Genomic DNA, 72089 nt, shown 5'->3' with positions numbered 1-72089 from the left:
AAGGTAATGGAATGATAAAGGAATAAGAGATATATCAAGCAAATGTTTGGAATGAGAGACTTTCCCTTTAGATATATTTATTCTACTAGATTGTTATATATATATGTATATATAAATTGAAGTCATTGCCATTTACCATTTACTAGCTTGGTGCCAAATTAGGAAGTCATTGCTCATTGTTGGTATTCGTCTAAATTCTATTCTTATATTTGCCATTCATTGATGGAAGAATCAATTTTTGTGCTAAAAATGCAGGGTAGATTATCAGCTTCCAAATCTTTTTGTAACTGCAATCACAAAGAAACCTTGTATTATGCTTTCAAAGAAAACATGCAAGTATCGATACCTAGTTGTTTGTAACATCATGTTATCTTTTGGTACATTTTAAGAAATTATTTCATCTTTTAACATAAGCTAAGACTTTACAGTAATAGCTAATGAAATCATAAACTCCGGTCCTTTACTTGTGTTTTTCTTTAAAAGAGTTCTTTACAGTAATAGCTAATGAAATCATAAACTCCGGTCCTTTACTTGTGTTTTTCTTTAAAAGAGCTTGAACTTGGTTGCTAATTTTATTTTATTTGTTATTAACCAAATTCTCTTGCCTTTTCTGAATGTTTTGTCACAAGAAGCAACTATGCCATTGCGAGTGCATGGGACTCTCTTACATGCGGCCTTGGTTGCTTTGAAAAGGCAGCAGGTATGTTTTATTTGAAGGGTATTGAAACAGGGAAAGGGTATGTTTTATTTGTTTTGTTTTCTTCTTTTGATAAATAGTTTTCTTTTGTTTCCTTTTTTTATTTGGGTGGTTTTTGTTTTTTTGTTTTCTTGGTATGTATATTTGCGTGTGTGTGGATGGGTGTGAGGTGGGAGTTGTTGATAATAAGCAGAGTTTTTCAAGTTACAATTAATGGTGAAATCTTGCTTCTGCTTTTTTTTTGTTGATCAACGTGAAATCTTGCTTTCTTTCAAAGCCCTTAATGGGATGCTCTAAGCTGCCGGAATGTGGATGAGTTAGTTGGTTATGTGGGACTAACTTTATGACTTATATGTAATATGTGGATATTGCTGCTCATATACCAGTCCATGTGTGTTCCACCAAATATATTTTTACATTTTCTATGTTCTCTTAGGTGTAGAACTGAAGTATACAATCCCACCCTTATTTTTGTTCTTATATAAAGCTAGCCATAATTTTTCTGTTACCTACAGAGGCCAATAATAAAAAAAGAAATTTGTTTGTTTGTTTGTTCTATTAGAATATGTAACGCCCTCAAAATAATAACATTAAACACATTAGATAAGACAAGCATTTACATATAAACTAACCACATTCCTTTATTTCATTGAGTTTCATTACATAAGTATTACATATTAACATCAAAACAAAATGCCCTACGGGCTTACAGCTTTCCAAGTTAACACTTGGTTTCAATAAAAGAGTACTAACTCGTTCACACATTAAGCCCTTGGCTTGAAGTTACATGTAACACATCAAAAGTAAAACAACTACACTATGTCCGCCTCTAGCCTCCCAAGCTATGTCCTTGGAGGTGGCATGCTTCCTGTACCTGAAAATGATATTCCCATATAGGGTGAGCCACAGCCCAGTAGAAATACACTAAACCAACCATGGACAATGACTAAAACATTAGCAATTGATAGTTGGTCAACACTGATACAATCACATAAATTACATATTTATGTCAACGACTTACAAGTCCCAATTACTTTTCATTTTCCCTTTTTCAACAGATAAGCATGCTAGCTCTATCATCATTTCCACAGATATGTATAAAAACTATATCTCACATTCAGATAAGCATAAAAGCTATATCCACATTCTCAACAGATATGTATATCAACAATATCCACAGATAAGCATACAAGCTGTATCCACACTCTACAACAGATATGTATATCAACAATATCCACAGATAAGCATACAAGCTGTATCCACACTCTACAACAGATATGTATATCAACAATATCCACAGATAAGCATACATGTTGTATCCACACTTCACAAAGATAAGCATATGAGCTCTATCTTCACTTCTCTAGACAAGCATATGAGCTCTGTCTACGGAGTTCATCCCCTATCTCCTCCCAATACCTATCCGGTTTAGAGGTACATCCCCTATCTTCCCCTAAACCGCGGAGTACATCCCCTATCTCCTCCTCTACACATAACGTATATAAACACATTGGTTCTATATACAATCACACAATACACACAATTAATGTATTCTATCAACTGTCAAGTTCCATGACACATTCCATTGATTAGTTTCTGTTTACCTAATCATCATGCATTGTCTACAACAATCTCGACTATCTTCCACCGATAGCCCAAAGCAGTTATTTCTAAAACAGAAAATAAATGCACAAATGGATATTCAATCAACATTTCATTTCCTCATTTCTCACCAATTAATTATCCCAATTAATTAAACAATGTAATTAGGCCATTTTCCATAATTACCATTTCAACCCTTAGGTCCCATTTTCATCAATGATTCAACAATCATTCCATTTTTCTATGCCAAACATACATCTAGGTTTATTATGAATAAAACCCCAACTTTTGTAAAATTACACAAAAGCCCCAAACTTTCACAAAATTACCAAACCAAGCCCAACATCTCAAAATACCAAAATTTAAAGACAAAACCCATAGAGAGGAGTAGGTTATCCCTACCTCAAATTCGGAGTCCCAAAGGAGAAGACGACAAAACCCAACGTGCTCCAAAACCCGAGATTTTCAGATTAAAATGAAGCCCTCGACGATCAACAACTTTTTTGTAAAGGCCAAAGGTGAGTAAATCACTCCTACTAGATCAAAACCTAGAGAGAAGGTAGAGTCTAGAGTGAGAGGCTCAACAATGGTGATTTTGGAAAAGTAAGAGAGAGAAGAGAAAGTGAAAAAGTGATTTAAAGAGTCACAAATTCGGGACTTTAACCCAGGTCTCCGCTCGAGCGTAAAACACCCCGCTCGAGCGGCCACTCACAGACTTCCGCTCGAGCGGCCAACCTCCCGCTCGAGCGCAGAATGCACTCGCCCAGCACTTTTGCAGAACCAGGCCTCCGCTCGAGCTCCCAACCCTACGCTCGAGCGGCACTCAGACAACCCCGCTCGAGCGGCCAATACCACGCTCGAGCGTACAACGCTGCACAGGAAAATACTGAATGGGTGTAATCTACGCTCGAGCGCCAACACCTCCGCTCGAGCGTACAGGACAAAAATCTGGGCAACTAGTTTTGGTTTCTAAACTCAACCAACCTGTAACAAACCCGCTCAACACATCCTATAACTCAAATACAAAGTAAGAAAGGATGCAAACAAGATAATAAACAACTACCAACATCCACGGACACATGTCCGGATCACTATACAACAAGGGTAAACCCGGGATCGCTATAACCTCCCCCCCTTAAAGAATTTCGTCCCCGAAATTAAACACAAGTTTTCAAAAACAAGTTTTCCTCCATTTTAAACAATGTTACATTTTAACATTCAACAATTCGACCCATTACCGGTCATCCCATCCCTTTAACAAGAGACATATCACAATATGTAAACAACATATGTATTATTAACATGCACCAACATTATGCACTAACTCTCCAATGTCAACAATATATTCAACATATATAGTGTTACATCCAACTACCATATGAGGCAAGTTCCAAAACATGCTTCCAATAATGAAAACATTCTCAATGTTTTACAACTTAAGACATATATAAAAGCTCTTAAGTTCAACATAATGTAAAATTTAAATACAAGATCACACATCAACAAACAAGTCCGGATATTTCTCACGGACTTCCAACTCACGTTCCCAAGTGGCTTCCTCCACTCCGTGATGTTTCCACAAGACTTTCACCAAAGGAATGGTCTTACCACGCAGGACCTGATCCCGCCTATCCAAGACCCGAACCGGTCTCTCCTCATACGAGGCATCCTCATCTACCTCTAAATCGCTCCAATCCAGCACATGTGATGGATCTGGCTCATACTTCCGAAGCATACTCACATGAAACAAGTCATGCACTCCGGACAACTGCGGCGGTAAGGCTAACCGATAAGCAACCTCGCCTATCTTCTCAAGGATCTCAAAAGGACCAATAAACCGAGGGGATAACTTCCCACTCTTCCCAAACCTCATCAGGCCTCGCCTAGGTGATATTTTCAGAAAGACATGATCACCTACCTCAAACGCCAAAGGCCTCCTCCTACGGTCGGCATAACTCTTTTGTCGACTCTGGGCTGTAACAAGCCTCCTACGGATAAGCTCAACTTTCTCCGTCGTCTCCCTAACCAACTCCGGACCCAACAAAGGTGCATCACCCACCTCGGCCCAACAAACTGGAGACCTACACGGTCGGCCATACAAGGCCTCAAACGGTGCCATACCGATGCTAGACTGAAAACTATTGTTGTAGGCAAACTCTACCAATGGCAAGTGCCTCTCCCACGTCCCACTGAAGTCCAGGATACAACCCCGAAGCATATCCTCGAGGATCTGAATAGTACGCTCGGACTGCCCGTCAGTCTGAGGATGATAAGCTGTACTAAAGGTCAACTTAGTGCCCAGTGCACTCTGCAAACTCTGCCACAACCTAGCAGTAAAACGAGGATCTCTATCTGAGACGATCGTCACTGGGACCCCGTGCAATCTCACTACATCCCAAATATACAAATCGGCAAGATGATCTACCGAATCTCTCACGCGCATAGGAATAAAGTGCGCCGACTTAGTCAACCGGTCTACAACCACCCAAATAGCATCACTACCCCGCTGAGTCCTCGGAAGACCTACAACGAAGTCCATAGTGACATGCTCCCACTTCCACTCGGCAATAGGCAAGGGTTGCAACAAACCCGCTGGCCTCTGATGCTCGGCCTTCACTTGCTGGCAAGTAAGGCACTTCGATACGAAAACAGCCACATCTCTTTTCATACCCCGCCACCAAAACTGGCGACCCAAATCCTGATACATCCTAGTACCTCCCGGATGCACCGCAAGGCGCGAATGGTGAAACTCTCGGAGTACTTCCTCTCGGCAAGACTCCGGTACAAACAAACGGTCTCGGTATCTCACACTCAGGTCGGGATACACCGTCAAACCCTTCTCAACTTTCCCACTGGAGATCTTCTCTCGGAGGGATTCTACCTCAAGGTCACCTCTCTGGCTATACAAGCTACATCACTAATGGTTTTCCTACTAAGGGCATCGGCCACAACATTGGCCTTTCCCGGATGATAATGCAACTCAAAATCATAATCCTCGATGAACTCCATCCATCTCCTCTGCCTCAGATTCAAGTCTCTCTGTGTAAACAGATACTTCAAACTCTTGTGATCCAAGAATACCTCGAACCTCTCACCATAAAGGTAGTGCCTCCAGATTTTCAAGGCAAAGATCACAGCTGCTAACTCTAGGTCGTGTGTGGGGTAATTCTTCTCGTGTATTTTCAACTGACGTGAGCCATAAGCTACCACTTTTCCCTCTTGCATCAACACACAACCCAAACCCTCTCGTGAAGTATCACAATAAACCGCATAACCCAACCCTCTCTCCGGAATAATCAACACCGGGGCGGTGGTCAATCTAATTTTCAACTCTTGGAACGACTTTTCACAAGTCTCACTCCACACAAACTTGACTCCCTTCCGAGTCAGTCTAGTCAACGGTGACGCTAACCTGGAGAAATCTTTCACAAACCGACGGTAATACCCAGCCAATCCCAGAAAACTGCGGATCTCAAACACACTCTTAGGCTGTGCCCAATCTTGCACTGCCTCAACCTTGGATGTATCAACAGACACCCCTTCCCCGGATACCACGTGGCCTAAGAATTTGACTTCCCCCAGCCAGAACTCACACTTCCCAAACTTGGCATACAGCCTATGGGCTCTAAGTAACTCAAGCACCACTTTCAAGTGTGCCTCGTGCTCCTCCTCAGAAGACGAATAGATAAGGATATCGTCCACGAAAACAACCACAAATCGGTCTAAGAACTCCCGGAAAATCCGGTTCATCAAGTCCATAAAGACTGCCGGTGCATTGGTAAGTCCGAATGGCATCACCAAAAACTCGTAATGGCCATACCGCGTACGGAATGCCGTCTTAGGAATATCTTCCTCCCTGACCCTCAACTGATGGTAACCCGATCTCAAGTCTATCTTAGAGAAACAACGGGAACCCTTCAACTGGTCAAACAAATCATCTATACGGGGCATAGGATACTTATTCTTAACCGTAGCCCGATTCAACTTCCGGTAGTCTATACACAATCTCAAGGCACCATCTTTCTTTTTAACAAAGAGGGCCGGTGCTCCCCACGGTGAAACACTAAGGCGAACAAAGCCCTTATCTAGCAATTCCTGGAGCTGAACTTTCAACTCAACCAACTCTGCTGGAGCAAAACGGTAAGGTGCCATAGAAATCGACGCCGTACCAGGCACTAAATCAATAGAGAACTCTATCTCTCGGTGAGGTGGCAAACTAACAAGATCTTCGGGAAAGACATCCGAATACTCACAAACCACCCTCGGTAATACATGCTGGGTCTCACCACTCTCACCACTCTCAAAGCTAGCAAGTAGACTACTAAGCTCACTTCGCCCTCGCGAATCATACCCCGGTGGCAAAACACTACCAACCCGGTCTCCCAAGAAATGGAACCACTCCCCGCTCAAGGTACACAATGTAACCCTCTGGCGGTAGCAATCAATAACAGCCCGGTATGACGATAACCAGTCCATACCCAAAATAACATCAAAACCCTTCATGGGCATGACAACAAACGGAAAAGGAAGCCTATAGTCGGCGACCTCTATATCACACCCTCTAACACCCTGTTTCAGAATCAATTCACCACCCAAAGGCGATACCACACAAATAGGAGATGTTAACTGTGCTAACTCCAATTCCAAAACAGATGCAAATGCAGCAGATACAAAAGAATGAGATGCACCCGTGTCTATCAACACATTAGCAACTGAGTTGCAAAACAGAAAAGTACCTCTCACTACTGATGGAGCCGGTACTAAATCCTGCGCGGTAACAGCATACACACGCCCTGTAGGCCCCTGGTCTACCTGCTCACCTCTCGGAGCAAAAGACTGCTGCACAGACTGGGATGATGAAGCTCCCGGATTGGCCCTCGAGGCCTGCACAGACTGAGCTGGCTGAAAACCCTGCGTCTGCCTAGAACTAGACGCTCCCGAAGTGGCACTCAACTGTGGGCAAAACCTCTTCATGTGCCCAGGTTGTCCACACTGATAACAAGTCAAGAGCTGCCCCCTGCCCAAACTCTGACTCTGCGGTCTAGCTGAAGAAGAAGCAGCTTTCTGACCCCCACCCTTCTGCGGGCAAACAGATACCTTGTGACCCAGCTGGCCACACTTGTAACAGGTGAAATCCCCCTGACCACCTCTCCCGGAGCCTGCACTCGGCACTGGGAAGGTCGATCTAGCAACACCACCCTGCGACTGCTGAGGGTTAAAACCCTTCTGTCTCCTGCCATCACTCTGACTATCCTGGCTCCTCTTGGAGCCTCTCTGACCCTCATCCTCCTCCTGCATCATAAGCTCCATATGAGCTGCAGCGTCCACTAGGTGTCTATACTCTCGAATATAAGACCCACCAATTCTCAACTTGAGGCCCCGCCTCAACTTCCGCTCAAACTCATAGCAACGACGTTCCTCAGACGCCACCAGTTCAGGTGCAAACCTAGACAGACTGGTAAAAGTAGCCTCAAACTCGGCCACTGACAAGCCCTGCTGATTAAGCCGGCTAAACTGATCCCTCAGCTTTTCCCTAGCTGCTGCTGATAAAAACCTCTCCTGAAAAGCATTCACAAACGCCTCCCAAGTACCACCAACACGAGCTTTCTCGTACTTCCACCATTGACCCGCATCTCCCTTCAGTTGGAAGGATGCCAAGGTCACTTTCAGTGCTCCGTCCTCGATGCCAAGCATCTCAAACGTCTTCGTTGTCTGTTCGAGCCATTCATCTGCCTTTAGCGGCTCTTTAGGATCCCCGATAAACTCGTCCGGATTACACCGGAAGAACTCCCTCTTCAAGAAGGAAGGCCCTGTCTCAGCTGCCTGATTCCCAGCTCTAAGAATACCCAAAGCTCCTGCTATCTCTCTGGCCAAGGCACCCATAGCCTGCTGACCTACTGGCTCGGCCACATTGGCCTGCCCAACTCCCTCCTGCACTGCCGGAATCTCACCCTGTAACGGTACTTCCTGCCTCGCAGGTCTACCACGCCTAGCACCTCTTCCTCGTCCTGACATCCTAATAAAGGCAACACAGAACGTTAGCACATTCATAAGTGTGCCGAAACTAAACACTCACGTCCTAATGCATGGACAACTGTAATTCACTCCACATAAGCACATAAACACATAAGCACTTACGAACTTCATTTCCGGATAATGATAGTCCCGAGGCGTTACTAGAGTTCCGGTTAGAAACAGCGTTGATCAAGTGCTTTTCCAACAAGACTCCCAGAAACTCAAGGATCCAATCAACATCCTAGAAATTAAATCCCATACCCACATAGTCACATAAGCATGTTATCAAATAAACACATAGCATATGGTACTACATCTACGTCTCTATCAAGCGAGACAAACCCATTGTGATCCTAATCACTTCCCACGTACCCAAAGTATTCGAACCCGGTACGCTCTGATACCAAGTTGTAACGCCCTCAAAATAATAACATTAAACCCATTAGATAAGACAAGCATTTACATATAAACTAACCACATCCCTTTATTTCATTGAGTTTCATTACATAAGTATTACATGTTAACATCAAAACAAAATGCCCTACGGGCTTACAGCTTTCCAAGTTAACACTTGGTTTCAATAAAAGAGTACTAACTCGTTCACACATTAAGCCCTTGGCTTGAAGTTACATGTAATACAACAAAAGTAAAACAACTACACTATGTCCGCCTCTAGCCTCCCAAGCTATGTCCTTGGAGGTGGCATGCTTCCTGTACCTGAAAATGATATTCCCATATAAGGTGAGCCACAGCCCAGTAGAAATACACTAAACCAACCATGGACAATGACTAAAACATTAGCAATTGATAGTTGGTCAACACTGATACAATCACATAAATTACGTATTTATGTCAACGACTTACAAGTCCCAATTACTTTTCATTTTCCCTTTTTCAACAGATAAGCATGCTAGCTCTATCATCATTTCCACAGATATGTATAAAAACTATATCTCACATTCAGATAAGCATAAAAGCTATATCCACATTCTCAACAGATATGTATATCAACAATATCCACAGATAAGCATACAAGCTGTATCCACACTCCACAACAGATATGTATATCAACAATATCCACAGATAAGCATACAAGTTGTATCCACACTCTACAACAGATATGTATATCAACAATATCCACAGATAAGCATACATGCTGTATCCACACTTCACAAAGATAAGCATATGAGCTCTATCTTCACTTCTCTAGACAAACATATGAGCTCTGTCTACGGAGTTCATCCCCTATCTCCTCCCAATACCTATCCGGTTTAGAGGTACATCCCCTATCTTCCCCTAAACCGCGGAGTACATCCCCTATCTCCTCCTCTACACATAACGTATATAAACACATTGGTTCTATATACAATCACACAATACACACAATTAATGTATTCTATCAACCGTCAAGTTCCATGACACATTCCATTGATTAGTTTCCGTTTACCTAATCATCATGCATTGTCTACAACAATCTCGACTATCTTTCACCGATAGCCCAAAGCAGTTATTTCTAAAACAGAAAATAAATGCACAAATGGATATTCAATCAACATTTCATTTCCTCATTTCTCACCAATTAATTATCCCAATTAATTAAACAATGTAATTAGGCCATTTTCCATAATTACCATTTCAACCCTTAGGTCCCATTTTCATCAATGATTCAACAATCATTCCATTTTTCTATGCCAAACATACATCTAGGTTTATTATGAATAAAACCCCAACTTTTGTAAAATTACACAAAAGCCCCAAACTTTCACAAAATTACCAAACCAAGCCCAACATCTCAAAATACCAAAATTTAAAGACAAAACCCATAGAGAGGAGTAGGTTATCCCTACCTCAAATTCGGAGTCCCAAAGGAGAAGACGACAAAACCCAACGTGCTCCAAAACCCGAGATTTTCAGATTAAAATGAAGCCCTCGACGATCAACAACTTTTTTGTAAAGGCCAAAGGTGAGTAAATCACTCCTACTAGATCAAAACCTAGAGAGAAGGTAGAGTCTAGAGTGAGAGGCTCAACAATGGTGATTTTGGAAAAGTAAGAGAGAGAAGAGAAAGTGAAAAAGTGATTTAAAGAGTCACAAATTCGAGACTTTAACCCAGGTCTCCGCTCGAGCGTAAAACACCCCGCTCAAGCGGCCACTCACAGACTTCCGCTCGAGCGGCCAACCTCCCGCTCGAGCACAGAATGCACTCGCCCAGCACTTTTGCAGAACCAGGCCTCCGCTCGAGCTCCCAACCCTACGCTCGAGCGGCACTCAGACAACCCCGCTCGAGCGGCCAATACCACGCTCGAGCGTACAACGCTGCACAGGAAAATACTGAATGGGTGTAATCTACGCTCGAGCGCCAACACCTCCGCTCGAGCGTACAGGACAAAAATCTGGGCAACTAGTTTTGGTTTCTAAACTCAACCAACCTGTAACAAACCCGCTCAACACATCCTATAACTCAAATACAAAGTAAGAAAGGATGCAAACAAGATAATAAACAACTACCAACATCCACGGACACATGTCCGGATCACTATACAACAAGGGTAAACCCGGGATCGCTATAGAATATAACTTGCTTCTTTGAAATTTGAACCATTGTATTTGCAAATAATTTATTTTTTTCAATAGAAAGCACATCCTTGTGTTGCAGAAAGAATGCCCTCTGTACCAGAAAATGTTTCTAATCATTTGCAAACCAAAATATTGCTGATTCTATTTAGGTTCAATATTTAGTACATGTCAGCTCCCAATGAAAAGTGAATTAGTTATGCTTTTGTGACTCATCAAGTTCTTGAAGACATATCCTATTTTTCAAATGATTAAAATTTACAAAGTGATTTATATCTGAATTTGTTTGACAATGATCTGAAATTCAATTTTCTTTGACATATTAGGTTGTGGATAAGGTTGGGATGACACCATCTCATGTTTATGATGCATAGGAAGTTTTTTGCAGATGCTTGCGATTTTGCATGAGAAAAGATGGTAGTGAAGGCAGAGACACTCATGAAGGGATTTGAATACTTGAAAAAACGATTTTTCCATTAGAGGACACAAAATACCAGAAATGAATGAGGAAACAAGAAAAAAAAGAAGAGAAGAAAAGGAGGAAGTAGAGATGTGAGAAAATGTACAAAGTTGTTTTTTGGCTGTTCAAAATGCTGCCTTTTACTTTTGTTTTTTTTTATGTACTTTTATTCACATACTTGTGAACTTCACCACTGGTCTTCTACTTCAAATTGTGAAGTACCATTGGCACCCATGATCTCAGGACAGCATAAATTACTGTGAACCTTGGTTTGTCATGCTTCTCTACTTGTTTTGAGGTGATCAAATACATAAAAGAGTGTTCCATTTCAATTCTTTTTCCAATAAAATATGGGTGCATCCGTCTAATTGTTGTCCACTTGAATCTTCATACAATCCAAAATGACACAATGATATTAAATTTCCTGAATTTTACCCTACCCATATTTTCTATCATTTTGTGTCTTGTTGGAGTATTGAAGTATTTGTGTCATTTTGGACCAAATTGATACAAATTTAAAAATTAAAGCGCAAAATTGGCATAAGAGGCACTGCTAATGTAAAACACCCCCCCCCCCCAAAAAAAAAAAAAAAAGAACTAGTGACATATATAGCATTCTTTTCCATTCAACAACTGCATAGTAGGTTTTTTAATATTTTTTTCACCTCTTATTTTGAACAAGTAAATTGTAAGTTAGAAAAAACTTTACAAGTTCGCACAATGCTATAAATGGGTTAGCACATATTCTGGTTATGTGCAAAGAACAACACATTTGTCAGCCTCACAAGTAAATTGTAAATCAGAAAAAACTTGTATAGGTTCTCTCCTCTGTCTTTAGTTTCCTCCTCACAAGTTATATTTGATATTTCCTTTTTTTTTGTTTGTTTCTTTTCTCCAGTGGATTCATGTCGTGCTTCTTTGCCTCACTTTCCTTCAGAAGGGGTTGGTATGTTAAGATTAATTGTTTGGGCAGTTGAAAGGCAGTAAGGATATTCATTTTGATTTAGCTCCATGGATGTATGACATCTACTTCCTAGCTAAGTTATTTTAGCTTTGCAGCTTTACTATGGCAAACAAGAGCTTCTTCTCACAAGCTAAGCTCCATCTGGTTTTGCAGCTTCATCTAGAATTCAATCAGCTAGCTCCTCTATTTCTGAGATGTTCAGTCTTTTTGCTATTCTACTAGTTGTAGCCTTCGTAGCTCTTGTGTTTTTCAAGTTTTTGTTCTAAGCTCTATTTTCCTGTTTTGTTTGTAATGTTTAATCTAGTATGGTCAGATTAAACTCTTGTATTTTGTCTCTTGTATTAATGAAGTTCTTGAAATGGAATGGACTAATTGTGACATTCTTATGGTTCATTTACCATGTTAGTTATCACAACAATATTGTCAAAAAGGGTTCTCACAAGGAAATTAGAAAATTTGGAAAATTTTATTTATAACACCATTCATGCATCTCATACCTACATGGAATACTGTAATTCTTTTTACCACATGTAATTCTGATTTATTCCAATAATTTGGCATCCCATTGATATGGAGATGAGAGATCAGCAATTGAAAGCACAAAAACATTGCCTTGGAACCAGGGGTGCAGTGAAATCATCGCACTGCCCTTCTCCATTGAACTGGTTTTTGCAGTCATCCCTGCAACGGTCTTCACCCTTGCAGTTCCAAGTTTTGTGACATTCTCTTGCTTTCACCATGATCACCATCTTTTCATCTGTATAGATTTACAAATTTGAGAGATTAATGGAAAGTCACATATAAAAGTGAGAACACAAATAAAGTGTGTTGAGTGAATTGTCTAGTAGTGGTGTAGGTCTGTGTATTCAACATAGACTCTAAGATACTAGTGTGGTGTGAATGTTGGTAAAGTTGGTGTTTGCTTGTGTATGACATGAGTGCTTAGTAGTGTGGGAACACAAATTGTGTATCAGGATTTATGTGTGCTATTGTGTGCAAGTCTCTTGTGTATTGGTGGATTTGTTAATTAAAAAAAGTTATTTGTTGATTCAAATTCAACAACAAACCACCAGTAAAGAATAAGCTAAACTCGTTCTCAAAAATGAATTAAAGATGAACAAGGTTTTTAAATTGAAATAAGAAGGCTTACTAGCAAGGGCTTGAATTTATTACAGTTGCAGCTAGCTTCTAATTAAAATGCATGCATGTGTGTGGAAACCATCATGTTCATTATTATTGCCTACTTAATAAGCAAATGAGGATTTCTTTCTCTCTCTCTCTCTCTGTTATTTTTATTTATTTATTTATTTATTTATTTTTCAATAGGTAGGAGATTAACAAATATGAGAAATATTATATCACGCTGGACAATTAAAGTCCAACAATGCCCAAAATTCACCCTAAGCAATAGCCCAACAACCACTCGAAGAAATATTCAACAACTACAATTCCCTTTAATGGAGGAGAAATAGACACTCTCAAATGATATCAAACTCATTTCCTTAAGAGTTGAATCCATAATTTCATACCACAAAGTGGTACTAGACAACTGTTGGGACAAAAGGCATGTGCAACTGAAAGATTAGAAATTGAACAACATAAGTGGTGCGAATATGAAAATGAAATTGTTGATTACCCCAACCAGCCGTTTAAAAAATTACTTGCACACCCATGGGTGTGCCCAAAAACTAGTGTTGTTTAAGAATCTATTGCTCTAACATTCATTTTGCCCTTAATATTGAGAAAATAAAAAGTAGATTTTAATAGCAACATTCATGTAATAACTATTTTTTGGAGAAAATTTCAATGAATAAAAAGCTTTTGTGGTCTTGATTTGAGTTTTAACTCCACAGCCAGCGGCTGCCACAAGAAATGTTGATGACCAGGTAATGACTTAACACCATTACATGTTCAAAAATAAATAGTATGGATAGAACCAAAAATGTTTGTGACGACCCAACATTTTCAGCTTTGATGCTTTTTTTGAGAGCTGTTATTTTATTTTATTTTTGAAAATTCACATGAGTTGAGATTTAATGTTTATTATTGATTATTATATTTTGGATGTTTTTAAAAATCAAATGAGTTATATTTTTTTTGACATTGATATTTATTAGAGTGTAATTACTGATATTTTATTCTTCACAAATAAATATAATTCATCTGCAATATATTTAGTGTCTTTAAGATATCAATTCTAAATATACCCACATTGATGTGGCAAGTAGTTGTACCTTCTTATTTTTTAATAATCAAGTGTCCGAACATGAGAGCATAAACTTAACTACCAAGCAATTTCATAGGGTGACTCAAACTAATTTGTTGATTTATCAACAAATCAATAAATGATGTGTAATGATACACATCATTGCACGTAAATTTAATAGTGACATTTAGGTCTTGTTTGGGGATTATATATTTTAGTTGAAAAGTCAAAATATTATTATAAGTTATCACGTCACTCTCAATTTTTCTGTATATATTTTCTTAAAAAGCTAAAAAGTTATTAAAATAACCTGTTTAGTTTTTATTTTTTGTTGGCCTAAATGAGTAAAATATTGATGCTTTATTATTATTATTATTATTATTATTATTATTTTTAATTTTTCTTAAAACAATGTAGTTTTGGTCTTTGAACTTGAACAATATTTTTCTACGTAGTTTTGGAGAGTCTATAAAAAATAAAAATAAAAAATTAGTGAAACATTCTTCTCTAATTTTTGATAGTAGGAGAGGTCCAATATATTTTTTCTTGTTAGTTAAGATTACTCAATAATATTATTAGAGAAATTTCAAGTCGTCATAAAAAAATTTCAATTTGTCACAAAGAAATTTAACTGAAATTTCTCTGTAAAATTTTTTTGTGAAGAACTGAAATTTCTCTATTTCAAAATTTTTTTGTAAAAATGTTAAGGGACCCGTCTAGTATGAAAATGTTCCATGTCCTTTATTTTATAAAATCTTAATATGAAAAATCTTAAACTAAAATTCCAAAAAACAATTCCAAAGTATATAGCAAATGACTTAGGAATTTTATGTATTTATTTATGGATAATAAAATATAGATAGCTATACTCTAACAAATATCAATGTCAAAAACAATATAATTAGTTTCATTTGATTTTTTAAAAACACCAAAAATATAGCTGCACATTAAATCTCGATTCATGTGAATTTATAAAATAAAATAAAAGAGAAGATAAAAAAAAAGTGCATCAAAGTTGTATCGTTTTACCCGCATACCACAACTTGCTATGCAACAGGTACCCCTTATACGAAGGGGACATAAAAAGGGGAAATGAAAGTGATAAACCAGATATAAATACCAGAGATGAAGACTAGGAGAGAGAGCAGAAAGCACCAGGCAAAGAGTTTTTCCATGTTCTTGGATAATCAAACAATTGGTTTTCTTGCTCTTTTTTAGTCTCAAGGAGTCATTTTTAATCCATTTAAAAAAAAAAACTAGTAATTAAGGTAAATTACACTTTATACCCCTATACTTTGCACCAAATCACATTTTGGCCCCTATGTATGAAATTATGATGGTCAACCCCCTATATTTCTGGTCAAATCTCACTTTGGTCCCTATACATGAAATCGTGACAGTCAACCTCCTGCACTTTTACTCAAATCTCACTTTGATCTCTACACAAGTGTCAATGACTCTTTTCTATACTTCATTTTTAAATTTTTAACAAAATTAGTCATGTGACAAAAAAGTGGCTACAAAATAAGGGTAAGAGAGGAGAATCATCTGTGTTTTTCACCAGTACACTGTCTTACATGATAAACACATAAGAGTTATATAATACTATATATATATAATTATATGGTAAAAATTAGGACGAAAATGCAAGAAAGTAGAGTTTTTGAAATAAATAAATAAAAAATACGACAAAGAAATCAAAGAGAAAAAAAAAATGAATAGACAGAAGACTGTGTCACCATAAAAAATAGAGTTTTGTGATTCTAATTTATGCTAGTTCATTTTTTTAATTGTTCACAATTTGTGTTTTGTTTTAACTTAATACAGTCATATTTTGATGTAAATTTTGAAATAAAGTGTGTATTGGTAGAAAATGTAGATGATTTTCCTTTTTTATCCTCATGTCGTAGTCACATTCTTATCATATGACTGGATTCTATTAAAAATTTAAACAATTGAGTAACAAAAAGTGGACATTAGCATGTATGTAGAGACCAAAGCTAGATTTGACCAAAAGTACATGGGTTGATTATTATAATTTCATGTGTAGGAACCAAAGTATAATTTGACCAGAAGTGTAAGAGGTTGACTGTTATGATTTCATGTGTAGGGGCTAAAGTGAAATTTGGTACAAAGTGTAATTTACCCTAAGTAATTATAATTGCTCTTAATTGCACTTTGGGTGCAAAGGTGGTCAACATATGTAAACCATTTTAAAGCAAGTATTAATCGGTAGCAAATTTATCTTCAAAAAAATCTCAGTCATTCATTAATATGGGATTTACATAGGGGTGAGCATGGTCCGGATTGGACCGGATTGGGATAAAACCAGGACCAATCCGTTATTTACGGTTCCTAAAAAATTGGAACCAATCCAATCCGTTTAAATCATGGAACCAATCCGAACCAATCCATTTAAATACGGATTGGATCGGTTTAGGACCACGGATTCACATAATTAAATAACAAAAATATATATATAACACTTGAATTTCATAAAAATATAAACATAGCGCTATATTAGTTCTATAATAGCAACATGTTTTTCTATAATAACGACATACTGTTCTAGAATTTAAACAACCATAAGAAAACTGGTTTCACCATAAGTATTTAGACCATTGCAAATTAAAACTTAAAACTAACAAACAAAAGTAATAAAAGAAGATATTATACGATTTTAGGTTTGAGTTTAGATTTTACATAGAATAAGAAAAGATACTATGGGGGAGGATGTATAATAAAAATATAGACTATTTGTATACGGTCCGGATCGGTTCCAATCCGGAACCGTGGGATTCAATCCGGAACCAATCCGTGAACTACGGATTTTTAATTATTCAATCCGGAACCGAACCACGGATTCAAAAAACCAATCCAAACCTATCGGATTGGACTGGACTGGATCGGATTACGGATTTCACGGATTCCTTGCTCAGCCCTAGATTTACATGGGCTTCACACTAATGAACTATTGAGATTAATTTGTGATAGGGCCACGTCAATGTTGGTGAGGTACAAAATAATTGCTCTCAAGGAAAAATTATTTCATACCTTATGTGACAATGTCACAAATCAATCTCAACCATTTATTGGTGTAGGATTCACGTGGACCCCACATCAATGCCTTTAGTGCATTGAATAATTGCCCTCAAAGAAAAATTATGAGTGATGCTAGACACCCCAAATAATCTATCAAACGTTTTACCAAACCTCTTACATGGGTGTGGGACCTACACACATGTGGGTTTGTGGGTCCCACATTTAGGGGTTGTTTGGGATGACCTAAATAAGTGTGTTTTTTGTCTTTTTACGAAAAGATGTGCAAAAAAATAGAGAGGTGATGTGATGGAAAAAAGATAAAAAGATAAAAAGATAAATTATATTGGAGTTGCCAAACTTGGCCTTATGTGAGAGGTTTGGTAAAACGTTTGATAAATTATTTGGGATACCTAGCATTTTCAAAAAATTATTCCATACCCCATAAAAAACAAAAATGCTAGAGACTCCCAAATATCTCACATGAGTGTGGAACTCACATGAGACCCACATCGTATGTGAGACATTTGATACAAATTTTGATAGAATTTTTAGAATCCATAACATTACTCCATAAACAATTTCATAAATCAATCCCAACCATTTATTAATGTGGGGTCTACATGAATTCTAGAACAAATCAAGGCAGTCAAGATTTCAAAAATCTTAGGCACATAATCCAACATAGTCAAAACTTCAAAAATCTTTGGGGGTTTGGGTAAGTAAACTTTATTATTTGATTGAGATATAAAAAAAAACTTTATTATTTGATTAAGTTGTTATTATATTTTTATGAATTTTGTAATTTAACCTACTAATCACTATCCTATCGTATAACCCAAAAAAACCAAGTTACATTTTTATAAATTTTGTCAACCATTGCTTTTGGCACTTGTTATCAAATTTAAATTAGTTATACATTTTGCATAGAAATGTGTGTTTTTAAAATTTTACAATTATTTTAAATTATAGGGATAAATTCATTTTATTCTTTCATGGTTTGGAGTTGGAGCACTTTATCCTCTCATGGTTCAAATATACTTAGAAAATTTTCATATGATTTTGAACTGAAATGCCATCGTCAGTTTTTTATCCAAACCAACAGAAGATATATCATATACACAATTTGTTAGAGTGAGTTTGATTTTTTTTTAAATAAAGTAAAATTAATACAATAAAAGAATAATTTTATTCTCATTTTATACAAACCTTAAATTAGATTAATACGATAAATTAAAATAAAATAAATTAAAATTGATATAAAATATAAAATATAATTAAATAAAAACAAATAACAATTAAGAATTAAGAATTGATCTAAAATGTAATTAAATTAAAATTAGATTAAAAAGTTAAAAATTACAATAAATGATTAAATATTTAGGATTAATTGTGATATAAAATATAATTTAATTAAAATTAAAAGTTAAGAATTACAATAAATAATTAAGAATTTATAATTAATTTTTATTTAATTGAATTAATATTAGATATTAAAAATTATGTGTATAAGAGAAAAAAAGAAAGGAAATAACAAAAAAAGTATACAATTTGAGAGGGTAATTCTATTTACACACCACTAATTCTCTCATTACACACTATTACTTAGTACAGACGTATAATAATTTTAGGATTTGAAAATATCTTAGTTCACATCTCAACTTTTCATTAATAATGCTAAGGTAACACACCACCTGTCTGTTTGAATACACACCACAACCCATACCTAAATATCTATATATTCAAAACACCAAAGACTTTCATCTTCAAAACACCATTGATCTCCCTCGTTAGAGTTGAAGATCTCCATCATTGGCAGAGGGTTTCGTCTCGTCGTTTCAGATATCCATCGTCACCATTGTTTTGTTGTTGGCTTGCCAATGCATTGTTGTCGTTTTAGATCTCCATCTTCGCCGGTGCTTCGCAGGTGCATTGTCGATATTGAACATTTATCGTTCTCACCCTTGATTCACACATTTAATTCTCACATTGGTATTTTTTTCTGTCTTCGTTTAACTGATTCAACTTTCATAGCAATTTCTATTTCGAGTTTGGCTCAACTTTGGTTGTCTGAACATAATATCATCGTAGAAAAAAAAATAAAATTGAACATATTGAATATGTTCAAAATATTTATGTTGAATAAAATAAATATGGTCATACTTTATACGCTGCACAATTTCAATTTGTTTAGACTTATTATGTTGAACATATATTAAATTTTATATGTTATTAATATTATTATTTTTTTTTTGTAAATATTGAATACATCTACTTTTTGTAAAAAAGAAAAGAAAATATACCAAAAATAAATTAAATTTAAGAAATGAAATTCTTAAGGAATTAAAATTTCAATTTTTTATGTATGAACATTTTTAATTTGGTCAACTTTAATAATTTGAACAAAATTGTTTGGTTGGAATAAAAATAATCAAACATTATGTAAAAGTTTAACTCTAATTATCCGAACACATGACAAACAAAGTCATATTCCCGACGATTATATGAATGAGATAAACAAAAAATCGAAAACCCAAGTATTAAGTTGACATTTTCATTGTTGTATTGTTCGAAATCAACAATCTCAGTGTCATCCATGGTGTGCAAATTGTCAAAACTAATTGATTTCAATATTTTTAAACCCTAAATCTTCAAAACCAATTGATTTCAATGTTCTTAAACCCTAAAACCAATTGATTTCAATATTCTTAAATTTTAATGTTCTCAAACCTTAAACCAATTGATTTCAATATGGATAAGGATAATGTTCTTAGGGAATCTATCCTTATCTCTTGAGGAGTTCAAAGTAAGCACTGAATAGGAGTCCATAGAAGTCAGGCTTCTATCGGGACAAGGATTGAGTTAACTATAAAAGAGAGCCCCCCCTGTGGGTCTAAGGTAGGCAATTTATATTCTGAACAGTGAAATTTGCACTATTAATTATCTTTGAGAGATATACTGACTTGATCGTCGGAGTGCCCCCGGGTGGACGAACCACTGCCAGAATCTTCTCTTTCTATTGCAGGTCAGCCAAGTGTCGTCTATTCTGCCAGTGTTCTCCAGCTGAATACTAAGGTGGGCAGTGTGATCGAAAAATCACTCACACAAATTTCAAGATTTTTAAACCCTAATCCTTCAAAACCAATTGATTTCAATGTTCTTAAACCCTAAAACCAATTGATTTCAATATTCTTAAACACTAAATCTTCAAAACCAATTTATTTTGGATGTTTATATGTCTATATGTGATGATGTTGTGTGGAGAGTATTTTGTGTTTTTATATATGAAATCTTTAAATGGGTAGAATACACCCCTATGTTGTTTTCAATAGTGTGTAAATAGAAATTTTCCAATTTGAGAATATTACAATCATTTCAAATAACACACAAAAAGAAAGAAAGAAAAAGTACTCTTCTAGCCTTCATTACCTTCACTAAAAGGAATTAGTGTTCAAGAATAAAGAGAATAACACTTAAATCCAATCTCAATTCAAAACCAGCATTTTTAAATCTTCTGGTCTATGTTGCAAGTCCATCTAACAACCTCTACACAGGAAAATTGTGAAAAATATGTTTCATGGTGCCATTGACACTTTTAATAAACACATCTCCATTGCATTTGTAATCAGTATCACCGCCTAAAGATCCAAGTCGAAAGTCCTTTTTTCAAGAATATGTTAGTAAAAATTATGCTCACTCCCAATCGATAGAAATTGAACAACAATTTAAACAAACAATTAAACAAAGAAACCAGATGACTGTGCTTTTGATTTAAATGCCTCAAAAGAACGAGGACTTATTTGGAACAAAATTACAGTCGACAAAGTAAACAAAATAAACAATAGGTAATTCCAGAATGAAACCACCAAAGTTCATAAAGGTTACAAGTTACAGAGAAAACTACTCCTAAATTAAAAGAACTACTTCTAGATATAAGCTAAGTTGTTGTGTTGTTGATGATCTCCTTTCTGCCAAATCCTTGACTCTTATATCTTCTTCCTCTTTTCTTGGCCCATGATTGCAGGACTCCTTATTACCTGCAACTGCAATTGCTAACTACCATGGTAACTGCCTCCTCACTTCTAAGTCTTCAAACTCCACCAAGCCTTCAAATCTTCTTGTCAAACCATCTCTTTTCCATGTTGCCATATGTCCCTTTACACTTTGAGCACCACATCGACAGGGTAAAGCCTTCCATCTCGTACATATTCCTTTCTGAAAACAAGCCACTAAGTTCATGACTTAGCCTGATAACTGCTCTATCACTTGAATCATTCTATGCACGTGCTCAACCTTTACATGCCACATGTTCCTCTGATTGATGAAGGACTTTCACTTTGACTCTGCCATGTGTCATCATCTGATTGATACACCTGTCGACAAGAATTTCACAAAAATGGGTTCAAACAATGCCCCATTATTTAAGAAAAATAAATAATAATGATTTTTAACTTAAACAAATCCATTCCTTGGGCCAGATAAATAATATACTTATTTCGAACAAATCCAAACACTGGGCCCAACATAAGCTATAAAAGCTTAAACCTTCCAACTTCACCTCACTTCAATCTTCTCTCTCTCTTTCGAAACTCCCATATCAGAACACCAAACAATTTAGAACTCTAAACAATGGCTTTTGAAATCCACGAAAGAAGATGAAACCAATGATGAACGTCTTAGATTCCCCAAAACCATTAGGGAACTCTCCAGCTCTCTAATGCTGGAGTTAACTTTGATTCCAAGTACCACCACCGTAGCCAAAGCAACCCTAGGACCTACGTTTACAGCCTATTTCCCAGATGAACTAACTCCATACTACCCACTTGCTAATGGCGAAACTCTACTTCTGAACCAACCAAAATTCAATTGGGTAAATTGGGACAACAACAAAAACCCTCTTAGATCATGGAGACAACTAGATTCTATCTGGCAAAGCTGAATCAAATGAATTAAAGCTCATGACTCAGATGTATGGAAAAATCTAGGCATTAGTGAGGTAATTTGTTCGTCGACCCTCAAATTTGATATGAATAAGTGGTTAGTTGCTGTTGATGCCTGTTTCTGGTCATAATCTTGCAACACAATGCTCCTAGGGTTTGGCATGATATCTCTAACCATCCTAGACGTAGCCTATTTAATTGGACTTCCCATTCTAGGATTAGAAATCAGTGCTTTACTGTAACCCTTACCAGTCACTTTCACCCTTAACACTGACATGAGTTACACTGAGTTTATTAAAAATACAAAGGCAAAAGAAACACCCCTATTGATGACTAAAAAATAGCTGCCTTTCACTTAGTTTGGCCTTGCTAATTCATTTTTTGTGTTCCTGGCTTCAAAATTACCAAGGAATACCTTTCATTGGCCTTATGCCTTCAAGATGGCCAAGCCATGGCTTTTGCTCCTTACTTACTTGCCACCCTTTATAAAAGCATGTTTTCTTTTGTTGATAAAAATATATCCTCCATCTGCGGTGTACCAAATTTTCTTTGTAGAAGTATAACTGGTGTCATAATAATTGTAAAATTGACCAGCAAGACAATTCAAGAGCAAAAGCTATAATAAATAGTCTCAAATTGTAATTTAGAATATAAATATTCATTTATTATTATTAAATTTGAAAAATAACAAAATTGCCATCATATTTGAAACTTACAAACACTATGAAATTTCCTAGCATGTTTTGCAAATTCTAAAAAATATGTCCAATTTATATTTCATTAATAAAAAAATTCAATAACCAAATTTAAATACCAAAATAATTATATTTTGAAAAGTTGGGGGTATTACAAAGGCAATTATGGTATAGGTAGTTATGCCTATTGACATGAGTAGGATAAATGAGTGAAAAAGAGATAAAGAAAAGAATGGCCAAGCTAAGTGAAGCTGGGGCCTACCGAACTATTCCATGCATGAAGAAATGACTCCAAAATGCCATTTACCAAAGACACATTCCTTCTTCCAAGCTGTGGGATCGAGCAAAAGTTGTCTAGATCCAAGCAATACAAACACCTAGCAAAAGAATATGCATGCTATGATCATGCAAAGGAAACAAGGCATGGCCCACCAAGCACTTCTTTCTGGGCCCCACACCTATTCCACCAAATGTAACGCTGGATCAAATGCGTCAATTGAGTGCCATGCCGAGATGGAGGGCTGAGCTACGATATGTGACTGGGCCAAGTTAAAAAAAAAAAAAAAAAAAGGGCACTTAAATGCCTTAACTGAGCTGTCCCAATGTTGAACACCAAACCGAGCTAAAGCTAAGTTGTGCAAGACCGAAGTAATCGCAATCATGTTGCAACAAAAGGGATTAAGGGTCAATTGAGAGGGGAATTTCCACCAAGCAGTTTGGTGAACCGGGTAAAGTATCTAGCTCAGCTAGTTATAGTAATCCAAGTCATACTGAAGCAGACCGAATTAAAGGGCAATTGAAATGGGAGTTTTGTGCCGTGCTGTGATGGGTCAAGCTTGACCAAGTTATGATGGGCCAAGCTCGACCCACTCCTTTGTGTTCAGTTGGGCCACTGAAGACGGACTGCCTTCTAGCCAAGCTCTCCGAGGTGTTTTGCTGGATCTAGTTGAACTTGTTGAGATGTTCGGAACAAACAGTATTGGGCCTTGATGGAAGGCAAGGGCGGAGAGTACTCGCTTGGTTCAAACCGAGCTGATAGCTTGATTGTGGTTTGGGTAGCAGCATGGTATTTGGCTTATGGGTAATGGTCATGGGCTAACCGGGTTGTTGTTACTTCGGTCAAGGATGGCTCGATTGGATGTTGCCCGCATCCCAACAGTTAGTGAGGGACAAATAGTGACCTGCCCAAGTTAATGCTGATTGTCCAGCTGTCTACCTATGACAAGTGCATGTGTGTAAGGAAATAAGAGAATAGAATCTCTATGTCCCAAGAACCTAGGGAGTGGTGCGACCTATGTGGAGAAGAGGGATATTGGCTTGTATAAAAGGCCAACACTTCAGTTTGGAAGGTAAGCAATCTTGACTCAGAAAACTCTCTCACTCTCTTATATTCTCCAAGGGTGCTAACTTGACCGTCGGAGGGGTTTTCCAATGAGACACCTGCTAGCTAACTCACTTCTGTTGTGATTGTAGGAGAAACGACGCAATTGAAGTAAACAGTACATCAGAGGCAAGGAAGTGCAGAAGCATAGATTATTTACTCCCCGTACAATGGGTATGGCAATTCAAGATTATCTAATTGGGTGGAGATGCTTTGTTCTCTGAAATAGTGCCTATGCGATTAGAATTTTCTAAATATTGCACATCTTTGCCGTTGCTTGGACAACTATCGTCACTTAAAGACCATTACATTGAAGGAATGAGTGTAATAAAGTGCCTCGGTTGTGAGTTCTATGGGCAGCAGTGTGGTGCCAAACCTTTCCCTTCTATAAAGAGACTGAGTTTGTGTATATGCTAAAATGGAAGGATTGGTCTGCTTTCAAAATCGAGGGAGTTCAGCCGTTTGGTCAACTTAGTGAGCTTTCCATCCTATCGTGTACGAGACTCAAAGGAAGATTACCCAATGGTCTTCCTTGTTTAAAATCTCTTAAAATTGATGATTGTCCCGAACTTGTTAGAAGATTACCTAATGATCTTTCTTGTAGTAAATCTCTTGAGATTAGTCGTTGTTCACAATTGTTGATTGATGCTTCGAGACTCGTTTTTCCATCACTTACGTCCTTGTTTATTAGTCATGTTATGCTCCCAAGCCTTCCAGCACTCTTAGAGATGAAGAACAGATTTGACTTTGGTTCCTTCACCTTGGATATTAGATTTGGTACAGTTCCCGATTCCTTTTACTATCCAAGTGTAGTTGATGAAGTGTTACCACATAATGCAACGTCTAAGAATTTGACTTCAATAACTGCTTTGTACGTTTCTTAGGTTGAAAATTTGGTGTTCCTACTAACATGGTTTACTCAAGGTTTAATGGGACTCGAGAAATTGGACATTTGTAAAGAATTCGTGATGTCGTGGGAGAATAATGTGAGACTATAACAATGTCTCCCATACCTCTGGTAGGGGTGTAAATTTGGCCATGGGCCTCTGTCAAAATTAGGGTTGAGTCGGGTCGACCCACAGGCCAAAAAAAATTAGGTCTAGGCCCAGAGAGTATACGGTCTTAGGGCGAGCCTGGATATATATATATTTTCTATTTTTTTCGCCAAAATTTGATTATTTTCTTCAAAAATTGACATTAGGCCTCGGATGGCCTAGGTGGGCTAGGCATAGCGAGTCGATTTGTTAAGACACTTGCTGGGCATCAAAATAACGCCCTAGACCCAAGCTGGGCTCGACCCCGGGCCTAACTGGGTTGGATCGGGCCTACCCTGAGAGGCGGGCAGGGTTCGGACCGCCTACAAGCCATGGGCCATTTTTACACCCCTAACCTCCAACATTTGAAGATTTATGGATGTGACAAATTCATTTGCTTTTTTGAAGAAGAGCAAGAAAAAGAATAAGGAGAAGGTTGAAAAAAAGAGCAACATTGCATGACGAGACTCGAGTATTTACATAGGCGTTTGGTTTTGTTTTAGAATTGTGATTTCAATTAAAAAAATTTAAAACTCTTTTCAAAACTCATAATCAAACACACAATTTAATAACATATCAAACTCAATTAAAAACTATTTTCAAAACTCATAGCCAAATACACAAATCAAAATTCAAAACTAAACTATTTTAAAAACTATATTTAAAAAAAAATTCAAAAAAATTATTATTTTATTTTATTTTCTAAAATTATTTTTAGAATCAAGATTTGAATATAGAGTTGTATTTTGAGTTATAAGTTTTGAGTTGAGTTTTGAAAAGAGAAAATTTGTTTGGTTATGAGTTTTGAAAAAAGTTTTGAGTTGTATTTTGAGTTTTAAGTTGTATTTTGAATTTTTTTGGATTTATTTTTTTTAAATATTTAAAATTTTTCTTAATTTTATTTTTTTAAGGATAAATATTTATTTATTTATTTCAATGTGCACCGTATTTCATACATTTGTGAGTTGTATTTTTTAAAACATTTTAAATAATTTTTTTAAATATTAAAAAAATTAAAAAAATTATTTTTTTATTTTAACTATTTTTTATTTTATTTTATTTTATGAATATATTTTTAAATATTTTAATTTTTTAGTTATGTGTTTAGCTACGATTTCAGTGTGAAGTTTTGAAAGTAGTGTGTAGTTATGAGTTATGTGTTTGGTTATGAGTTTTGAAAATAATTTTTAAATTGAGTTATGAGTTATGTGTTTAGTTATGATTTGAGTGTGAAATTGTATGTTGAGTTTAAAATATTTAAAAAATTAAAATATTTACAAAATAAAATAAAATATTTAAAAAAAATATATATTTAAAATAAAAAATAAAATTTTATTAAACATTTTTAAATATTTTTAAAAAATAAATTCAAAATTTTTTAAAAATACAACTCAAAATTCAAAAACTCAAAATTTAAAATACAATTCAAAACTTTTTTCAAAATTGAAAATTGAAAATTGAAGAACTCTTTTCAAAATTTATAATTGAAAAACTTTCAAAATATTTTTCAAAACACTTTTTAAAATTTATAATCAAATAAATTTTTATTTTTCAAAATTCAACTCATAATTTTATATTTAAATTATAATTTCATTCTGTTTTTTATTTCACCTTTACCCTGCCGCTACTGCAAACATGCAGTTGTGGCTTTGAATACTACATTCTTTTTGTTGTTTAGCTTGTAAAAGTGTATTTCTCTATATTTTCTCAGTGTTGTGCGTAAAAATTTAGAAAAAAATTTGTGGACAATTTAAATAGCAAAACCCACTAACTATTGTTATTGCCTCCTTGTTATCCAGGGCTTTGTTGTTGTGGAAACATACTTTAGGATGTATTTATGCGCTCCAAATCCCGCACTAGATGAAAGTAGATCAGTGCTTCACAGCTGAAATGGACAATCCAGGAATTGGGATATACAAAACAGAGCATCGTCGGAGCTCCCTGGCCAGGGTTGGCCGGAAAACCCTTCCGGCGTGGGAATGAGTGATCGGAGAAGATGAAGAACTCTCTCTAAGTATAGAGAGACAAGGAGAGAAAAAGTAATTAAGTTACAATGATAAGTTCATGTGTCTTCCCTTCAATGTGAAGAGAGTATTGTTCGTGGTTGGCTGAGCGATGACATTTCCTGGGTGAGAGACCCACATATACAAAAAGGTGAATTTTCCGTTTCGATTTTTCTTGCATTTTCTTTCTTGTTTATGTATATATCAATTTGTTGATCTCTTAGATTTTGCTTTGAAAAATCTGCATTGTGTGAAGAGTTGTGTTTGGTACTTGATAAGTTGTTTTGCACTCTGTTTGGCTGCTGAGAAAACAAAAAAAAAGGATATAAATGGGATAAATTGATTTTCAATTATAGTCCAGACTTCGAATCTGAGAAAACAGAACAGGTTGTGTGACTTAGTTGAGTTGCGTCGTGCATTGGAATTTGCTATGATTTATATCGTATTTTTCTGGGATCATTCAGTTTTGTGGGTTTTGGTTCATCCCTTTTAGATCTGTTAGAACTATTAATCTGCACAATTATTCTATATTATCTATATAATCATGTAAACCACACACAGAAGCTTTGTTATGATTTTTGTGTACTTAAATACTTCTAATGGCTATGATCCTCAGATCTTAACTACTTAAAATATTTGTCATAATTAATTTAAATTTTAGTGCTTATTCGCTTAAAACAATCATGACAGTTACTTAAATTTGAAACATTAAGGAATTACAATGTTTTAAAAGAAAAGAAAGGAATATTTATTTGATCAAAGATATTTTAGTTATACAAAAAATTGTGACAAAGCTTCAAAAAGGGAGTTTCTAGTTGCACACAATTCTTTGTGTGAGCTCACATCATTTTTGTTGTTGGGATTTTAAACAAAAATCAATTGTTCGGATACCAACTATTGAACAGAGTTTTTGTTTGGAAGTTGAAATCTGAAAGACAAAATGGTCTGAACTAAGAATTTTTGTGGCCTGCTAATAGAAGCTCCCCCTTGAAAAGCTGTGTGCTTTATATAATTGTATAGATAATAGAATAGATAAGAATTAAATTATTTGAAACATATAGTCTATCATTCTAAACATGTCAATGTTTGCACTTTAGTTTTGAGACCAACTCAATATTCTTGAAATAAAGTCCAGTTTTTTTATTTTTTTTATATTTGGTCATGCGTTTTGTTGTAATCATTTCCTTCTTATCTGTGTAGTCTCGGTTTTTGTCTATTAATGCAATATTTTTTTCTGAAGAATTATCTACTCTATATTTTTAGTCTTAGATTTGTTTACTATATAGTTTTGTCTCTTAGCTAGTCATTGAAAGTTCCTAGCCTATGTTGGTTGCTAAGGAGATTCAGAAGAAAATAACATAATTTTTTGTTTATGTTTTGGTACCTGACAATTAAATACACACATTTGAACTAGATCAAGTATTCGGCTCGGTGTCTATAGCTAAGAAGCAGAGATACAATGATTTAAAAAAAATAGAGACAAAAACACGGCAAGGACACTACAATAAAATATATTTTTCATATATTTTTATTTGTTATGTAGGTTAATATTATATTCACGAACAATCAAAATTAATAAAAACTAACACTAATTCGATATTTTAAAAAATATATTACTTTTAAATTAACACTTATCATTATATATATATTTATTTTATTTTTATGGATGATCTATTAAGTATTCAAATATAAGCAAAAAACAATAAGCATTCAACATCTAACATCCATCAAAAGCATTAAAGAAAAAAGGGAAGAAAATTAGTTGGAGTGTCCCCATAGTGTCCCTCGCGTGTCCCCTGAACACAAATTAATTAAATAAAGGGATATACCATGTGGTGTGTCCCATACATGTCCCCGATGTGTTCTTGTGTCCGACACCTCTACAACACTTGTTGTGAAGTGTTGTGTCGGTGCTTCGTAGGTCTATAGGCCAGAGGCTTTTCTTTTCTTGGTTCGCAAAGAAGGAAACATACTAAGTGTTGGTGTAATTACCACCAAAACAAAATATAGGGAAAAAAAAAATTAGAGCCAGAAAACAATCACCATGAGAAGTCACCAAATTGAACTTGATTTGGTTAACTCAGCCTACATCCACGGATCTTCGTCTTTGCCCACTATATTAAACCATGTGTTTGTACATCATTCACTATTACACAAAGTATATCCAAATAAATTGATTTATTCAAAGTGAATTGAGGCATGGTAATCTCGCTTCCTTTCAATCCCTCTATGGTTGGTAAAACCTTCATAGCCACCCGGTGTAGCAGACCTTGTCATAAGGCTTGTCTAGATTTGGATCCTTTATGGAGATTTCTATCTCCAGATTGTTTGGTGGTTTTCACCAAAGGGCACCACCTCACAAATGAGGTGATCTTTGTGGCTAGAGAGAGGAGCTACGTCCTCGCAAGGAAGACATTTAGTGGAATGATGCCGTTTTCATTTAGAAGCTCACAAATGGAAGACCTCTGTAATAGCAGTGAGGTGGTCCTGGACCATTAGTGCAAAGAATTAATGCTTGGTAAAAGTAATGCCATTAATGGGACGACGGAAGTTAAAGCTACAAATGCGAGGATTTAAAAGCAATGGATGTCCAATATTGGATATGGTGATTGAAAGCCCCATGGATGTGAGACTTTGAGAAATTCTTTGACGTGCTGAAACTCTTGGGGCTCAGGATATTTGTGTCATCCCATTAGCATCCTCTCTTTAGCAAGATGCAAAAATTATCTTGACTAGGCTTCAATCAGAAGAATCCTCAGAGGATTGGCTTGAATATTTCAAGTTTCAAACATCAAGAGATTCACCAGGTGATGCATGTAATGTGCTATTAGTAGTGGTCTCATTTATTGCCACGGTCACGTTCTAAGCAGGTGTGAACCCGCCAACTAGTATCTTAGAAAGAAACAAATACCCATCCAAGTACTTCAAGTGATAGAACTTTGATTGGACTGCCAACGAGCTTTGGTCTTGCTGTTGCCTCTGCAATTTTAGGATCTCATGACATTTGCGATCACATGTTTTGAGTTGATTCCCACGCACACACATTCCCATGCATAACCATAAAACATTGATCAGAGAAAATGGAAATTTGAGAGGAATGGTAAATCTGTGAAGAGCTTCTAGTGCATGAATCAAGCTAATATAGATTTAGATTTGAATATAGAGAGTGATATATATAGAGAGAGAGGGAGAGATAAGAAGAAGAAGAAGAAGAAGAAGAGGGGGATTCTTTGGAGGGAGGGAGTGTGTGATTTGGGTGCACATTTGATTTCATTTGATAATTGAAAAAAAAAAAAAAAAAACATACACACACACACACACACACAGAAGTTTGCTGTTTTGAGCTCCTGACCGAAAACACTTGTGGAATGTGGCTTCTATCCAGCTGCAAGATCACCTCATTCATGAGGTGGCGCCCTTTGGTGAAAACTTCTATACGATCTGGAGAGAGAAATCTTTATAGAGGCTCTAAATCCAGCTTGTCAAACCTAGGATATAACATCTCGACTAGTAGTCGTGTTGGCTCAGACTATCTCTACACATTAGGTAGAGCCCAAAGCACCACCATGGAAACACCCTTACATGTCACATGAAATCTTTCTGTAAAAACACAATACAGAATCTAGAAATAAAAATAGAGCCATATGAGAGACTCCTGTTTTGATCACACACACGGCCTTTTCCTTTGGCTTTGCAATACAATGGGAAACTCCATTGAAGACATTTTTCTCAAAACACTACTTTACACCATGTATCCATTACACATCAGTCAACATTCATTTTCTTTTTCACTTGCTTCAGCACTTATTGAATTAAACACTATTATAACATTTAATATTTACTATTCATCTTTGACTATATAACACTATTTCATTTATTGTTTTGTCAGTTACTTTTTGACTTAATTCCACAATGCTATTACTCATTCTAGTTGGCACTTACATATATTGAAGATACACAATTCAGATTACACAATTCATGGGTGAATACTTAATAAAGTGATGAATGTAGAAAATAATTTTAATAGTGAAATGTATAGTGCATATATTATGCACCAACACTAAGATTTCAAAATATTAGTTCTTCTCTGTAGTTCATTGAACATTATTCTGATTTTTATTTTTGATCTCTTTTACTCTTTTAAGTGGTCTTAGTGATCTGACCAAAATGGCAGAGAAGTGTGCCATTGCAAAAGATATTACTGAAGTAAGCTGCATTCATCCTGAATTTATTTATTTATTTTTTTTGGAGCCTAAGATTAAAGGACGCTGTTTATCATACTCATCTTGTTGTTTTGACATGTACAGTTGATAGGTAAAACACCATTGGTGTTTCTCAACAATAGCGCCGATGGTTGTGTTGCTCGTATTGCTGCCAAACTAGAGATGATGGAACCCTGCTCTAGCGTCAAAGACAGGTAGCTAGATATTTTTGTTCTTTTTTTTTAGTAATCTCAGGGTTGGTTTGGGGTGTCCTAAAAAAGTATACTTTTTTGTCTTTTTATGAAAAGATGTGCAGAAAAGTAGAGAGGTGATGTGATGAAAAAAAGATAAAAAGATAAAAAGATGGATTATATAGTGTACCCCAAACCAATCTCCATCGTAATTTTAGAATTATATGTATTATAGGACTTTGCTTATAGATTTTGATATGCTAAATCATGCCTGGCATGCAGGATTGGGTACAATATGATACAAGATGCAGAGGAGAAAGGCGTCATCAGGCCTGGTGAGGTTAGTCCAAATGTATCATCTTTTATCATATAGATATGTATTTGAATGTGATTTTATATTTTTGACCTCAAATGTTTTCTATGAAAATACAGGATTACTCTTCCTCTATTATGTATGTTCACTTCTTTCCATCTTAGTACCAATGTGGCTATCATTGCTATTTCACAAAACCATGGTTTCGAAAATGGGAAGCTCATTTGTTTAATCGCATATAGGAATGTGCCTTTATATGAACTGTATTAAGTTGCTACAGATGAAGGGAATTATTAATTTATTGCAAACATGTTTGTACACTTTGCTTGTTCCTTCTACAATGTTCATGGGAGCTTGACAAACTTTCCTTTGTTATTGTCTGCCCAAATGATGATTGCTGAAGAGTGTCTTCATTGAGCCTACCAGTGGTAAAACTAGTATTGGCTTGGCTTTTATGGCGGTAGCTAAGGGTTATAAACAAATCATTACCATGCCTGCTTCTATGAGTCTGGAAAGGAGAATTATTCTCTGAGCTTTTGGAGCTGAGTTGGTTCTTACAGATCCTGCTAGGGGCATGAAAGGGGCTGTTCAAAAGGTGGAAGAAATAAAGGAAAAGACCCCCAATTCCTACATTCTTCAGCAATTTGAAAACCCTGCCAACCCAAAGGTATTATGGCACCAGTACTTTTGAGTTTCTATATTATCACTTATCAGCATATGTTGGTAGCTGATTGGATAGATTAATTATTTGATCGATATCATTTGTTTAGGTCCATTATGAGATTGTTAGAATAGGAAATAATATTGCATATATTTTATTCTTATTTGATTTTATTTTTCCTTGATTGGTGTAATGAGCAGGCCCATAATTTATGCCTGATGGCACTCCTGTAATTACGCTTTATTACCAATATAAAAGGGGATGAGGTCTCATTCATTCCCCAACTCTTTCCCTTCTCTAAAATCTTGATGGTATTAAAGTCACCTGTACCCTAGCAACCCTAATCCAACCATACCCAGCCATAACCTAATCCTTCCATACCCTCTCACGCCGACATTCAATACCAGCCCTACCCAGCCCTCTGAAACCCCTTGCCCAGGCCCTCGGCACTCCAGAACAATCCTCCTAGGCGCCCCGACAGCCTATTAGGGTTAGTCGGCAATCTTCTCTATTCAATGGTCAGAACTATTTAGCGTGGTCGCAGAGTTTGACTATTTTTTTGAAGAGCATAGGGAAGATGGGGTATGTTGAGGGCAGAATACAGGCACCTAGCACTATGGACCCTAGTTATGATCAGTGGAAAATCACCAATTCTCTTATCATGGGTTGGTTGATCCACTCTATGGTCCTTGAGACTAGAGAGGGCTATTTGGCTATGGACACTGCAGAGGATATCCGGGAGGTTGTAGCTACCACTTACTCCCGCAAAGGGAACTTCTCATAAAATTTTGAGTTACGTTGCTCCATTGAAAGGTCGGTACAGGGTGAGATGACTGTTCTCCAGTATTTTACCTTCCTTAGCAATGGGTGGAAGCGACTTGATCATCTTCAGGATTATAAACCTGTCTACCCCATGGATTCTGCTGGTTACCGGAAGTTTGTAGAACAGGTGCGAGTCTTCAAGTTCTTAGAAGCCCTGAGTGTGGAGTATGATCCAGTTCGGAGTAGAGTACTTGGTATGGATATGCTTCATTCTCTCCAGGAAGCCTTTGCTTATGTGCAGAATGAGGAGAATCGCCGTTCCGCGATGCTTGCTTCTCCCACTACTGATCATTCTACCTTGGTTTTTGCACCCCCTGAGATGAAGAGCGTATGACTTGTGGTTCTCATCCTTTCTCTGAGAAGGATACTCTTTTTTGTGACTACTGCAGTAGACCTTGACACAAACGTGAGACTTGCTGGAAGCTGCATGAGACTCCATCCGGTGGCTGAGGAGATCGTCTTGGTTCTCGAGGGGGTAGGTCGAGCCAGTCTAGAGGCCGAGGTACCAATGCTCGGGCACATCTTTCTAAAACGGTTGAGCACCATTTTCAGCTCCTGTTGTCTCACCGACTGCTGATGTTTCTGGGTTGTCTGCGTCAGAGTTTGAGATTGCTTTTCGCCACTTGTTAGACCGTCGAGCCTCTATTACTGTCTTCGGTGCATCATCTTCGTCCTTTGCCAACTCACGTAACTTGGCTTCCTTTACAAGTGCATTGCTATCTCATAAGACTGTTCTTTGGATTATTGATTCGGGTGCTTCCGATCATATGTCTGGTTCCTCTAATTTGTTCTCAGAGTATACAGCCTCCTCAGGTCAGGAAAAAGTGCGTATTGCTAACAGTACTATTTCATCTGTGTTAGGGAAATGTTTAATTCATGCCACCTCTTCCCTTCCTTTATCCTCTGTATTCCATGTTCTCACTTTTAGTGTTAATCTTTTATTTTTGAGTCGTATTACTCGTGATTTGAATTGTAGCGTGACATTTTTTTCTTGATCATTGTCTTTTTTAGGACCTTATCACGAGAAAGAGGATTGGTAGTGGTAGAGAGGACCATGGTCTCAACATTCTGGATCAGACTGACAAGCTGGCTCATTCATCTATTTAGTTATCATTCACCAAGGAAGACCTTTGGCAGTGGCATCGTCGCTCAAGACATCCCTCATTTTTACTACTTAAGTATCTTTTTCTTCTGTTTTTGAGAAAAATATCGTGTCAGATTTTTAGTGAGTCATGTCAACGTGGAAAACAACACAGCTTCTTTTGCTTCTTCTGCTCCTATTAATAATAGTTCAGTTCCATTTTCTTTGATTCATTCTGATGTATGGGGTCCCTCACATTTTGTGTTATTAAAGGGTAAAAAAATGGTTTGTTACTTTCATAGATGACTGTTCTAGGGCCACTTAGGCACATCTGATGAAAGACAAGAGTGAGTTGTTTTCTGTGTTTCAAAACTTTCACAGAATGATTTGCACTCAGTTTGGGGCGGTTGTAAAAATTCTATATTCTGATGATGTGGGGGAATATATTGACTTTGGTCTTACTAGTTATTTTGCTACTCATGGTATTATTCACCAAACTTCATGCACTAATACCCCTCAACAAAATGGTGTTGCAGAATGAAAAAATTGCCATCTCATTGATGTGGTCCGTTGTCTATCCATTGAAATGCGTGTCCCTTGCTCATATTGGGGGGAAAACGGTTCGCACTGTAGCTTATTTGATTAATTGTCTTTCCACTCAAGTCCTTCAAAAACAAATACCTCTTTCGGTTTTGTTTGGATCCACCTCTTTTGGGTTCTACATTCCCCCCTAAGTCTTTTGGATTTGTTTATTTTGTCCGTAATCATTCACTCACGCGCGGTAAATTGGATTTTAGGTCTTTTAAGTGTGTTTTCCTGAGTTAATCTGCCACCCGAAAGGGCTATAAGTGTTATTATCGTCCACCTTGCAAATGGTTTGTCTCCATGGATGTCACTTTCTTTGAGTCTCAGTCTTACTTTTAGACCTCCCCAGTGTCATAGTCATCCCTTCAAGGGAAGCCTTGGTGTGAAGAGATTCCTGTTCCACTACCACCAGTGGTTGAAAAGATAGAGGATGTTGAGCTAGCAATTGTTGTGGAAAAGGAAGTAGGAAAAGTTTATGCCAGGGGCAAAGATAGACAGAAAGTTACCTGGATGCAAGAGACTACTTTTAATCCTCTATTACCAACTCCGGATGAGTGTCCAGAGTCATTTCCCTCTCCTGAGAGTCTAGGTAATTCTGATCTTGATGTTACTATTCCTGAGTTTTCAGATCTTGATGTTCCTATTGCTAATAGGAAGGGGGTTAGGTCATGTACTTAGCATCCTATTTCTAATCATGTCTCATATTCTAATATGTCTCCCTCATATAAAGCCTTTCTTTTTAAGATTTTGTCTGTAAGTTTGCCTAACAATTTCTAGGATGCTCTCTCTATTCCTGAGTGGAAACATGCCATGATGGAGGAAATGAGAGCTCTTAGCAAGAATGACACTTGGGAGTTAGTGGAGTTACCTAGTTGCGAAAATCTAGTTGGTTGTAAGTGGGTGTATACTGTAAAACACAAAGCAGATGGTTCCATAGAATGGTACAAAGCAAGACTGGTTGCTAAGGTTTCACTCAGACTTATGGGGTAGATTATCAAGATACATTTGCATCAGTTGCTAAGATGAACTCTATGAAAATACTGCTCTCCTTTGCAGCAAATTTGGATTGGCCACTTCATCAGTTTGATGTAAAGAATGCCTTCCTTAATGGAGATTTAGAAGAAGTCTATATGGATATTTCTCCTAGGTTCAAAGATGCTAGGTTCAAGGGTAAAGTGTGCAGGCTCCGGAAGTCACTTTATAGACTAAAGCAATCTCTTAGAATTTGATTTGAAAGGTTTGCTCAAGCTATGTTGAAATATGGGTTCAAGCAGAGTTAGGCTGATCATACCTTATTTGTCAAACACTCATCACTTGGTAACACTACAGCCTTAATTGTTTATGTTGATGATATTGTTCTGACAGGGGATGATGTTGAAGAAATTCTGAGGTTGAAGGAGTACCTTGCCAAGGAGTCTGAAATCAATGACTTGGGCACTTTGAAGTAGTTTCTGGGTATTGAAGTAGCTAGGTTCAAGGATGGTATCTTCATATGCCAGAGGAACTATGTACTTGACTTGCTAAAGGAGACTGAGATGCTTAGAAGTAGATCATGTGACACACCTCTAGAATCGGGTCAGAAGCTAAGTGAGGATCAAGGGGGAGAGCTAATGGACAGGGGGAGATACCAGAGATTAGTAGGGAAGCTTATATACTTATCCCACTTGCGCCCAGACATTGCTATTGCAGTACATATAATTAGCCAGTTTATGCATGCTCCTAAAACTACTTACTTAGAGGCAGTTATGAGGATTTTGAGATACCTGAAATCTTCTCCTGGAAAGGGTCTCTATTTCTCAAAACATGGTCGTCTTAGTGTGGAGGCTTTTATTGATGCAGATTGGGTTGGATCAGTCACCGATAGACGATCAACTTTTGGGTATCGCACATTTGTTGGAGGTAATCTGGTCACTTGGCGTAGTAAGAAACAAAATGTGGTTACTAGATCTAGTGCCGAGGCAGAATTCAGGGCTATGGCTCAGGGTGTATGCGAGTTGTTGTGGATTAGATTATTGTTGAGAGACTTGGGGATTCATCAAACTAATTCCATGAGGCTGTACTGTGATAGCAAGGCGGCTATCAACATAGCTCATAATCTGGTTCAGCATGATAGAACCAAGCATGTGGAGATTGATAGGCACTTCATCAAGGAAAAACTCACTAGTGGCATCATATGCACTCCATTTGTGAAGATTGGTGATCAACTGGCGGATGTTCTTACCAAAGGAATAGGGAATAAACCATTTCATGACATTCTCATCAAGCTGGGCATGAGAAATATTTTCGCACTAGCTTGAGAGGGAGTGTTAGAATAGAAAATAATATTGCATATATTTTATTCTTATTTGATTTTATTTTCCCTTGATTGATGTAATGAGCTGGCCCATAATTTATGCGTAATAGCACTCTTGTAATTACGCATTATTATCAATATAAAAGGGGATGAGGTCTCACTCATTCCCTAACTCTTTTTCTTCTCTAAAATCTTCAGAGACCACTGGACTAGAGATTTGGAAAGGCTCGGGTGGGAAAGTTGATGCCTTTGTTTCTGGGATAGGCACAAGTGGTACAATTACAAGTGTTGGGAGGTACCTTAAAGAGCAAAACCCTGAGATTAAGGTTAATCTTTTTCATTCTCTTATTTTATTGGAAAAGTAAAGTTTATTGGAAAAGTAAAGTTTAATGAACTCCTCTCTCTCTCTCTCGTCAATCTGTGTTCTTTTTCTTGTATTGCTGCTGGTGCCCTTCTTTATTCATATACAGCTATATGGTGTAGAACCAGTTGAAAACGCAGTTTTAAAAGGAGGAAAACCTGGTGAGTTGTGCTTTCCAACATGTCTCCCCATTTTCTATCCTGGTTTGGTGTCAACAACATTCTTGTATTTCTGGTGCATTCTTTCTTCTTTTAGATATTTTGTTGGCTTTGACAAGTTGGAATATATGATTTGGAATGAACTTGTGTTTGGCAATCATCATTAGGCATGGTTATTACATGTGATTTTGGGAAACAGGCTACGATTTTGGACATGATAATTTCTAACATCTGGGCACGTAGACACAACTGTGTATTTGGTTGTGGATTTACTATGATGAACTTATTTGTTTGTGACTTTGTTTCTGTACACAGAAGAATGATGGAAAACAAAGTTATTACTATGTAACAGGATTGACAAATTGATGAGGCAACGAAGACCTGGTGTACTCTGCTGCTCTGCTAGATAGGTGGACTAGTTCACCTAAGCAGTCTAATTGTTTCAGCAGAGTGTACTTGTCTGTTGGGGGCTTTTCCCCCGCTTCTATTGCGGGGGTTTTGGGTGATTAAACTGTTTTTAGAAGTAGTCCTATGATATGCTATGGAATATGTCAATGCAAACATTAGTAATGTTGAATAATGTTTAAAGCTTCATCATAATATACATTTTAAATTAGAAGCATTCACCTAATTAGGTGTGAACCTTAAACTTCGACATTTGACCGACTCAAATTTGAAGAATTAGAATAATCAGATGTACAACTTACAATGTAATATCAAGGGAACGAACTTGGAAGTACATTTATAATCAGATGTACAATTATCAAGGGAACGAACTTGGAAGTACAACTTACAATGTAATATATATATATATATATATATTTTTTTTTCTTTTTGCTTAAAATGATTTATCGTTGTTTATATGTTTTGAGGTTTTTTCATTGGCTAGTGTAGGTTGGTTCCCATAGATCAAGGGCTTAGCAATTATTGATTGACCAAACTTTCATGATTCTTCTGTGATGATCATAGTAAATTGACCAATTAATTGAAAAAAAAGAGTGAATAGATATCAAACTACTTCAAATGGCTTGTCTTACAAACAAATGCCATTTTTCATTACTTGAGAGAGTGATAAGCAGTGGTTATTTTGTGTATGAATTTTGTTCGTGCTTCTATATATAATGAAGACTTTCAATACTTGTGTTGAGGATCATTACTGCTTCAAAAATAAAGTTATCCTTTTTTAAAGTTCAAGTTGCCTAATGATTCGCTTTGTGTGGCAGATGACAAAGCATGCTTGGTGTAGCTTGTTCAGTACTGATAGTAACCTTGTGACAAAATCTTTAGGCTCTCTTGTTAAATACTAAACTTATGACACGTTCCTTAGGCTTGACCTAGTTTCAGATTGTCTGTTGCATCTCAACATGTCTAAAATGTATCTAATGACCAGTGATGTCAATGATATGTAAACTATAAAATGTTTGTCTGTTATTTTCTAGCACGATAAGATTTTCACAATTTTCTTTTTCTAAATGTTTAACAGCACTTTTGATGCTATCAAGCTTTATTGGCTTTTTTCATTAGCAAACTCTAATAAATTTTCATGCCAAAATTTCTCTCTCTCTCTCTCTCTCTCTCTCTCTCTCTCTCTCTCTCTCTCACACACACACACACACACACACACACACACACACACACACACACAGATACTCCTTCCGTGAAGGGGAGGCTTTAGTGCTGATCTTTGAATGTAGAAAAGGGACTAATTTTCTATTTTTAATATTGTTGGGAATGTTTTGTATGTTAGACTTGTATCAAAACCATCAATCAACATGCTTTGTAACTAGCCATTGGTCGATGTCATGTGAATATCCTATGACCATTTTTTATACAAAAAATTGTGTGCCGAGTGTCACGAATGACCTGGTATGAATATTTTTCTTTAACATGTTCTATAAAAGATTGAATTTTCTCATTTGTTGGATAAAAGCAAAGATTGGCTGCCAATCATTCTAGTCTTCTAATGTTGATTTTCTTGTATGTAAGTGTAGTGCTTTATCAAAAGGCTGGGGCTAGATCTATTCCTAGTCCACCCCTCCGTACACCTTGGATTAATCAAGCAGCACATCTTTCCTTGGGCAAACTTCACTTTACCCTCCCTGTGGTTTGGGCCATGTACTGTTTCCCCCTAACATTTGGAAATGACGACATAACTACCTTGTCGTTTGTAGATTGAATTGCACCATTAGGCCAGTTAACGATTTAATGAAAAATACTAAAATATCTCTATATTTTCGTCATTTGTTTGGAAGGCAAAGTGCACTTTAACCCCCTATGCTTTATTCCATATGCGGTTTACTCCCGTAACATTTGAAAATGACCGCATAACCCCCTTGTGGTTTGTGGACTGAAGTGCACCATTAGGCCCGTTGATGATTTAATGAAAAAGACTAAAATACTCCTATATTTTCGTCATTTGTTTAGAAGGCAAAGTGCACTTTAACCCCTATGCTTTATTCTATGTGTGATTTACGCCCTTGAAATTTGAAAATGAGCATATAATCCCTTTATGTCTACCAAGTTGGATGGAATGTTTAACAGTACACTTTAGTTCACAAACCACGTGTGGGTTATGTAATTATTTCCAAATGTTAGGGGGGTAAACTGCACATGGCCCAAACCACGGGGTAAAGTGAAGTTTGCCCTTTCCTTTATATTGCTCTCTACATGCTACACCTGCATGTTTTTAAACACAAGTTCTTAAGAATTGTGCTTGCAACAATGATACAAACAATGCCTAAAAGAGTTTCGGCTATGAGAATATTTATGCCAAAAGCAGCAGAGTCGGAGATTTCAGAGAATTTGCTTCCTTATTATGGTTTATATTTGGATGGATTTAATGTACAATATGTGATGTCATTTTGCCAATATACTGTTTGTGGTTGTTAACAGGGACTAAGAAAACCTTAAACATGGGTTTTCTTGCATGCAATTTGATATGCATTGTTGAAAATTCAATGTGGATATTACTGTCTCATATTCTTGTGCTTGGTTATGAGTTTGGAAATATTGTTGAGTAAAATTTTACAGCATGAAAAAGAAAATCCATACTTCGTTGATGACATCAAATTCACTGTTGATATATCCATATTCACTTTAATAATTTGAGCTGCAATTTTATTTTATTTTTTATTTTTTGTTGACATCAACATTTGAAACCATGTATGAGAAAATCTAACCAACTTATTGCATGTGCAATAGCCATTTATCTACTTTTCTGGTGGCCATCATGGCATTACCTAATACTTAGAATTTCTATAATTGCAAATTTTTGTTAATCTTTTAGCTTTCAAGAAGAGCAATATCTTTTTTTAATTGAACCTGACATATTACATGTTGTAATGTTTTAGGCCCTCATAAAATTCAAGGAATTGGTGCTGGTTTCATCCCTGGGGTAATGGATGTCGCTTTAGTTGATGAAATTATTCAAGTAAGCCTCAAAATCTTTCTAACAAGGCAGTCTCATTCATTCAGTAAACATGTGGATGAATCTAATCATGCATTACGCTTTGTGTATCATGAAGAAAAGTAAAGCAAAAAAATAAAGAAAGAAATGATAAAGATGAAGAGGATTGATTGGTGGTTATGTGCTTCATTTTATCTGCAGCTTGGCATTTATATAGTCCTCAAAGTGTATAAACCATCACAAATCAGGTTGTCAGGGTAATCCTGTGAGAATATTGCCTATATTCGGTTTCTCCTTTTTACTTTTAGGCTTAGGAATTAGAGTTCTATATAAGTTCTATATAAGTGATGTATTCTTTTAGGCTTAGGAATTAGAGTTCTATTTAAGTGATGTATTCTTTGTTTTATTGATTCAGTCTAATATACAATTTCATTCAGAAAACTTACATGGTATCAGAGCCTGGTTCGAAACCCTAGTAGCCATTGTTGAAGCTTTTCTTTTTCGTTGAACTCTCTAGTTCAACCTTGTGAATACGTGCAACCCATGTTATTTGAGATTGGGTTCGGTTCATCTGGTCTTGGTTCGAGTCGACCCATTTGGTTCGTCTGGTCTCTGTTCAAGTCGATCGTGGTTGATCTCCCCTCTTACCAGACTCGCGATCATGGTTTGCTCTTGTTCCTCTCGATCGATTGACTCCATCAGGTTCAGTCTCTCACGATTTGGCTTCGCAAGGTGGTTCTCTATGTCGCGAAGGTCTCTCTCTTTCTCTTGCGGCCTTTGTCTGAGTCTGGCTTCTTCTTCTTGACTTCTCTCTTTGCTACTGGTTTTGGGTATTTACACTTGAAGCCCTAATTGTTTTATTTATACTTTGACCCATAACATTCTATAAACTTTGTTTTATTACAATGTCGGACACTAAAATCCAAGCCATCAAATGCAAACTCACCGGTGGCAATTATGCCTATCGAGTCAGTATTATGAAGAATTTTCTTCTCAGTCAGAAAAAATAGGGCTATGTTTCTGGTTCTGTTCCTCGTCTATCGGACCCGAAGGCAAAAGGATATCTGACTTTCTGTGATACTTGCGCCCAAGTTCTGACTTGGTTTCATAATTCTGTGGATGACCGTATTGGAATGATGTTTTCTAAGTACAATACTGCCAAGGAGGGTGGGATAATTTACTAGGTGTTTATCAGCAATCCAACTTTGCCAAGCGGTATGAGTTGGAAACAGCTATGCAGAGTGCTCGTTAGTGAGATCAGACTATTTAGGACTTCTATATTGAGATGACAGGTCTTTGGGATCAATTAGATCTAATGGAATCACTTAGTCTCAAGATACTAGACGCTTATATTGAGTTTCGGGAGCAGGGTCATTTAGTGCAGTTCTTAACGGCTCTCTTCCCTCAGTATGAGGCTATCGAGATGACATCCTTCACCGGTCTCTTCTTCCCTCTATGGATGCTATTGTTTGTGAGTTCCTCTCCGAGGAAACCCGTCTTAAGACGACCAATCAGACTCTGCTTCCCTCTGTCTTCTTAGCTCCTGCTAAGCCTCCTTTATTATCGACTCCACCACCTCATTCACTTCAGGCCACTGCGAAACCCAAGAAAGGATCATTAGGTCCAGATGAGTGTGCTTTCTGCCATCAGAGGGGTCATTGGAAGAACAACTATCATAAGAAGGGACGTCAACCTGCTCCGTCTTCTCAGAAACAGTTCCGCGGTCCTACTCCTGGTACTTTCCGACCTTCTACCACTTATACTACATCTGCTCCGGCTCCCGATCTTGACTTGGCTTCCTTGAGTGCTCAGATTGCACAACTTCAGTATATCCTGTCCACCTCTTAGCCATACCCATCTGCCTCCGCTCTTACCTCTCTTCATTTAGGTTTGCTTGGATCCTCTTCAGGTATCCCTTCTTTTGTCTGGCTTTTTGATTCTGGTACCTCTCATCAGATGACTCTTCACATTTCCTTACTTCAAAACTGTATTCCCCCATCCATTCCTATTACTATTAATACTGCTAATGGGTTTGGTATGTCTATTCTATCTATTGGGTCTGTCTTACCCTCTGCCATGTCTACTGTTACTATTCCTTTTGTTCTTTATGTCCCTCAACTATCTGTTAGTTTATTATCTATCAGTCAATTTGATGCTTCTGGTTTTGATGTTATCTTTTCCTCTTCTGTCTATTGTGTGCAGGATCGGGTGTCCAAGAAGCAGATTGGGACTGGCCGTAGAGTTGGAGATCTCTATGTGGTGGAGCTTGCATCTCCCTTCATTCACCTCTCCAGCTGCACTTTGTTCGTTTTAGTTAGATTCTCAGTTGAGTCAGTTTTACTTATGGCATTTTCGCCTCGGTCATTTGTTTGTTGATCGCTTACGGTCTTTACCTCAGTCAGGGTTGTTGGGTAAAGTTTCTCCTAGTCAAATTGATGAATATCGGGGGTGTAAACTTGCCAAAACGTCAGCTTTACCATTTAATAAAAGTACGTCTATTTCTGTTTCTCCATTTTCTCTTGTGCATACTGATGTCTGGGGACCTTCTCTAGTTCTTACTAAAGGGGGTTCTGCATACTATGTGTCTTTTGTTGATGATTGCACCCACTATATTTAGGTTTATCTTATGACTCATAAATTTGATTTCTACCAAATATATTGTAACTTTCAGTCTATGATCACTACACAGTTTGGGTCTACCATTAAATTGTTACGGTCTGACTTAGGTGGGGAGTATTTTAAAACTGAGTTCTGTGAGTATCTGGTTAATTTAGGTACTATTCACCAAACTTCCTGTACTGACACACCTGCCCAAAATAGTCGTGTTGAGTGTAAACACCGTCATCTCCTTGAGACAGCTAGATCTCTCCTTTCTGCCTGTGTTCCGGCTCCCTTTTGGGGGGAGGCCATTCTTACAGCTGTTTTTCTTCTCAATTGTATGCCTACCCCCTACTCTTTGGTCGTTCTCCTTATGAGGCTTTATTTTCCCAACTCCCCAATTACTCTCCTTCGTGTTTTTGGGTTTGCATGTTTTGTCCTTCTTCCGGAAAGATAGGACAAAACTTAGTGCCCGGTGTGTCTTTTTGGGATACAGTCTTACTCAGAAAGGCTATCGCTGTTACGATCCTATTTCCCGCCACCTTTATGTCTCTCCCTATGTTGCCTTCCTAGAGTGTCTAGCTTACTTTCAACTTCCTCCTCTCATTGTTCCGGTTTCTAAAGAACATTTGGTTCACATTGATCCATTTCCTTCTGAGGTCCCCCTTGATGAGTACATCTCTATTGTTCCTCATGAACTTGTTCCTTCTTCTCTTTCTACTACACCTTCTGCTGAGTCCCTCTCCACTGTACCCCATGAGTCTGTTCCATCCTCTTCACCTTCTCTCTCACCTACTCAATTCTCCTCTTCTGTTGTTAGTCTATTCTTGTTGCAAGGCTTTCCTTTCACCAGTTGTCTCTGCCTTTGCTGCTGATTCTCCTGCTTCTGACGACCTTAATTTGGCTGATCATAAGTATCCCCTTCGTGTCTGTAAACAGGTAGTCAAACTTGGTTTTGTTAAAATCTATTTTTCTCCTTCATATTGTACGTTTTTTTTTTTTCTGCTATTCACTCTTTTTCAGAACCTCAGTCTTACAAGGAGGCCTATTAGGATCTTAATTGGATTCAAGCTATGAAGGATGAGTTTCCTGCATTATAAAAGACTAGTACTTGGGATTGGTTCCTCTGCTTGTTGGCAAGAATCTGATTGGTTGTAGATGGGTCTATAAAGTCGAGACTCATTATGATGGTTCTCTTGAGCACTATAAAGCTCGCCTAGTTGCCAAAAGTTTCTCACAAGAATATGGTATTGATTATGAGGAGACTTTTGCTCCTGTTGCCAAGATGACTATTGTCCGTGCTTTGATCTCTGTTGCTGCTGTTCGTCATTGGCCTTTTTATCAGATGAATGTTAAGAATGTTTTTCTTAATGGCCATCTCACTGAGGAGGTTTACATGCGTCCTCCCCCTGGCCTTCACCATTCCTCAGGTCAGTTTTGTCGTCTTTGGCGTGCTCTGTATGGTTTGAAGCAATCTCCTCGTGCTTGGTATGATCGCTTTCAGACTGCTGTTACTGAGCTTGGGTTTCATCCTTGTGCCCATGACGTTGCATTGTTTTTCTTCCACACCTCTGCTGGTTTTGTTGCCTTATTATTATATGTGGATCATATGATCACCACTGGCTCAGACTCTTCTGCTATCTCTGAGGTCAAGCAGCATCTCTTCCGCACTTTCGAAATGAAGGATCTGGGACTATTGTGATATTTTCTTGGTATTGAGATGGCTTCTTCTCCCAAGGGCTACTTTTTGTCCTAGGCCAAGTATGCCAACGCAGTTATTCATCGTGCCGGTCTTACTAACACTAAGCTTTCTGAAACCCCCATTGAGCTTAATGCGAAGCTCAACACTACTGATGGTGTTCCTCTGGACGATCCTACGTTATATCGTGAGTTTGTGGGTTGCTTAGTTTATCTGATAGTTACTCATCCTGATCTTGCTTATGTTGTCCATGTGATTAGTCAGTTTGTTTCTGCTCCTCGTTCTACACATTGGGCTGCTTTGATTCGGATTCTTCGCTATCTTCGCAGTACTATCTTTCAGGGTTTGCTATTATTTTCTACTTCTTCCTTAGACTTGGTGGCCTATGCTGATGTTGATTGGGTTGGTGATGTTAATGATCGCAAATCCACTTCTGGTTTCTGTATGTTTCTTGGCGATTCCCTGATTTCTTGGAAAAGCAAGAAACAAACTGTTGTTGCCCGTTCTACTCCCGAAGCTGAGTATCGTGCTATGGCTCATTCTATTGTTGAAATTGTCTAGCTTCGTAGTCTTTTATCTGATTTGGGCGTCCCTCAGTCTTCTCCGACCTCTCTCTATTGTGACAACCGCAATGTTATTCAGATTGCTCATAATACTCTCTTCCATGAACGGACAAAGCACATTGAGATTAATTGTCATTTCGTCCGTTAGCATCTGCAGTCTGGCTCTATCTCACTTTATTTTGTCTCTTCGACTCTGCAACTTGCTGACTTTTTCACCGAGACTCACATCACTGCTCGGTTTCTGTTTCTTCTTGACAAACTCTCAGTGTTTTCTGCTAACACAGCTTGAGTTTGAGTGAGGGTGTAAGAATATTCCCTATATTCGGTTTCTCCTTTTTCCTTTTAGGCTTAGGAATTAGAGTTCTATATGAGTTCTATAAAAGTGATGTATACTTTCAGGCTTAGGAATTAGAGTTCTATATAAGTGATGTATTCTTTGTTTTATTGATTCAGTCTAATATATAGTTTCATTCAAAAAACTTACAAACCCTGTTAAAGTTCAGCTGGCATAGGGAATAAATAGCCTAAAACAAGTTGTAGGATTCTTGAAATAGGTTTATTCATCAAAAAAAAAAAAAGATTCTTGAAATTGGGTAAGCGAAATACTCCTGGTTTGTTCAGTCAAAGTGCATGGAACAAAGGTGAATTCATAACTTATCCCGTGTATGTTAGGATTTCTTGTGACCGTTGACTAGGGTGAGTGAGATGTCCAAGACCTGTTATCAAATAAAACAGTTTACATTGTACATTAGAACAGATTAAAAAAAAAAAAAATTCTACCTTTTGACATGTGCTATGATTTGCTAAAGTAGTTATTTTTCCAGTGCAATAGTGATAATAACACGTGTTTTAATGGAGCATGTTTACTTGTATGAGAAAGCTTATGTAATTGTTATTACTCTTCCATCATTTATTGCTGCTTTTCATATTCAAAGGCCAATCTCTGATAATTATTGCTGAGTTATTTATGTTTGAACTTTGCAGATATCAAGTGAGGAAGCTATTGAAACTGCCTAGCTTCTTGCATTGAAAGAAGGTTTGCTGGTAAGAACATAATTTTTCATATTATTCAACTGTGGGTCTTACAGGCATTTTTATATCGCTTTCCTCTGTAAAAATTACTGAACTCTTAAGTTCATGTCTTAGGTTTTTTTTTATATATTTTTAGTTCACAAGTTTGATGGTGCTTATGGTAACATGTATTGTAGGTAGGAATATCATCTGATGCTGCTGCGGCTGCAGCTGCGGCTGCAGCTGCTGCAATTAAGATAGCTAAGAGGCCAGAAAATGCTGGAAAACTCTTTGTTGTAAGTTTGATTTTCTGCATACAAGTTCACTTTGCTATTTTGTTCCGTCATTTGTGTATATTTTGTTCTTAATTGGGCAAATTTTAATGTACTAGAAGACATTGCATAGTAATTTGGCTGAACACAACATTGGACAAATCTCAGAATTTTAACCACCTACAAATATTCTATTGTTTGTTTTTGACAGGTGGTGTTCCCCAGCTTTGGAGAGCATTATCTGTCATCTGTGCTGTTTGACTCCTGGAAGCGTGAGGCAGAGAATATGACTTTTGAGCCCTGAGATTTTTCCTAGCTTCAGAAAGGTGATAATATGTCAAGTTTGTAAGGTTGCAATGCAGTTTTGATCTGGGCGCTTTTGCTTTGGTTCTTCATGCTTTTTAAATAAATATTGTGAATATTACTAGTTTAGCTGATGTTTGTGTCTGCAAGAGGGCATGTTGGCTGGATTTTGGTCTCACCTCTATAATTTAAAATAAAACAAAAGTTTGATGCTTAGAATATGCTCAGAATAACCTTTTTTCCCTAATATATTTAGTTAGTAAGAAATGATAGTTGAATTGCTAGTATATTATTATTTGCTTGGGCATAAAGTATATTGAAATGGTCAATGCTATTTTGATAAAAGGAAATTTAGCTTGACAACTGGTAGTGCAATCAAAGATAGAGAGGCATTCCCTTCATTTTCTGAATTTAGCACTACTTGCTCCCTAATTGTGCCTTCGCATTAAGAGAACTGATATTTTGCACAAAATTGCCAAAAGCTCCTGAGAGGAGCTATGTTTATGTTTGGATTGGATCGTGAATTTATTATTAAGGGAAAGAAAAATGGAAATATACATAGGATAAATTACACTTTCTCCCCCATAGAGTATGATTCTTTTCTCACTTTGGTCCTTGAAAAAAGATTCTTTTACTTTGATCTCTAAATTGTCAAATTCTCTCCATTTTTAGTCCAAATTCTAAAAATGGTGCCATAAGAACTTGAACTTTCCTTTACTCTCCTATTCTCTTCCCTCCTCTATGCACCTTATCACCCCAATCCACAACTGACCACCTCGCCCCTCCTAACCTACTACCTGATCTCTTCCACTAGCCTAAACGCTTCAACTTGCAGCCTCTTTACTTGAATGATGCATACCTGTTTTCATTTTCGTGCACCTATATGAAGTTGATTTTCGAGATTAGTTGGATATAGGGGTGGGGATGGTTTTGAGATTATGTTGGGTTTGGTTTTATGGACCAAAATGGGAAAACTTAGTATGTTTAATGACCAAAATGGGAAAGCTTAATATGTTTAATGACCAAAATGAGAACATAATTTGTTAGGGATGGAATTGAAAATTTTGAAAATTTTAAATTGTGATAATTAGAACAAAGTGAGAAACAATAAATAATTTCAGGTCAGTGTGAGAAATAACTCATGCTCACACAGTTCTGCTGAAGAGTTTTCAGCTTTCTTAGATTTGTTGCCCTTTTTTCCCCTCTTCGGGAGATTGACATGTAAGAATATTCAACATTTATGCAAATCCATTTGAGCACAACTCATAAATATAGAACTAAGTTTGGATAGGGGCCGCGTGAACGCAGGCCCCTACTGCCACAAATGATGACGTAGGCTTTGCCACTTGGACAGACCTTAGGCGAGCGCCCCTCCTAAGTGCAATGGAGGTCACTACCCTAGGCCATGGGCCTCATTGATCACCCATTTGACCCCGTCCAGGTAAATATGTTTTAGTGATCCTTATCTATTGCCTCACAATTGCCTCTCCTGCTTCATGTTTGTTCAATGTTGGAATAACAGCAACGTCTTGACATGGAGGTTGTGCCTTGCAAACTTCTAAACAACATGCAATGAAATGTTGGTTTTACAGTTTTTGAGATGATTAATCATCAAACAGATTCCAATTCCATCTAGTAGATAGTTTTATTTGCAAATTTGCAAAATTCCCTCTACTAACTATGCCTGTGGTTGGGAGCAATAGTTGAAGCAAAATAGGCCTTCCAACAACATGGCTCCTTTGGGTGACTACAACCCTGTTCAGTTGTTTGGAAAAGTATAAGAAAATAAAAGAAATAAAAAAATCTTATGACTGTTGCATTAGTAAGAAACTTAAGAAACTCAAAATTTTAATTTTCTTAATGAAATAAGTTTTTATTCAAAATGTATATATCTCACAAAAAATTGAGGATTTTGTCACAGGAATCTCAACATACGTTACTTTCAACCACAAAATATATGTTTTCACACACATCCACTGAAAAACTGAACAACTAAATTTTACTATATCTTTTTGGCAAAATTCATCTATCAATGAACAAATACATATAAGAAATTAAGTTTTCTTATCTGTTAATGTGATGTATATCTTTTTTGTGAAAATACTTTCCCATCAAAACTCTTGACAAGTGTGATAAGTGAACAGAGCCTACTGTTGTGAAAAACAAAATTTATTAATAATGTTGTTTTCATTATATTTTGTCCATTGATAATTAAAATAGCAAAACATAATAGAAACCCCATATTGAATAATGTCTTGCATGACAGTTAGTAGGCTTTCCCTGGGAGGTTATTAATGATCAAATAAGAAGTTTTTTTTTTTTTTCATCTTGAAAAACTCCCTCAAAACTTGTCGTGTAGTGTGACATACATTGTGCGAACCTTTTTCAATCCCAATGTATACCAATGAAGTAATGATTGTCATGCCTAGGCACAGAGAGCCAATTTAAATGCCAATTTTTTGTTATGGATCTTTTCTCTTCCCGTCTCAAATTATATATAAGTCATAATCAATAGATCATGTAAGAATATTTAGACATAATGCTTAAGGTATAATTAAACGCTATGTTGATGTAATGTCTCAAAATTTTGAAATATCAAGAGAAATTAAATAAATAAAATAACGTATTAAGTTAAAAACTAAACATTTTAATTAGAAATTGTAATTCTCATACATGACCAAAGGTTCAAACAACCCTAAATAATAATAAAAAAACTTAAAATGCCCAAATACAACATTAAATGAAATCACAAAGTTCTTAATTGTTAATACATAAGATTATAAAATTTATTTGACTCTAGTCCTGATTTCAAGTCAGCCAAAGTTCTATGCTAGAATCAACCCCATTTTCAACTTCCATTCTTTTTTTTTTAGGTCAAAATTTGGCATAAAATGCAAGGGTAACAAAAATATATGCCATGAGCTTTTCAGCATCGAAAGAAAATACAACAAACTTACTTTCTTTTTACAAAAAAAATAACGAGATTATAAGTATAATATAACAATAAATTGCAAACATATAACTTACAAATATTAAAATAATTTCAACAATTTTAATAAATTAGGTGACACTCGAAATCTCACCAAAGATATTTAACTTACCAACCACTAAGCTATGGCCACAGTTAATTTGAAACCCCCTTGAGTTAAATAATTAAGTGTTACAAATTGTGACTACCAAGGACGGTCATGCCCAGAGTTACATATCCAAGTGGTGGCTTTCGTGATTTTCTCTAAGAGAACAGTTTATCTGGGGTACGCATCCTTCCTGTGTGCCATCCGCACATCCATCCTTATTCCGAAACCGAATATTGATAAGGGTTCAAATACGTCCCGTACCATCTTAGGGTTTTGGACAAGAATTACATAAAATCAGGACTCATCCTGAACAACCGATATTTATTGTCAACCGTTAATTTCGTACACCCCGTTGATCATTTTAGTTAATTTTCATAATAATTACTAATAATTACAAATTTAGGTCACCATCAATGTTATACCATTTTACTATAATTTTCAAGAGAAAATATTAACAATTATGTTCTACAATAATCAATCAATGTACATGGTATTATAAACAGTTAAATCAAGCCGTCAAGTGAAATAATAATTTTAAATACTAAAATAAATCACAACATTACACATGCATGAATTACTAATTTACAAGATTCAATTAAGTAAATTAGAACAACACTTATTTTTAATTCTAATAAATAACTGAAATGGTAATCTTGATTCTTTTAATATTCTGCCCAAAATTTTCAGAACTTAAATTTCGTAGTTAAAATTACAAATAAATTATTTAGACAATTCTAAAATTCATGTAATTTTTAGGAATGTTTAACAAACATATTATGTTATTTTTCAAAAATAATTTCCTGAAAATAAATTATAAATAATTCTATAAAATTACAAAAAGTTACATGACACAGATTCGTCACATTTTCTTAAAATAATTCCACACTGAAATTTAAAAATCAAATCCATAATATAAAAATTGAGGACAAAACTATACTTCTCAAATTTAATTTTTAACAAGGAAAATACCAGATTTGGTCTAATATAGGATTTTTAGTGATTTTTCAAACATGAAGCATAATTTGTCTAAAAATCCAGATTGAATTAAAGTTCCATATAAATTTGTACAAAAATATAACAATTGGATGATCTAGACATCATTCTTAACAACTTTGTAGAAGAAACCATATTGAAATTTTGAGAATAAAATTGTCTAAATATTCATACAAACTTTTGACAGATTTAAAAATCATATGATCAAATCAAATAAAATCTTAAATCATCTATTAAATATCACAAATTGCACAAGCAAGCCTAAATTCAAGATTATATCATGATTTTAATATTACCAATATATAAATAATTTTCAAACATCTAATACATATTTCACAAATTCACATGTAATTACAAACAAAGCTCTATCAAGATTTTTTTAAGGCTTAGTAGTATTTGAATATAATCTGAAATTGATGAAAAAGAATGAGAAGGTTTTGAGGGTTTTCTTACTTAGCAATGAAGTTGAAATGAGGTGGTGAAATAGTAGGAAGATTCTAACCTTTCTCCTTCTCATCTTCTTCTCTCCCAACTCTTAACTTTGCTATCAAAAGAAATTTCTTTTTCCCTAAAGCTCCGAATTTTTTTCTTTTAAATCTTAGCTTTCACTCTGTCCGATTAGTTAAGAATTAGAATCTGCATAAATAGACTCATAAAACATATCTAACCCCTTGCTCTTCTCATAATTGTGATTGATATCAAGTCTCTCAAAAATCAAGAGCATAACCTATCCTACAGGCTTGCCATGCAAAGGCACAAGTGGTGGGGTGACTCACCCTCAATAGCCACCTAATGCAATTATTATTATTTTTGTAATAATAAATTTGTATAAATGTGTATGTATTTTAGTTCCTTAAAAATCAATTAGATGAAGTTTTCAACTAAGATATTTAGTTATGTTGTGTTTGGTTGGAGGATTTGAGGAGGAATTTGGAAAGGAAAATGGAAAAGGTAGGTGAAATGTAAATTTCACACATTTTTTCCCTCTCCTTTTCCAAATCCCTCTCCAAATCCCCTAACCAAACACAACATAAGGGTAATTATTGAGTTACAAAAATAGTTACAAAACGAAAATCATTGAATACCCACAAAATTATTATTCTCAACAATATTTTTGTTAGTGACTAAATTGGGATAGTTTCTAATTAATTTATACATTAATACATTTATTAAATAGGTTTTAGATAAAATTAATTTATTATTCATATATTGAAAATAATTAAATACGGGTTCTCACAATTGGAACAGGGAGGAACCTAGGCATTTTCAATTGAGGATCCTATGCCCCAATTACCTCTCTCCAATCGTCGGTCCAAATGCTGGATAGATGATTAAGTTTAGGTGTTCAAATAAAATTATTAGATAACAAAACAACTCTTCTCTTTTATTCATACTACTTCCCAGTGGAGTTGTTAATGAAAATAGTGGTTCATAACAATAGAACTGATGAAACAAGGAAAGGTGGAACTGCTTTGGTGAAATAAGGCCTTTTGATATTGAAAATTGGACAAAATTTGCAAATAATTCTTGTCACTTTAAATGGTTTTGTTGGAAGAGTGATGATAGACAGCACTAGAGTTGAAACTCTAATGCCAACTCTAGTGATGTGGCAATACATTCAAAAAAAAAAAAAAAAAAAAAAAAAAAAAATTCAACATCACAAGCCAAAACATCAAAGCATAAGGTGAGGCCCATCTCTAGAGCTCCTCATTTTGAGATCTTAAACATTTTTGTTGTTGGAAATTGGGTTGGGTTTAGACCTAGGTCCGGGAGTCAATAGTAGCATGACCCATGCATGACTCACGAGGAGATCCATTAAATTTGAATGATTCACCTTATTTAGATGATGAGAAAAGAAACCCAACAACCCCAACCCATCAGAGATAGAGATATCATTCCTTCATTGCGAATTCAAGTTCATTATTGAAAACACATGATTCATTCGCCTAATGACGTGTGTGGTTATATATCATTCTACTGTTGGGAGTTTGAGTTTGAGAATAAAACGTATGCCCGTGGCTTATTAATTTGCCAACAGGTTTAGAAATAAAATTAGAATTATTATTTTAGAAGGGGGTGAAATTCAAAACTCTGACCATCAAGACTACAAAAGGCATAAGAGATTAACCCCCAGTTGTGCTAGAAATCAACCACAACAAAAATTTGGAGCAATTTTCAGGTTAGGGGCCGCGCGAACGCAGGCCCCCACTACCACAAATTATGACGTAGGCTCCACCACTTGGGTAGACCTTAGGCGAGCACCCCTCCAAAGTGCAATGGAGGTCACTAACCTAGGCCATGGGTCTTGTTGATCACCCATTGACCCCGTCCAGGTAAGTATGTTTTATGTTGCTACCTGCTCCTCATCTATACACTCATGCTAGCCTCTTTTCTCTCGTGTTTGTTCGATGTGGGATTTCATGCAAATCTCAACTAATTTCTGCTAATAAGTAAAAACATCCAAACAGACAATGACATGTTTGTTTCAAGGTCTTAAAATAAGCACTTGGTATGGTAATTTAATATGCAAATATGAGAGAGATGTTTTGCTGATTTTGAGTTGGATACCTTCATTTCTATATTTATTTATTTCTTTTGTTATATTAGTTACTTTGTTTGGGAAGCTGTGGAACACATAAAAAGGGGGTGGGCATTTGTTTGCATCAACCATTCAAGTTTGAGAATTAAGACAGTGCAGCCCACAACAACAAAAAAAAAACAGATGGCATATTATATTTTGACGTTTCAGCTTTGAAGATGTTTTCCTATGCAATGTGATCTCATGGTATATCAAAAAAATCAATAAATAAATTTATTTTTTTAGCAAAAAGTGATTCACTTAGAAATTTTAATTGCAAAAAAAAAAGAAAAAAAAAAGAATAAGGTAGTTCATGGTCCTGTTTTTCAAATCACTCCGAGAAATGAGACCTATTCCTCAACTTATTCACTTCACAGAATTGTATTAATTTTCAATTCTTCATCCATTTAGTTTAAGCATTAGGATCCCAATCCCAACCACTGAATTTGGCTTGGCATATTGCATAATGGTCAAGTATGAGATTTTTTAAATTTTTGAAAAATTCAAAAAAGTTTGCTTCCATTCCTTCCAAAATTGTTATCCTCTATCCTAGATGGCTTTGTATAAACTTTTTGGTTTTGTTGGGGCTGTATTTCTAGTTTCAAAAACAAAATTTTTAAGTAAAAAGCAACAAGACTAACAACACAAATGAGTTGGGATTTAGAATAGGACAAGGGCAGCACAAACACATGCCCCTACTATCACAAATTATGACGTAAGCTTGGGAAACTCGGGTAGACCTTAGGCAAGCACCCTTACAAAGTGCAATCAAGGTTACTAACGTAGGCCATAGGCTTTCTTCATCACCCATTGACCCGTCTAGATAAGTATGTTGAAACAAAGCTCATTGCTCCTCTTATGAGCACCTATTCTTGCTTCTCATCTTTTGTTTGCTTTCAATGTGGTAAGTTAACACAAAAGGACTCCCTATGTACACATGACCTAGAAATATTAAATAACACCACCCCTACTGTGTGCTTATTGTATATATGTAGGAAAATGCTAGAGGTCCCAAATTTTCTACCAAATAAATGACCAAATGTCTCACATGGGTATATGTATTTGAAGATGTATGTGTCATTAATTGAAGTACAATAATGCTGGATATCAATGATATGGTATTCCCATTCAATTAATGCCTGTTAACATCAATGATATGTTTGATCCCATTTTATAATGGAAGTAAATTCCATGCTAAAATGGTTGTATCATTGGTTTTTATGGGGGCAGAGATTATGAAAAGAACATAAGAAATTGAACAAAAGGCATTGGTTGTTGTAGGCATAACATGACACAAGTGCTGAGCAATAACATGGGAGTCGCATAGGAAGTGAAATGTTAAGGTGAATTATTTTAGTAATATATAACAACTTTGTAGATATCATATATATATATATATATATGTATAACACCCATTATATTTAGAAACCATATCACATGAGATAAAAGTCACATGAAAAGGTAAAAAATTTGATATGAGGGTTGTGCAAACAAAATGTAACAATTTCATTTTATGTTTCTTGCAAGGAATGACTGCTTAAAATTATTTTTCCCTCCCCTAAAATAATAGGGCACATACTTAAAAATGATTAGAGATAAATTTATTTATTTTTTAATGTTTATTTGAAATGGTCATTTGGCCAGCCTTACCTAATAATTTTATTGTGAATAGGATAATTACAAACTTTGCCTCACCAAAGACAAACACATCTTGCGTGCGAAAACCATTTCTCATTTACTAAACAAAATGTGATTTGTTCATGTGGTTATAGTTGTCCGACGAAGTTGATTTTTTTCTTATGAATAACCTTTATTGTGAGACCTATCAGATAGAAAATTTAGATCATCTATGTGAGCTCAGATTAAGATTCGCAAGAAAGGTATGGAGATGAGTGGAATGATGAGTTACAGGAAGAGCTTATTCCTTTTATAATCATCTCATTGAGATATATCCAATAAGGTGTGAGTTGTCTAAGAAATTTAAAAAATAAAATAAAATAACCGGCCTCAGAGCATCCTTTTTTCTAATTTAAAAAAAAACAAAACAAAAGTCAATACAGTAAAATTTCACAATATTAATGTTAACTTAGTGAAATTCTACCACCACTATCATCGACTACCACAATTATCACAATTTTTTTTTAATGTCAATTTTTTAATGATTTTAAATATAAAAACTAAATAGTTTTCAAACTTCAATTTCATCAATTAGATTAAAATAAAAATAAAGTCTCTAAAGAGTGTGTTAGAGTTTAAAATGTCACTATTCAAGCATAAAAATGTTTTTAGTAACCTTGAATACAATATAGCCCTCACAATCATTATTAACCATCACAATAATAAAAATGTTTGGGAGTTCTAATAGTAGAACTCTAAAGGAGTTCTAATTGTGTGGGTTACACAGTGATAGTGATGTTTTTGTCTTTTTTTTTCATTGCCAAGTGTTTAGAGCACTGTTTTTAGTGGGGTGTATCACTTCTGATCACAATAATCATAGCACTTCTAATTTTTAATTTTGTTATGATTTTAAATACAAAAAGCAAACCAACAACATCCAAAATTGACAAAAAAGGAAAAGAAAAGAAAAGAAAAGAAAAAATCGATGCATTCCAAAAATCATAAAATTAATTATGAAGGTTCCTAAATATATTTTTAAAATGCGTATGAAGCAGATTGAAAAAAAATCAAAATCTATTGGTTATAAAAAAAATAAAAATGTCTCTATATAATGAAATTTCACTGTTCAAATATAGAGAATGCTTTCACTAACTTTCTTGGTAATTTCTTAGACCCAAATTTGAATATAATTTTATGGGGCACTGACTTGTAGGTCCTCTTTGCATAGTTCAAAGCTCATTTAGTTTCAAAATAAAATACTTGCACCAGTTAATCCTGCATATTTTTAACTATTACAAAAAAATCTTTTTAATTTTATTTTATTTTTGGTTAAAATTTAAGGACGCTGCACATGTTACCACACCAGAGTCTTACTAGAATGTTCAACATCACCAAAAATTTGTCGAAAAGTCCAAAACATCGTTGGAAGAAAAAAAAAAGGGAAAAATTAAAGCGAAAACATAATAAAATTTAACCACATCTTTCTCAACACTAAAAAACACGAAAAAAATTATCTATCATACAGAGCACATAATTTTCAGCTTACAAAATTGTAAAAATTTAGAGTTTGAATTTATTTCTCATCAAACTGAATAATTTACAGTTTTAAAACTACAAAAATTATCAATTTGCTCATTTGCAATTTATTAATACACAATTTCACGTCGCGACGATAGTGGCGATCTCAGATCAGTAGTTTCTAAGGGTTTGTAACTTTTCTGTTTGTTAATATTTGCTAAATTTTTGTTGTTGTTTTAATAAAGTGAAAAAAAGGCTAAAATCATACAGAAAAGCATAAAATGTATCTTCGGAACTGTAAATTTTTTCAGTTTTTATCACCTGTAACTAAAACTCAAAATATTTATTTAGAATTTGAAAATTTTCTCCATTAAAATAAGAAAAGAGAAGTGTGTAGCAGGAAAAAAAAGAAAAGAAAAGAAAAGAAAGAAAAACTGAGAGATTGAAAGAGAGACAAAATGAGAGGATTGTATTACGACAACAATTTTTGGTTTAAGTCTGGCCGGATGTAATGTAGATTTACTTTGCTCTAAATCTAAACGTTGTGTAAGTCTTGTCTTGTAATCTCGGCCAAATTTAATTAGATCTACGTTAAGAATATTATCAGAAATTCATCTCCTTCGTTGTCATCGAGAGTAAAGTAAACAATTGGTGATTATCGGTGAACACAATCGATGATGGTCGCCGACAAATGTATATAAAAAACGAGAAAGAGAAAGGGAAAAAAAAAATTTAAAATTTTGAATCTACATAAAGTAAAAAATTATGAGATTAAATGGAGGACAATTCCTGACTTATGGGTAATTAATCCTAATTTTATTGGCAGAGCCGAACCGACCCATGTTTGGTTGATTTGTTTTTCCGGATTTGCAGGTCTCCAGGACACCCTGACCTAGGAATGGCAACGGGGCGGGGCGGGGCCGGGGATCGCACTTCCTGTCCCCGATCCTCGATTTGGAAAATCTCTCCGGCCCCGGCCCCGATCCCGACGGGGAACCTACTACCATCCCCATACCCATCCCCGCCCCCAACGGGGATCGGGTTTCCCCGACCCCGAAGATTCCCCACCCTCCATCTGTTTCAACAGCAACATAATCAACAACAACATCATTCATCATCATCCCCTATCAACAACATCCCCAGATTCATCAACAGATCATAAAAAAAAAAAAAATACAAACAGATCTGAGATCTGTGTCAGAGAGAGAGAGAGAGAGAGTGGACTATCGGCGGAAATGGACAACGGAGGAGGTGATGGTGGACGAAGAAGGATGGTCGGCGTCATCGACAGTGACGATGGACGACGGAGGACAATCAGAGATTCGGAGGCGATGGGTGGCTGTGAGTGCGACAACGGAGGAGGACGATCGAAAGAGGAGAATGACGAAGAGGAGGCGACGGCTGAGGATCGACTCTCTCTCCCTCTCTTAGGCGGCGGAGGACCCTCCCTCCCTCTTTCCATTTTTCTCACGCCAACAGCCTCCCTCCCTCTCTCTCAATTTTTTTGCCAAGAGGAGCAAAGTGATTGTGTGAGCAACATAAAAACAGGCATATATTATATATATATATATATATATACAGGGGTAAAGTAGTAATTTTATTTCGAGGAGAATCAGGGCGGGGGGTCGGGCAGGGATCGGGGCCGGGGCCGGGGACGGGGACGGGGCTGGGAAACATATCCCCGTCCCCGGCCCGAAAGTCATCGAGAATTCATTTTTAAATATCATCCCCGGCCCATCGGGAATATTTTTCGAGAAAAAATCGCTCAAAACGGAGTCGGAAGATTCCGTCGGATCGCTTTCAAATTGCCATCCCAACCCTGACCCAACTTCCTCAGCTTATCCTATGCAACTGGCCTGATAACTAAAAGGCTACAATTTTGGAGAGAGAGAGAGAGATAGGAGAGAGGAGAGAGAGAGAGAGTTTCCAATGGATCATCATCCTGTAAAAGGTGACCCAACTTTCAACAGAGAACGCTGCTCATCTTCATCAAGGCATCGGTTTGCTTCTCTCAGTGTGGACTGCCCTTCAGATGGCCTTGGAGAACGATTGTGGTGTCCCTGACTTTCTCTCCTCAAAAATCCCAACAACTCGCCCCCTGATATTTTCTCTTCCCTCAACCAATCCAAAGGTATTTTTTTGATTATTTCAGCTAAAATGTTTGATGGGTTTTTCTTTTTCTTTTTAATTCAATAGAAATGCCCCTCAAAAGCTAGTCGTAGTAATTCAATTAACTCTCTGGCTTTGTCTCATTGGCATTTTTGGGTATCAGTTTTCATTATTTTTTCAATGTTGGTTGGTGGTAATCATCCTCAAGAACAACCCATAGAGCACATGATTGATTGGTGCTGCATGTACAAGGGGCAGCAGAGTTGGTGAATTATCTCCTTATCCAGGCTGCTAGGGAAATCTGAATGTTGCTTTTATTTTAGCTATGTTTGGAGTTGTTGGCTTTTTCATGCGACTCCTGACAATGAGTGGTGTCGCCACTCAATTTTCAAATTTTCTTAAAACAAAGGTAAAAATTTATCAAAAATATTTGAGATTTTACAAATTGAACCCAGTGAAATTAGTGGAACAAAATAATTGTTATTCTTATTCTATTGCATTATCAATATGCTCTAAATTTTGTTTTTATTTTGTAAAATTACACAATGCACAGTAAAATACTAATTTTGATTTTTTTATTATTATTTTAAATGTGAAGTGAAAATAACAAGTACAATTGTCATTGATTCCATCAGTAACAACTACAACTGTGAAAAGATCTTTAGTTGCGATGCAATTTAAATCAAATATGTAACCAAATGATGGTCCTTTTTTTTTTGGATTCAGAGTGATGGTTGAATGAATGATTATTTGACTATATAGATTGAAAATATGTGTTTGATAGCATAAGCAATAAGGTTATCATTTAATGATTTCAAAAAATAAAACTCATTGTGAACAATTGTATTAGTGTAGATCTTTGCTTAATTTTTGTTGAAGCAATAGTATTAATGTCCCAACTTTTAGTTTAATATGTAATTTGACAAATTTAAATTACCTTTGTTGATGTGATTAAAAATATATAAAATTACAATGGATTATATGAAAATTGATTTTGATATAGATTGTGTAGAACTTAAATCCAACATAACGATATTGATAATACTTGTTAAATATGACCCTGGTGAACTAATATTCTGGCTATGGCACTGGTTGCAGGTCGAGTGGTCTTAAGTATATTAGTGTAATTGTTCCTGTTTCCTCCTCCATTATTTTTGTTTATTGGTCATAAAAATAATAATACGAGAAATGTAGTTCAAATGGGTCAAAGATCAAAATTTCTATCATCCAGATTTCTTATAGTATTGAACTCAATGTACTCCAAGTATGTATTGGCTTAACCTTTTATAGATGATAATGATATAATTGCTGAATAAGTGGTTAAGCTGTTTATACCATTAATGAACAGAGGCAAATTATATTTTCCACATTCATTCTATTATGATGATAACAAGTAGTAATGGCTTCACGTATTTGTTAGCCAATTGATTTCAACCCCCCTTTGCAAATTATATGCATTTGTTTTCAGTTTTGCAACCTTTGTTAATTGGTTGTTTGGCAGAGTTCTTTCTAAACAACTTTATGCAGATAGCAGAGAAATGAATGATTATGCATGAAGAGTGTTTTGGAAGGTAACTATAAGTCAATTCAAATACTGAGGGAAACGAATTCTCTGAGAGATGCTGTTCCTTATATCCGACAGGTAATTATAGTGTTTCCTTGACTGAAAATGTTTTATACCCGATAAATGAGTATAATTCACTATTTCTGCTGAGCTGTTTTTCATGCTTGTTCTGTTTATGGGGCATTTGGACAAGGGAATGATGAAATATTTCCAAATGAAATAAACATAGTGGAATAATTATTATAGATTGGCATCATTTGATAGTACCTTTTAGTAGCTAAGAAGCATGGGCACGGGCATGGACACTACACGGACATGTGAGGATAATATGGAAATTTTCTAAAAATGTAGACACGACATGTGAGGGACACGTACAAACTATATAAATCAGATATATTTTTTGTATGTCATATAAGAATAATAAATTATGAATGAATAAAGGAAAAGAAGGTTGGATAAAAGATTTCATTCAAATGTCATTATGTACCCTATCATACTCAAAAACTTTTTCCACTACAATATATAGCAACATATATTATGTATTACTTGCTTGCATGAAGAAATTCAACAATACCACAAACCCATAAAAAATATCAGAAAATTACCCAAACAAATACATCTATGGATATCACAATCATTCTAGGTGTGACCCACATTCCACCCACTTTAAATCTACACAATACAACTCGTTTGGGGGTAACTTTTCATTGTTCCTAGCATTTCTAGTAGAAATTAGTTATGTTTCATGTAACAACATGAACCATGTTAAATGCAAATAGCTGGTAAAAACTTTTTGTTAAGCTTGGTGGTGAAAAGACTCTTCTGCAGTATGGGAGAATTATTTCTCTGTAATACCTTATTTTAAGGAAGAAACACCAATTTAAGAATTTGTAGTGGCTACAAGCCTAGATTTATGTCATCTTCTTATAATATTACCAATCACCATGATGAAAATTTTCTAGTTGAAATTTGCTCAACATGCTTGTTGGATGGAAGATATCATTATTATTGTATATTATACTTTGTTTGTGCTTTTATATTTTTTTGTTTGCTTCCTCATTATGCATCATGCTGTCAGTGATGGGCAACGATGATGATAGCTTAGGGGACAATGATTCAGAAGTCGACACTTCAGAGTTCCAATCGAATGTAGAAGGTGGAAGGACAGTAGTTGCCTCTAGGCAGAGCAGAGGTAGAAGGAACTAGGTTGAACCTTCAAGATTTATGATCCCTGTTTATTTTTGCTTTTTAATTTCCTGTTTTTTATCCTATACTTTTTGCCCCTTTATTTGTGTTAATATGTCATTTTTATAGAGTTATTAGTGTGGCAAATTTTGTCCCTTGCTTTTGATGCCATGCCAAGGAAGTTATGCTTGTGGTGTAACTGGAGAGTGGAGACTGGTTTTGTAACAACCCCCATACTGTTTACTGATTAATGACTGCTTGATTACCGATAATCACCGATTACTGTTAAACGAAACGGATAATGACTGATAACTGACTGATAATTGAACTAATTAAAAGTACTGAACTGACTGACTGAAATTGGAAACCGAATTGATTGAGCATACGTTAGTTAAATTGCATTTTATCTGTTGACAGTATGATTATTTGTTCATGTTCATATGCTTAAACTGCTAATTGAAGGCCTTATCGGCGGCCGAATGCGAAACCGATTAGTGTTCTATGACCCTCATAATTTATGTGATTTTATAGTACAATTATCTGAAAATTGATTAGGTATGATTAAATGAGATTAAATAAGCTAATTAAAGAGTTGGACTTAATTACCGAATTGCCACCCTTAGTGGTCCACTCAAATGCACACACTTGAGCCTTGTATACACTTCAATCAGAGCATTTCATCAGCTCATTTCTTGAGCTTAACCGACCAAGAGAGGGAAAGGGAGAGGAATTGAGTTCTACCTTGTGACTTGCTTGGAAATTGAAGGAATTGGAACATAGGTTGCAAATTTAGCTTCCTCACCTTGTAACTAAAGCTCTAGGTAAGGAATTCAACCCCTCTTTGTTGTGTTTAAGCTCATTCATGTAAGATTCTTGAGCCTCTAGTGCTTTAAGTCTAGAATTGGTTCATTGTTGTTGATTTGGAACTCATTTCATGCATGCATGTTTGCATGTTTTTCATATTTTTGAAAATGGGTTTGAATGTGGTTTTAATTGACTCACCTTTGGGGCTTGAGTTCATAAATTGAGCTTTGAAACTTGTTATACATTGAATTTAGTTATGTTTTCCAGAATTTGGGCCCAAGAGGTCGAGTTTGGAGTGGTAGAATGCTTGGTTTGAGCTTGGGAGGCAGATCGGGAAATTCCAGATTTGGCTTCCTCGCTCGAGCGAAGGATTCCCCGCTCGAGCGAGCACCTTTGTCCAGGGCTCCGCTCGAGCGACCATCGAGCGACCATCGCGCATAAAATCTCACCATCCAGTATTTTTACTGTTTTGCAGACCGCTCGAGCGAAGGATTCCTCGCTCGAGCAAAGCCTTTGATTTTGGACTTACGCTCGAGCGAAGAAAGTCTCGCTCGAGCGAGGCTCCTATTTTCAGCAAGTTTGCAAAATGTTTTCTAAGTGTATTTTTGCATCCTCATCCCATCCTAGGCATTCTTAGGCCTAGTTTAAGACATTTAGATGAGGATATCGTTGTAGAACACACCAAGGCAAATTAGGGATTAAGTTATGATATTCCCCCAACTGTGTAGCTTAGTGTGTGTTCAATCTGTGAACTGTGTAGGGTTGGCAACTGGGGAGACACGCTCTAGCATACTGTAGCCTAGAACTCTGTGAGTAACAATTGTGTAAAGATATGTTCAACTGATATCTTTTGAATATTGAACTGAACTGTTTACTGAACTGGTATTATTTACTGAATGAATGTATGTCCTTTATTTCTGAACTGTACTGTGGCATCCTTAGTATTTACTGTTTACTGTTACTGTTACTGCGATAGAATTCTCTGTCGGTTCCCTCGTGGAACCACTACTGTTTACTGACTGATGGCCATCATTACTGTTCGGTCTTTTAAGACCTACTGTCACTGTTATGCTAATGGATGTACCACATATGACTGTTTACTGTACTGAACAACTGAAATACTGATTGAATTGAACTGTTTTCATTACTGTAAGGACATTCATTCTAAACCTCTTTACGCATTATGTTATTCACTGGGGTTTAGCTCACTGCTCATATATATATGTAGGTGTACAGGCACCAGATCGGAGCTAGGAGCGTCAGGGTAACTCCAGTTTTGTCAAGCCAGCCTTTGTGCCTCACTACGAGGTTCCGAGTTGCCATGCTATGGCTTTGGAGTGTTTTGTTTGCTACCCCCGTCTGTCTCCATACTGTTTGGATTACTGTATAGACTGTCAGTCGCTACTGTACTATTATAAAGGGCTTAGGTCCCTGTACCGTGTGACTGTAAATTTTGTATAGACCGTACTGTTTTGTACAGACGGAATGTTTTCTGTACTGTTATGTAGGGTTGAGTCCCTAGTTTGAATGGATGTAAATATTGTACATACTGTTCTGTACTGTTTGTGTATGTATGAGTGCATGAAAAATCTTTTTGGCATACAGACTGTCACAGCTCATTGGACATTGTTTAATTACTGTATTGGCTTCCGCCAGGCCCTGTACTCTGTTTTACTGTATTACTGTTAGGCAGGCCTTCGGTAATCTCGGATTACTGGCCGGTTACAGTGCTAAACCCATAGGGCCGGGTTTGGGTCGTGACAGAGTGGTATCAGAGCGATACTTACCACGAGTTATACCGCACACACGTGTCCAAATGAGCTATAGGGTGTCTGAGAAAAGTGATTAGGGCATTTCATGAACTTGAAAAGTGTGTGGTTATGTTATGACTGAATATCTGCTAATGTGTTAAACTGGTAAACAAATGACTGCTTATGTTTAAAACTGTTATAACTGCTTATAGTGAAATGGACAATGCAAATGTACCTGAGTCCTCATCTACTGAGGCAAGAATGGAAAGAATGGAAAGAATGATGGAACTGATAACTGCTAGACTTGAACAACAGAACCAACAGCCTCCTCCTCCTCCGGTACAGCCGGAACTTAATGCGAATGTGAATGATGGGGACATAATTGCTTTGACCCAGAAGTTCAGCAAAATGAAACCGCCATCCTTTTAGGGAGGCCTTGAACCGTTAAAAGCTGAAGCTTGGGTTCTGGAAACAGAGAAATTATTTGAAGTGTTTCCGTGCTCGGAAGCGAACAAGGTATTGTTAGCTACCTTCACCCTTCAAGAAGAAGCTAGAAGGTGGTGGATGTTGATCCGTGATACAAATACTATTATGACTTGGGCTCAGTTCAAGGAGTCCTTCTTTGAAAAGTATTTCCCTCAGTGTGTTAGGGATAGAAAAGTGACTGAATTTGAACAGCTGAAGCAGGGCACAATGACTGTTGCGGAATATGAGACGAAATTCACCGAGCTTGCTAGATATGCACCGCATATGGTGGATACTGAATATAAGAAGGCCAGAAAATTTGAAGGTGGCCTTAATGTGGCAATACTTGACCGGATAAATGTTTTGAAACTACCGACTTTTGTGGGTGTTCTCGACCGGGCATTGATGGCCGAGTCGAACATTGCAGCAGTGAAACAATCTGAAACACCAATAACTGAATGGCATGGTAAAAGGCAGGGTTTCAAATTCAAGAAAGGCAAGTACAACCCAGCCAACAAGAAACAGAATACGGGGACGACAACTAGCCCCAGTCAAGGGAGTGGATTCATACCACCCTGTCCTGAGTGTGGCAAGAAGCACAAGGGGGTCTGCTACAGAATATCTGGAGCCTGTTACAGGTGTGGCAAGGTGGGCCACATGGTTAAAGACTGCCCCTCTGCTCCACAAGCCAGTAGTAAAGCTGCACCAAGCGCAGCAGCATCAACTGTAGCACCAAAGCCTAACCCCAGAGCTACCGGGAAAGAGCCCATGAGGCAGGGCCGAGTGTTCGCCCTAGTACCGGGAGACGTGCAAAATACTGAGACCGTTGTGTTAGGTATCCTCTCTATCTGTACGCAAAATGCATATGTATTGATTGATTCGGGGTCTACACATTCTTATGTATCGCATGCTTTCTCACGGAAATTGAATAGACCCTTAGAACCTATGAACTATCTGTTAGCCGTATCATCATCCGTAGGGGGATCCATGACATGTGCCTATATGTACCCCGCATGTGAAATCATTGTTGGGGATATGCATCTGTTTATTGATTTACTGCCATTGAACATTGATCATTTTGATGTAATATTGGGGATGGATTGGTTACAAAAACATCATGCCACTATTGACTGTGTGACCAAGCAAGTTGTTTTCCGTCCACCTGGTTTGCCTGAATTTGTGTTTAATGGGAGTGGAGTAGTACCTCCTCCGTATTTGATTTCGTCAGTGAAAGCTGTCAAAATTAATTAGAAAGGGGTGTAAAGGATATCTGTGTTCTGTACTGACTGTGTCTACTGATGATAGTGTTAAAACTGATGTGAATTGTATTCCTATAGTCAGAGAATTTCCAGATGTTTTTCCAGATAATCTTCCAGGAGATTTGACCGACAAGGAGATTGAATTTACTATTGATGTGATTCCCGGAACACAACCAGTTTCTAAAGCTCCTTACCGAATGGCTCCAACTGAACTGAAAGAACTGAAAGTGCAATTGCAAGAACTGTTAGACAAAAAGTTCATCAGACCTAGCACTTCGCCATGGGGTGCTCCTGTTTTGTTTGTCAAGAAGAAAGATGGCTCACTGAGACTGTGCATTGACTATCGTGAACTGAATAAGGTAACTGTAAAGAATAAATACCCATTGCCACGCATTGATGATTTATTTGATCAGTTACAGGGTGCACAAGTGTTTTCTAAGATTGATCTCAGATCGGGGTATCATCAACTGAAGGTTAAACCGGAAGACATTGATAAAACTGCTTTCAGAACGAGGTATGGCCATTATGAATTTTTAGTTATGCCATTCGGCGTCACGAATGCCCCTGCTGCTTTTATGGACCTCATGAACAGAATTTTTAAACCATACCTTGATGACTTTATTGTTGTATTTATCGATGACATATTGATTTACTCCAAAAGTGTAGAACAACATGAACATCATCTGAGACTTGCCCTGCAAACCTTAAGAGAACAGAAACTGTATGCTAAACTGTCTAAATGTGAATTTTGGCTTGACCATGTTATGTTTTTGGGGCATGTTGTTAGCAAAAATGGAATTTCTGTTGATCCGCAGAAAATTGAAGCTGTAGTGAACTGGCCTAGACCGACAAATGTGACTGAAGTCCGAAGCTTTTTGGGATTGGCCGGATATTACAGAAGATTTGTCAAAGATTTCTCCAAAATTGCCCTACCACTGACACAGTTAACACAAAAGGGGACATCATTTGACTGGACTGACCAAAGGGAATCTGCCTTCTAGGAGTTGAAAACTCGATTAGTGACTGCACCAGTTCTTACCTTACCTTCAGGTACGGATGGTTATACTGTATTTAGTGATGCTTCTCATAAGGGTCTGGGGTGTGTTTTAATGCAGAATGGGAGAGTTATTGCTTATGCTTCCCGACAACTGAGACCACATGAAAAGAACTACCCGACCCATGACCTGGAACTTGCTGCAGTGGTGTTTGCACTGAAAATTTGGCGTCACTATCTGTATGGGGTGACATGTGAAGTATACACCGACCACAAGAGTTTAAAGTATTTCTTCACACAGAAAGAACTGAATATGAGACAGCGGAGATGGCTGGAACTGATTAAAGACTATGACCTACAGATATTGTACCATCCGGGAAAAGCCAATACCGTTGCCGATGCATTGAGCCGGAAGTCGATTGGAAACTTAGCCTGTCTGCTTACAGGACAGAAAGAGTTGCTTTGTGACCTTGAAAAATCTGAAATTGAAGTTGTTTTGAGAGAACAAGGTGGAATTTTAGCTGCTGTTTCTGCTCAACCGGCACTGATTGAAGAGGTTAAAGAAAAACAGCAACTGGATGATTTCTTGAAGAAGATCGTCGAGGAAAGAGAATCCAAACCGAGACCGGGATTCAAATTTGAGAATAATGTACTGAAATTTCAAGAAAGACTGTGTGTACCAAATGATACTGAACTGAAAAGAAGAGTCCTGCAAGAAGGCCACAATTCAAAATTGTCTATCCATCCGGGGAATACGAAAATGTACCAAGATCTGAAACAGAATTTCTGGTGGCCGGGAATGAAGAAAGAAATTGCTGACTTTGTGTCCAAATGTCTTCATTGCCAACAGGTCAAAGCGGAACATCAACGACCCGCTGGGTTATTGCAACCCCTACCCATACCAGAATGGAAATGGGAGCATATCACGATGGATTTTATCGTTGGGTTACCTCGCTCCAGAAAAGGTATGGATTCAATTTGGTTTATTGTTGATAGACTAACCAAATCTGCTCACTTCTTACCTGTCAAGACGATTTATAATGCGGACAAATTGGCTGTCATCTATATTGATGAAATTGTTAGACTGTGTCTATTGTTTCTGACAGGGATTCGAAGTTTACATCGAGGTTTTGGCAGAGTCTACAGACTGCATTGGGTACTGAATTGAGGCTGAGTAGTGCCTACCATCCTCAGACAGATGGACAGTCAGAAAGGACCATCCAAACTCTGGAGGACATACTGAGAATGTGTGTCCTTGATTTTCAGGGAGACTGGGAAAGTCATCTGCCATTAGTTGAATTCGCCTACAATAACAGCTACCATTCGAGTATTGGTATGGCGCCCTTCGAGGCATTGTACGGCCGAAAATGTAGATCTCCAATTTGCTGGGCAGAAGTTGGAGATGGGCCTTTGCTTGGGCCCGAGATTGTGTATGAAACAACTGAAAAAGTGAAACTGATACAGCAAAGACTGAAAACTGCACAGAGTAGACAGAAAAGTTATGCAGATGTCAGAAGACGGGACAAAGAGTATGAAGTGGGTGATCACGTTTTTGTGAAAGTGACACCAATGAAAGGCCAGACTCGTTTTGGAGTCAAAGGCAAGTTAGCACCGAGATATGTCGGACCATATGAGATCGTTGAGAAAATCAATCCGGTGGCGTATCAAGTTGCGCTTCCTCCTGAAATGGAGCACATGCATAATGTTTTCCACATTTCTATGTTAAGAGATTATCTTCGGGATCCCTTCCATGTAATAGAGCCTACCCACGTAGTGTTGAGTGATGACTACACTTACGAGGAACGGCCTATACAGATTGTAAACCGACGGATCAAGAAACTGAGGAACAAAGAGATCCCGCTAGTAAAAGTTGACTGGCAGAACCACGGTGGCGTGTATGCCACTTGGGAAAGGGAAGATGACATGGCCAAAAGATATCCTGAACTGTTTCCACTGAATCATGTTTGCTTCCAGAATGAAGGTAACTCGAGTTTAGAGGACTAAACTCTTTATAAGGAGGGGAGACTGTAACAACCCCCATAATGTTTACTGATTAATGACTGCTTGATTACCGATAATCACCGATTACTGTTAAACGAAACGGATAATGACTGATAACTGACTGATAATTGAACTAATTAAAAGTACTGAACTGACTGACTGAAATTGGAAACCGAATTGATTGAGCATACGTTAGTTAAATTGCATTTTATCTGTTGACAGTATGATTATCTGTTCATGTTCATATGCTTAAACTGCTAATTGAAGGCCTTATCGGCGGCCGAATCCGAAACCGATTAGTGTTCTATGACCCTCATAATTTATGTGATTTTATAGTACAATTATCTGAAAATTGATTAGGTATGATTAAATGAGATTAAATAAGCTAATTAAAGAGTTGGACTTAATTACCGAATTGCCACCCTTAGTGGTCCACTCAAATGCACACACTTGAGCCTTGTATACACTTCAATCAGAGCATTTCATCAGCTTATTTCTTGAGCTTAACCGACCAAGAGAGGGAAAGGGAGAGGAATTGAGTTCTACCTTGTGACTTGCTTGGAAATTGAAGGAATTGGAACATAGGTTGCAAATTTAGCTTCCTCACCTTGTAACTAAAGCTCTAGGTAAGGAATTCAACCCCTCTTTGTTGTGTTTAAGCTCATTCATGTAAGATTCTTGAGCCTCTAGTGCTTCAAGTCTAGAATTGGTTCATTGTTGTTGATTTGGAACTCATTTCATGCATGCATGTTTGCATATTTTTCATATTTTTGAAAATGGGTTTGAATGTGGTTTTAATTGACTCACCTTTGGGGCTTGAGTTCATAAATTGAGCTTTGAAACTTGTTATACATTGAATTTAGTTATGTTTTCCAGAATTTGGGCCCAAGAGGTCGAGTTTGGAGTGGTAGAATGCTTGGTTTGAGCTTGGGAGGCAGATCTGGAAATTCCAGATTTGGCTTCCTCGCTCGAGCGAAGGATTCCCCGCTTTAGCGAGCACCTTTGTCCAGGGCTCCGCTCGAGCGACCATCGAGCGACCATCGCGCGTAAAATCTCAGCATCCAGTATTTTTACTGTTTTGCAGACCGCTCGAGCGAAGGATTCCTCGCTCGAGCGAAGCCTTTGATTTTGGACTTACGCTCGAGCGAAGAAAGTCTCGCTCGAGCGAGGCTCCTATTTTCAGCAAGTTTGCAAAATGTTTTCTAAGTGTATTTTTGCATCCTCATCCCATCCTAGGCATTCTTAGGCCTAGTTTAAGACATTTAGACGAGGATATCGTTGTAGAACACACCAAGGCAAATTAGGGATTAAGTTATGATATTCCCCCAACTGTGTAGCTTAGTGTGTGTTCAATCTGTGAACTGTGTAGGGTTGGCAACTGGGGAGACACGCTCTAGCATACTGTAGCCCAGAACTCTGTGAGTAACAATTGTGTAAAGATATGTTCAACTGATATCTTTTGAATATTGAACTGAACTGTTTACTGAACTGGTATTATTTACTGAATGAATGTATGTCCTTTATTTCTGAACTGTACTGTGGCATCCTTAGTATTTACTGTTTACTGTTACTGTTACTGCGACAGAATTCTCTGTCGGTTCCCTCGTGGAACCACTACTGTTTACTGACTGATGGCCATCATTACTGTTCGGTCTTTTAAGACCTACTGTCACTGTTATGCTAATGGATGTACCACATATGACTGTTTACTGTACTGAACAACTGAAATACTGATTGAATTGAACTGTTTTCATTACTGTAAGGACATTCATTCTAAACCTCTTTACGCATTATGTTATTCACTGGGCTTTAGCTCACTGCTCATATATATATGTAGGTGTACAGGCACCAGATCGGAGCTAGGAGCGTCAGGGTAACTCCAGTTTTGTCAAGCCAGCCTTTGTGCCTCACTACGAGGTTCCGAGTTGCCATGCTATGGCTTTGGAGTGTTTTGTTTGCTCCCCCCGTCTGTCTCCATACTGTTTGGATTACTGTATAGACTGTCAGTCGCTACTGTACTGTTATAAAGGCTTAGGTCCCTGTAC

The 72089-nt window shown here is 36.8% G+C and overlaps 3 non-coding genes and 1 pseudogene across 4 annotated transcripts; 1 reads left to right on the top strand and 3 right to left on the bottom strand.

Moving 5' to 3' along the window:
• Positions 1–27278: 27278 nt before the first annotated feature.
• On the top strand, positions 27279–48350 carry LOC114296598 (cysteine synthase-like; annotated as a pseudogene). The gene is made up of 12 exons (XR_014361408.1): positions 27279–27761; positions 31756–31816; positions 31918–32027; positions 32286–32343; positions 32720–32983; positions 33087–33101; positions 37959–38084; positions 38229–38280; positions 41628–41707; positions 47528–47587; positions 47752–47850; positions 48038–48350. The product of XR_014361408.1 is annotated as a cysteine synthase-like (transcript).
• A 1066-nt stretch (positions 48351–49416) lies between these two features.
• On the bottom strand, positions 49417–49578 carry LOC114285777 (U1 spliceosomal RNA). The gene has a single exon (XR_003637330.2). It is a non-coding gene; the product is annotated as a U1 spliceosomal RNA (small nuclear RNA).
• A 4801-nt stretch (positions 49579–54379) lies between these two features.
• On the bottom strand, positions 54380–54540 carry LOC114285776 (U1 spliceosomal RNA). Its single transcript, XR_003637329.2, has one exon. It is a non-coding gene; the product is annotated as a U1 spliceosomal RNA (small nuclear RNA).
• A 908-nt stretch (positions 54541–55448) lies between these two features.
• Positions 55449–55608, bottom strand: LOC114285778 (U1 spliceosomal RNA). The gene has a single exon (XR_003637331.2). It is a non-coding gene; the product is annotated as a U1 spliceosomal RNA (small nuclear RNA).
• Between the last annotated feature and the right edge of the window lie 16481 nt (positions 55609–72089).

This window comes from Camellia sinensis, chromosome 2, assembly GCF_055761805.1.
Source record: "Camellia sinensis isolate YWXY chromosome 2, ASM5576180v1, whole genome shotgun sequence".
In the NCBI taxonomy this organism is placed as follows: Eukaryota; Viridiplantae; Streptophyta; class Magnoliopsida; order Ericales; family Theaceae; genus Camellia; species Camellia sinensis.
The sequence above is the reverse complement of the archived record's forward strand: the minus strand, read 5'-3'. Positions and strand labels throughout refer to the sequence as shown.